Raw genomic sequence first — 71,338 nt, 5'->3', positions numbered from 1 at the left:
ATCCCTTCACACTATATGTAGATGCTAGCATGACTGGTCTAGGTGCTGCTTTACATCAAGTCCAAGTCATTGATGGAGTGAGAAAAGAAGGACCCATTGTTTTCATATCCAGACAACTGAAGGACAGTGAAACAAGATATGGTGCTAGTCAACTTGAATGCTTATGTCTGGTTTGGGCCCTGGAAAAACTCCATTACTACTTAGATGGCAGTGTCTTTCATGTTGTAACAGACTGCACAGCTTTGAGATCACTGCTGAACATGAAGACTCCCAACAGACATATGCTCAGGTGGCAGATTGCTATTCAGGAATACAGAGGCAATATGACCATAATCCACAGAGATGGGAATATTCACAAGAATGCTGATGGACTGAGCAGGTGGGCTTTACCAAATGATCCTAGTAACCCTGCTTATGACCCAGAAGACAAGGATGATGATAGATTCCCCATCATGGGCATACATGTCTCTACTTTCAAGAATGAGTTCTTTGACTCAGTGAGAGAAGGCTACAAGCAGGACAAGAACACTACCATATTGTCTGAACTTTTGTTGAAAGATGCTAAAGATGCCCAGCTAAAAAATTCCTTACAAGATCCTTGGAGAAAGCTATATGATGAAGGAAGATTCTCTATATTTGATGGCCTCATCTATTTCAGAGAGAAATAAAATTATGTCCTAGTCCTAGCTGACAAAGAAAGTATCAACACCATCTTGCATGAATGTCATGACAGTGTCTACTCTGGTCATCTTTCTGAAGATAGGACTTTGGAGAAAGTAGCTGATACTGCTTGGTGGGCTAACTGGAGACAAGACACTGGTGAATACTGCTCTTCCTGTGATAGGTGCCAGAAATCAAATAAAGCCACAGGCAAGAGATTTGGACTGCTCATGAAAATTGAAGAACCCTCAAAGCCATGGGATGTTATTAACATGTATTGGGTAACTTCCTTGTCCCCTGGAGGAGCTGCTAGCTTCAATGCTTGTTTGGTAATAGTGGACAGATACTCTAAGACCCCAATATTTGTACCCTGCTTCAAGGATGACTCTGCCATGGACACTGCCATAATGTTTTGGAACAGAGTAATGCCTAGAACTGGCATCCCCAGAATCATCATCTCTGACAGAGATCCTAAGTTCACATCTGAATTCTGGACTGGTTTACATAGTATGCTAGGAACAAAACTCTCCTTCTCCACTGCTTAACACCCTCAGACTGATGGATTAGCTGAAAGGATGATTCAAACACTTGAAGATATGATCAGGAGGTTTTGTGCATATGGTCTGGAATTCAAAGACAATGATGGTTACACTCATGACTCGGTCTCACTTCTACCAATCCTTGAGCTAGCATATTGCACCAGCATACATTCAACCACTGGAAAACCTTCTGCCATCCTGGAGAAAGGCTGGATCCCAAACCTTCCCAGGAATTTCTTGAAGCAAGACTCTGTAGACATTCATCCTACTGCTCTTGCCTATGGAAAAATCTTTGAGAAAGCTAGAAAATATGCTGAGCAATGCATAACAGAAGCTACATCTTACAACAAAGAGAGATGGGACAAGAGTCACAAAGAACCATCCTTCAAAGTTGGTGATAAAGTCCTAATATCCACAGCAAACTTCAATAACCTGTCTGGCCCTAAGAAGATGAGAGACTCCTTCACTGGACCCTTCCTTGTGAAAGCTTTACATGGGAAGAATGCTGTAGAAGTGATTCTGACTGAAGAGTTCAGCAGGAAACATCCCACATTTCCTGTCAGCTTGTTGAAACCATACAAAGACCCCAATCCAGTTGAGACAGAAAGTCAAAGTTGTCATTCCCCCCATGGATAAGACCCCTCAGAGTAAAGTAATACAGAAGATTCTCAGAGACAAGAGATTGAGAGTGGAGAACAGAGATGTTATGATGTACTTAGCTAGATACAAAGGCATGAGTGCTGATCATGATGAATGGCTCCTTGAGAAGGACATTCCAGACTCTGCTATCCTTCTCAGGAAATTCAGAAGTGGGAAGAGGTCTAACCCTTTGGTTTAATTTCTTACAGAAATCCAACCCTTTTGGTGGTAGGGAATGTCAGCCTTAGAGTCATAACAGCTGACCTAAAAGCTGCCTGTTCTACCTTTGTTACATATGAAATACTTTATATATTTTTCATCTTAAGAGATAACCTTGTTTTGAATTCATATTCTGTTTCCTCATGCAATTTTAACCCTAGTTACAACTTATCAATTCCTTGTAACTATACTCCTTCCCTGAGTTATTGAGTTGTGGCGCGCATGCGCAGTTGTGACGTGTCAGCGCTACCAGGCGCGCCAAACCACATGTACATATGTAGATTACATAAGCAAACTGTGAAAATTTTTGTAGTCAGGATCCCCCTTGCCTGAGGCGGATCTACAGACTTCAGCACACCAGAACCACCACCCAGATAACCCCAGGATCACCACCAAAGAGTTTACAACACTCCCAGTATACCTACCGTCACAGGCGCCTAGGATATTGACAGTAAGTAACCTCTTTCACTGAACCTTGTTTATCTCAGAGGTACAACTCTGTGTCTTGCTTGATCTGCTCTTTTCTGCTGGTTCTTCCTTCTTCTTGATCATAGGGCTGTCCCTCCAAATCTACAGGCCTTTGCCTCAATCTTGATCACAGGGCTGTCCCTTCTTATCAGTTGGCCTTTGCCTCAAATCTAGGTTACAGGGCTGTCCCTCAGGTTTCCCTTTAAAAACCTTGACTATCCAGAAGGAAGCTAAAAAATTGTGGCTGGATTAAACTTATCTAATCCAGAGACCCTCCACATTTCCTTAGTGAGAGGAGGCTGTAGCACTTTCTAGCACAGCTTAGCAGCACTCTTCAGAAGAGTAGCATTGCCAGTGGACGTACATTCCCACTAGAATAACCTAGTACCTCTCCTTATCCTGATCCTGCTCTGTTTCTCTTTCTCTTTCTTTCTCTCTCTCTTAGTTGTATTTTCTTTATCCAAAGAAATCCAACTATTTCCCCCCTTCTTTCTTGTGTCCTGCTGTCACTAAAGAGACTCAGGCTCACAGGCGTGCTAGGCCTGGGGACGCCAAAAATGTTGGCGTGCCCAGATGGTATACGCCAACATTTCTTAGGGGATTGGCGTCTCTGGTCCCGTACGCCTGCAGACTTGGCGTATGGGAATTCTCACGCCATTCACTTTTTGGAGTAGTCAATCCGCACACCATTCAAATATGGCGTGCCCGCTAGGGTTGTTAATTGGGCCGGCCCAAACTGGCCCACACAGATTTTGCTTTGACCCGACAAGGGTTTGGGGCACATGGAGTGGGCTAGGACCGGGGGATTCTTTGGAATGCCCCGATCATGAGCAGATGGGCTGGGTTGGGCCACAGTTCAGTTGGGTCGGACTTGGGTCAGGCCCAAGACCCGCATGGATCATAGGACACCGGGATGGTGACCAATACCATCCCACTTTGACCGACAACAAACAGTCGACTCGCCAGCGGACATCTCAAGCCGAGCTGGATGAAACCAGTGTTTCCCCAGTTCTCAAGACTCGCCAGACCACGCTCCACGCCACCACCCACCGCTTATCAATCCCACCTGACCAACATCAGACTCATCAGGACAATCTCCGCTGTCCACATGGCAAATCAATCTAGTCAATTTGGCAACTGGCCCGCAGACAAAGTAAGAGCAGATTCTTGTTCCATGCCGACTTTGATTAACAAGTGAATTTCCTCTTTTTTTCTAGGTCCGAAAGACGTTCTTCGAGTACTTGGCCAGATCAAACGGCGTGGGGCACAGTGCCGTTGGCTTCAGGCCAACTGGTCGCTTCTCCCATCATTGATCTCACTCGGTAACTTTTATTTCAGATAGATAAGTGAAACAAAATGTAATAGTATGAGTAATTATAAAACTTCAAGGTCATCTATGTGATTGTTGCAAATGTTTGTTGGATATCTCAACCAATCTTGGGCACAGATCAATGCCTCAACAATTGGTATACTAAGTTGACTTTGGAATTCATCGAGAATCCGACCACCCGTTGAGAAAGCAGATTCCGAAGCTACAGAGGTCATCGGTGCCATCAGCACTGTCCTGGCCAGTTCGGAGAGATGAGGTAGTTCGGCCTGGTTGGCTTTCCACCAGTCGAGGATTTTAAAGTGATGTGAACGACTCCATGGTTTTTGAGGCTAGTGTTGAGAGGTTGAGAACCAGAAACGGTGACCGATGCCCACACAGTACACTGTGGGCTACAATGGGCTGCACGAAGTCCGGAATACAACCTCAGGTGCCCATGGGCTGGCCCATTTCAGTGTGAGATACATAAAAAATCATATCCAGACAAGCCCAACATCTGCGGCGCGGGTTGCCCATGGGCCAGCCCAGCCCAATTAGCACCCCTAGTGCCCGCCCTAAGCACGTCTTTTTGGCGTGCTTCAAGTAAAATGTTGGCGTTCCTTTAGGCTGACCCTTGATTTACTCATTGACAATTGACCACCATTGTTGATGGTAAGAGCCACAGCTTTAGGCTTTGGAGCAATTGAATTCTTCAACTTCTTCTTTGAAGATTTAGATGCAGTGTTATTTGCAGATGTGAACAAAACATTCTCTTGAGAATCCGGACAATTATTCCTTTGAAGTCCTTTGAATAAAATTCAATCAGTAACATTCTTTGAAGCAAAAGGTTTGATGTCATAGCAAGTTTATACCAACGACGCCATCTCACTACAAACATCTATCATTTTGCCCAAAAAAAAAATAAAAGTCAGCATGAAAAAAATACGGACTTACTTTGCGCACTGCGGAAAACTCTTCGCGCACTGTGGGGGTCGTCGTCTCGACGTCCAGCCCCCAGTGCGCGCTTCTGCCACGGCTCTTCGCGCACTGCATTTTCCGCCGAAAAAACGGCTTGCATTTCTTGAGATATTTTTTGATGAATCAATAGAATGGCTTTTTATGATCCCCACAAACAATAATCAAGTCATTTAGGGGTCTCCTTGAGCCTAGAGAAAATTGACATGAAAAAATCAAATTTTAACGCGGCAGGGACCTGTAATATCGCTTCCTGTGCCCCAGTAGCCCCAAAAATTTCACAGTAACATGGCACATGTGCAAATTTATTACCTGATGATTTTCAGAATTTTTCCCAGAGATATGAGGGGTGCGCGGCAGGCTTAGTAGGAAAATTACTGCTAACTGTATAGCTTTTTTGTTACACACCCAAACAGTCCCAAAGTTTCAGAAATGTTTTCATTGTGGATATTCTCCGCGCCATAAATTTCTTGGTAATAGTGTGTCATGATAACATGAGATGTAGTGTGGCGGGCTTAGTTGGAAAATGACTGCTAACTTATCTCATGTTTTAATGACACACTATTGCTAAGAGATTTATGGCGCGGAGAATATGCAAAATTGAAACATTCCTGAAAATTTCAGACTGTTTCAGCGTGTAACAAAAAAGCTATACATGTAGCAGCCATTTTCCTACTAAGCCCACCACGCACCCCTTATATCTCATGTTATCATGACACACTATTGCCAAGAAATTTATGGCGCGGAGAATATCCACAATGAAAACATTCCTGAAATTTTGGGACTGTTTGGGTGTGTAACAAAAAAGCTATACAGTTATCATTGGGACTGTTTGGGTGTGTAACAAAAAAGCTATACAGTTATCAGTAATTTTCCTACTAAGCCTGCTGTGCACCCCTTATATCTTATTTTATAATGACACACTATTGCTAGGAATTTCAGGGAATTAATTTGAAGCATATTTCTCTGTGCTCTCAAAATTTTGTGCCTTTGGTGTGTGTAACAAAATAGTTATACATATACGCAAAATAATAAACGCAATACCTATTTGGGCTACAGGAAAGCTGGTGAAAATTCTGAAAATTATCCCACTTTCTTAAATCCACAAAATAATAGACCTCTAGATCTAAGTTTTGGGGTGTTGTCTTCTCACAAAATGGCAGAAAAAGCCTACAAATCTCACGGTACATGTTGAAATCCCCAAAGGCCCGAAGGCCCTATGGATGACCCTCCAGCTGTGCCAAAGCAACGAGCAAAAGTGGGCCGGTTGTTAGAGTGGTCCAGGAAGGCCCTAATCAAGTAATTAGTGGGCTTCCAGGGAGGGGGTAGGACAAAACCGGATCCCCTGGGGGGACAAACCGGTGCAACTTGCTCTCCTTTAAATAACCACGATGGGCTATGCCACCGCACACTGTACCAAACGTCGCTAACGCCCTGTTTGTTACCATTCACCATTGCTACCATCACCGTACCGACCCAGCGCCTTCCAGCCACTTTTCCAACCAACTCAGCTTTTTTTCCATTCGCTGCTGGTTTGTTCCTCCCCTCGCCTGCGTTCCTCCTAATCATCCCATAGCTGTCTACTGACATTTCAATTTGTTACACAAACATGTCCCTTGGCAGCCAATAGTTTTTTACAACCATACAGCACTCGCACCGCCTCACTCATCTTACGCCCGTTCTAGAAGCCACAGTTGCTTTCCTACACACAAGCCCTCTTCTACCATGCCCGTCATGCATTTGCCATTTTGCCCTGCTTGCCTTCCATCAGCTTTATGGACCAAGCACTCCCACCATCTTTCTTTCCGTCAATCCTCGCCACCGCTGCGCTCGCCCGCCTATGTACTTGTATCCAGTCACTCGAGTGTTTTTTTACTGCGCAGCTGGTTGAAGAGAAAAGGGATTGTCAAATCAGGAACCCCGAAGAAGAAAAAAGAGTTGAGTCCTAGCACTGTTAACCAACTGCATATTATTTGCGAGACAAAATTAATCCTCTTGGAACGTTTTTTAGTTATCTCTCCAGAACATGGTTGCGGACAACTACTACAGCGCTCGTGATAAATCTTATGTTAAGATTGTACACGTTGTTTTCATCTTCTGTTCTCTGTTTCCGTGTGCTACATACATTTCTCTTCCATTTCACTCAGATGTCACATGTTGTAGGTAGTTCACCTGAGACAGCGGGCGTGGAAGGACTCTTTCCTCATCCTTCCACACCATCTCACCATCGCCTCGTGCCCGCTGCTCTCAGGTATAGTGTTTCTTGTCTTTTTCCTTGTCTCTTCTTTCTTCATTTCTTTCCCTTGTTCTCCAGTTGTCTGATGTGAAATGAACTAATCCTTCCACACCATCTCACCATCGCCTCGTGCCCGCTTCTCTCAGCCCTCGTCTAGCTCATCAGGTTATGAGCCCGCGCTAGGCTCCAGCTGCGAGAACTAACCAAGCACGTAAAATATCGGTTCACCGAGATATCGTGGTTAATCAAAAAGGATCAAAATATTCTCTTCGTCATGTCGGCTCCCACTGGTTCCAAACCAGCCCCGACACTGAACCTTGGAGTCGGTCTATCCGACAAACCTCCCTCAACCAAACTGCAAGGTGCGAAACTACTCACCTTAAAAGCCCCGGATGCGGATTCAAACTACTCCGACTGGGAGTACCAAGTCTCCATGCTTCTTGAGAACAACAACGTCGACTACGTTCTCCAACCTGTCAAACCGGAAGAACGCACTCCCAACTGGGAGCGGGATAACAAAGCGGTTTGCACCTTACTCTCGCAAATCGTCGATCCCACAAACTTCCGCTACACCAAGCCACATCGTAAGGACGCAGCAAAAGCGTGGGAAGCAATCCGGGTGGCCCATCAAGACTGCTCAGCCGGTGGGCGGATGTATTGGCTCCGAAAGTTGTCCACTGCTAAGATGGAAGGCGATGACATGCTCGCGCACATTGAATCGGTTGCGAAGATCGCAGAACGCCTCGACTCCCTCATCACTGAAGCGAACCCAATCACCAATGACGAGCTACATGCCTCGGCACTCATCAATTCTCTACCCAACGACTGGATAAATTGCGTGTCGTCCCTTATGAATCAACCACACGTTACAGCTGATCAAATTGTCCTGGCGCTCAAAAGCGAGGACCTCCGTCGAAAAACTCACAACATCGACGATCCGATCACAGTCTCCTCGGCTAAATCTAAGCCCTCGGGTCATAGGCCCAATCACAAAGGTCGCTCTGATCACCCTAACCGCGACAAACCTCGACACTGTGATTTCTGCAACGTGGACGGGCATGACCTTAACAACTGTAATAACACTCGCAAGATCCTCACCGAACACAAAGCTAACCAGAAATCGCGCTTGGAGGCCAGGGAACGTGATCAACCCAGCAACTCCAGTAAACCCGCTGCTCGGGCCGGACGAACCTCTGCCGCTACTCTAGGCAGTGGATCTCACACCTACGCTGAAGATGAAGAATCCGATTACTCGGGTTCTGAAATCGAAGTGACCGCTGGTAATGCTTTTGCCTCCCTTTCTGCGTCGCTTGGGAGCCATCCGGCTGGGGATGCGAACATAGACTCAGGATGCTCCATGTCTATGACCCCCGACATCTCAACGGTGGAACAGCTTAAAACCGACCAGACCCCAGTCCGACTAGCGGATCACTCAGTCGTTGAAGCGTCCCACAAAGGGATCTCCAAACTCCCTCTCGCCGGCGGCAAGTCGGTCAAAACTCTTGTGGTTCCCGCTCTCCATGAGCCTCTCATCTCGGTTGCTGGGATGTGCGATGAAGGTCTAACAGTCGTTTTCACAAAATCCTCGTGCGACATCCTGGATTCCTCCTCGACACAAATAAACGGCGATCTCCTGGGACGCGGCTACAGGCGGGGAAACCTATACTACCTACCCGCTGAGCCTGTGAGCTCAAATTCATCCATCCCTCTTCCACTCACCCCTGTTGACAACTCCCTCCTTGCTTTCCATTACCGGTTCTCGCATATCGGACTAAAACCGCTCAAAGCACTCCTGAAAACTCACGGAATCACACCGGCAATCATGAATGAAGTTCAAGTCCAACAATGTCCAGTCTGCATCCAGGCGAAGATGCCTCGAAAAGCTTTCAAGTCCCGATCCTCGTACCGCTCTTCCACCCCTGGCCAATTGATTCACTCGGATGTTGGGTCATATGAGGTTATCTCAAGGGAAGGGTATAGATATTTCATCACCTTCGTCGACGATTGTTCCAAATTTCTCTCTGTCTACCCCATGAAATCAAAAAGCGATTCGTTCGCATGTTTCAAAGTTTTCAGAGCCTTCTTTGAGAAAGATGGTGCCCATAAGATTTTATCTCTTCGAACCGACAACGGTGGAGAATATATCTCCAACGAGTTTTCTTCTTATCTCTCTTCCGCCGGTATCAAACACGAACCGGGTCCCCCTCACTCTCCCGAGCTCAACGGGGTGGCTGAACGCACCAACCGGACGATCAACAATATTGTTCGAGCATCCATTCTCAGCGCAAGGGTTCCCAAATCTTTTTGGGCAGATGCCCTCCGTCATTACATGTACGCCTTCAACTCCTTTCCGTGCCACACCCCGATGGGTTTCAAGTCACCAGTCTCGATCCTCAACAAACCCCCCGTGGACGTCAAGCATCTCCATCCTTTTGGCTGCCTCGTATGGTACAAGGTTCCAGAAGCCAGTCGAAAGAAACTTGACAACAAAGGACGAGCCTCAATCTTACTGTCATATCTCCCGGATGGCAATGGTTACAGGCTATGGGATTTGGACAAACGGTCTGTCTTAAAATCTAGAGATGTCATCTTTGATGAGTCTCAGTTCCTGTATGGGGCAAAGCTCACCAACTCTCCTACCGCAGTCCCTGTTGAGATATCCTGGCCGTCTCTATCAATCCAGTCAGAAAACTCGAATCCGGTAGAAAATCGACCTCGATCTCCGCAGTTGACTTACCCAATACCGCGTTCCCCGTCTCCACCAGCGCAGACTCGCACAATATCGAATATCATGGATCTCCCCCCGCTGGACATTCCGTTGAAGCCTCGTTTTGATCGACGACTGACGGCTTCAATCCATGCTCCCGGAAATTCTAGTCGGGACCCAGTGGCCATCTCCAGCGACTCCGATACGGCAGCAGACACATCAGATTCCTCCTGCTTAAGTCCTTTACTTGATGCTCGGAACTCTCCGGACATTTCCACCATCTCTCTCCCACCTCTTCCCCCCTCCCCTTCCCCCCCACCCGCTTCTCCTCCTGTTCAGCTTCCCCTTCCTTCTCCTTCCCCGTCTCCAATTCCTCCCCCAGCCTCAGTTGATAACAGTCAAAATCCTACAAGTCCTCACTCACCGCCACAAACATCACAATCACCAAAAGCGCCTTCTCCGCCTCCGCGCCGTCGCTCTGGTCGAGAAAGAAAAGCGCCCGACAGGTACGGCCATTGGTCCAAGAACACAAAAGCGGAATCCAGTGTCGATACACCAAAGACTTGGAAGCAATTACTGAAATCACCTAACAAGGACCGCTGGCTGAAGGCCGCAAACGACGAGTTTGCCTCCCTGCTAGGCATGCAGACATGGCGTCTGGTGCCCAGACCCGAAAAGCGACGAATCATCAAATCAAAATGGGTTTTCAAAGTGAAGCGTCGTGCCGATCACTCAATTCAAAAACTCAAGGCAAGACTGGTGGCCATGGGGTACTCTCAGGTTCAAGGTCTTGACTACGATGAAGTGTTTTCGCCGACTCTACGATTGGAAACTCTGCGCCTCATCTTTACTCTGCTAGCCTCAAGAAACTGGAAAGGCCGTCAAGTGGACTTCAAGACAGCTTTCCTAAACGGACATCTCGATAAACCGGTTTTTATGGAACAACCGCCCGGATTTGAGGATCCCCAACACCCTGATTGGGTATGTGAAGTAAGCCGCTCACTCTACGGACTGAAACAGTCTCCCCGCCAGTGGAATATCGAACTCCACAGGGCTCTCCTTGATCTTGGTCTCGCCAACTCAAAATACGATCCAACTTTATATTTCAAACTCGTTGATGGCAAACTGGTCGGCGCGCTCACTGCGCACGTAGACGATCTGGCAATTGTTGGTGAACCATCTTTTGTCGACTCCTTAATCTCCTCTGTAGGCCAACGCTTCAAAATAGGAGAGGACAAAGATCTCAATCACTTCTTGTCAATTAAGATTACCCGCGACATTCCCAATGGTTTTGTTTTCCTCAACCAGTCTCACTACATATCTGAAGTCTGCGATCGCTTTCTCAATGGCAAACATACTTCGGTTCCCACCCCAACGGACTGCAACTTCAAAAATTTACGTCAACGTTCCTCCTCTGATTCAATCTCCCCAGGGCCATATCCCCAACTTATAGGCTCGCTTTTGTGGGTGTCGCAGTGCACCAGACCCGATATATCCTTTGCGGTCAATCGCCTATCCCAACATCTCCGTGATCCCTCCGAAGCACATTGGCACGCCGCAATCCGAGTTCTCAACTACCTTGTCTCGACATCCAATCTAAAACTTTGCCTTGGGGGCGATCTCAACTTGTCCGGGTACTCTGATTCCGACTGGGCAGAAGATCGTGATGACCGTCACTCAACCTCTGCGTACACCTACCGCGTAGGAGATGGAGCTATCTCCTGGAAATCCAGGAAACAAGCGACTGTTTCTCTTTCTAGCACCGAGGCCGAATATAAAGCGTTATCCGACTCCTGCAAAGAGGGATTGTGGCTGCGTCACCTGCTCACGGAAATTTGACTCCGTCCGAACTCACCCATTCCGCTTCATGTCGACAATGAGGGGGCTGAGGCACTAGCAAAGAACCCTCAGCACCACGCACGCACCAAACACATCCATGCCAGATACCACTTCATCCGCGAGTGCGTTCAGGACGGCGAGATGACACTTCTGCATGTATCAACATCAAATATGCTAGCAGACATGTTAACAAAACCTCTCCCGCGAGTCGCACTTGAAAAACATCGCCTCATGTTCGGTATTGTTCCTTAACTCCACATCTCCTCTTCTTCAATCTCTTCTTTCTTCCTTTCCCTTCCCGTGAAACTTTCCTTATCTCCTCCTTCCCTCTTCTTCTTCTCCCTTCCCCTCAATCTTCTCTTCTTTTCCCTTTTCCCTTAACTTCCTCTTTCTTAATCTTTTCTTCTTTTCCTTTTTCCCTTCTTTTCCTCTTTCTTCTCTCTGTCATTTCATGTATGCAGCAAGGGGGGGTGTTAAGATTGTACACGTTGTTTTCATCTTCTGTTCTCTGTTTCCGTGTGCTACATACATTTCTCTTCCATTTCACTCAGATGTCACATGTTGTAGGTAGTTCACCTGAGACAGCGGGCGTGGAAGGACTCTTTCCTCATCCTTCCACACCATCTCACCATCGCCTCGTGCCCGCTGCTCTCAGGTATAGTGTTTCTTGTCTTTTTCCTTGTCTCTTCTTTCTTCATTTCTTTCCCTTGTTCTCCAGTTGTCTGATGTGAAATGAACTAATCCTTCCACACCATCTCACCATCGCCTCGTGCCCGCTGCTCTCAGCCCTCGTCTAGCTCATCATCTTACAACAGCTGGAACAAATCCGCTCTTTGATCTTGTGCTGAACCTCTGCGACAAGCGTGATGGAGGTTGGAGCAAAAGCCAAATGAGACAGGTTTGCCTTTAATAATCCTGGTGTTCATTGATGGTGATTGACAATTAGAATCATTTTTTCTCTAGATTCAAAGTGGTCAATTGATCATGGATTACTACCAGGCCGAGAAAGCGAAAATATTTGACTTCTTTTCATAGAATTATTCCAATTTTGCTTCAAAGTCCAGTGAAAACATCAGATTGTCAGACAATTGAGTGCGTTGTTGGCTGCGTATTCATGGGGTAGAGGTCCCAATGAGCACCAATCGCGAAGAAACACTTCAGTTAATGCACGAAAATTGTAAGTAATTGCTTCAAGTCACATTGACCTTATTCATTCGTGCTTGGAGCTCATTAACCAACTGCGTGACAATTTTGGTCAAGACGGCGAGCCGAAAGGTAAGATCTGTAATATCATTTTCCCAGTTACCAATGCATTTTCTTTGAGCAAGTAGGCTCTTGAGGACACTATCAAAAGGATCAATGAGGCTTTTGGGGCTGGAGGTATCAAGCAAGATGCTGCGAGCTATAAGGAAGCAATCTACGAGATACCGCACCGGCTGCCGATTGAGCTTAATGCGAGCTCTAAAAAATCAATCCTATCTGAGAATGAGACTAGCCCTGTTTTGTTAGCTTGTTTGAGGGCTGCAGTTGTGCACCAGTATTCAGCAAAGCATTGATTTATTTGTAATCCTAGCCAAAACATATTTCACTTTTCATACATTGTAATTGATTGGTCTAATTCCATTTTGTGTTTTGCAAACATGAGGGGCTATTATAAATTTTGCATCACGTTCTTCTCCGAACTTAACATTCATGACTCCATCCTAATCTAGACGCCCTGCCAATGGGCGGTCTTCTCGCGAGGGCTTTATTTTTTACCTAATTGCTCAAGTACATGTCTTACTGCTATGTATCACGGTTGAGCGCCCCGCAAACCAATGATCCAAGCTACTGTCATTCATTCGCAATCATGGCGGGCCATGAATAAGGGATGCGGATTTCTAATTGAAGTATGGTCTGTCCTGCATCAGTCTCCGGAACTACGACGGCTTACATCTATTGAGACCGTCGAGCAGTCAACTAGACAGCCAAACATGATTGCCCTGCCTGTATCTCAAGCTGAGTAGCAACGACCAATACTTGGGTGGAAGCTGATCAGCCGAGGTCTTCCTCTTGGACACACACTCCTCTTTGACTGTGCCAAAGAAGAGCTTGATCATCGGCCCAAAACAATGAAATACCCTCCATGATGGCCATGCCTCTGATTCGCCAATTGTCCTGTCAAGCCTGTCAATCACATTCATCTGCAGGATCTTTATTACCATGTTTGTCTCTCTCTGATCTATAATAAATTGTCTTGGTGAGGACTAAAGTAATACTATTAATTAAAGATCTTGAAAGTCAGATCTTCAAAAATGAAATCCTCAATTAATTTGATCATCACAGATCCACAACCAAGTGCTATTCCACAGGAATGTTGTCCCGCTCACACAGGTTATTGTTCATGTCACTGCCCACAAAACTGTTGTTGAAAACAGATAAAAACCAAACTACAATAATAATATCACTGTGATTATCAACTTGTTGGACTTAAGTTGACTGCAAGTGCATATTGAGGGGAAGGTGCCTGCTATGCTGAATTTTTGACTCTGGCTTAAATTTGGTTCACCAAGCAATATGATGACATCACTTGGTCCTCCACAACCAGTTGACTTCCTGGAAAAGACTATAGAATTTAGGTATTGCCATTGGAGTTTTGAGATGCAGACTATGCTGATGAGGTCTTGGAGCTGGGTGCCTGGGCAAAGGAGGCCGTGCTGCATGAGTAGCAATGGGAGACCTCAGAGTTGCCTGATGATGAATCAGGAGTGTTACAGAAGAAGGGGTTGTTGGTCAGGGGTTCAGGTTAGCACCATGGTATGTACATTTCATGGTGGAGGCTGGAGAATTGCAGGATAGCAAAATGTGATTCAATAAGGGGATCACATGTGGTTCAAAAGCAAGGAATGGTTTTGAACTATACAACGGGTAGGGGGCTTCCACCCTGCAGCGGCGTAGCCGCTTTGGCCTCTAGTCAGGTCATGAATTTACACATGTACCATGATACTGTGAAATCTTTGGGGCTACTGGGGCACAGGAAGCGATATTACAGGTCCCTGCCGCGTTAAAATATGATTTTTTCATGTCAATTTTCTCTAGGCTCACGGAGACCCCTAAATGACTTGATTATTTTTTAGGGGGATCATAAAAAGTCATTCTATTGATTCATCAAAAAATATCTCAAGAAATGCAAGCCGTTTTTTTGGGGGAATGCACCGCGAAGAGCCGTGGCGAAAGCGTGCACTGGAGGCGGGACGTCAAGACGACGACCCCCACAGTGCGCAAAGAGTTTTTCGCGGTGCGCAAATGAAGTCCGAAAAAATAAAACCAAAATTTCACTCAGGGGAACAAACTGAGCATGCTGAGCCAAAAAAGTAAAATGTCCCAAACTGAGCAAAAATCATTGGACAATGTTTTGGGATGGTTTTTTTCACGGGCCTGGCGGGCCTGGAGCGGGCCTGAGACAGGCCTGCCCCAAAAGCACATTGGGTCAGTATTAAAGGAGTTTTGCCTTGCCCTGGGAGCTTCTTGGGCTTTTGATGGGCCCAAAATCTCAAGATGGGCTTTTGGTGGTCTTGAAGTATCAACCCGGGCCACTGAATAGCCCATGGGCCTTTGAATTCCCATAAAGCCCACCATGAGCCCCCACATAGCTAATGGGCTCTTGGTAGCCCATGAAGATCTCCATGGGCCAACAAATACCCTCATGGGCTTTTGGTGGCCCATGAAGATCTCCATGGGCCAACAGACATCCTCATGGGCTTTTGGTGGTCCAAAAAGCCCATGGGATCCCATGATGGAAGTATCTGTTGGCCCATAGGGATCTTCATGGGCCGCCAAGAGCCCATTAGCTATGTGGGGGCTCATGGTGGGCTTTATGGGAATTCAGAGGCCCATGGGCTATTCAGTGGCCCGGGTTGATACTTCAAGACCACCAAAAGCCCATCTTGAGATTTTGGGCCCATCAAAAGCCCAAGAAGCTCCCAGGGCAAGGCAAAACTCCTTTAATACTGACCCAATGTGCTTTTGGGGCAGGCCTGTCTCAGGCCCGCTCCAGGCCCGCCAGGCCCGTGAAAAAAACCATCCCAAAACATTGTCCAATGATTTTTGCTCAGTTTGGGACATTTTACTTTTTTGGCTCAGCATGCTCAGTTTGTTCCCCTGAGTGAAATTCTGGTTTTATTTTTTTCATGTTGACTTTTTTTTTTTTTTTTGGGCAAAATAATAAATGTTTGTAGTGTCTCAACATTGGCTTCTAGACTGTCTAAGAATAAAGCAGCTGCCATAAACAACGTAACCGTCCCAAATTCCTGCAGGTGATTTTCAGTCAGATCGGATAATTGAGTATACACAGTTTTAAATGCAGTAATATGATCTTTTAGCAACAATCCAGGTCTGAAAAATGAGGATAATTTAGATGTAATGTGCTAATGTGTGGTGAAGTTTCTTATTTTTCACACCTGTATGCTTGCACAAAGTGGCTGAAAAGTATTGAAGTAGCTGTTCTTACATGTTTCATTACTCAACAAATTTTGGGCTATGGGAACCTTGTTTTTTAGGCGCCCAAATCCTACATTTCTTCTGGTTCTTAATGATTCTTTTAAACATAGAAGAATGCTTTGAAAAACTTTCAAAAAATTCAGAGAGGCCAATGAGAAGCCTGTCTATTGATTTGTCAAGAAAAATCTTCAAAAAGTTGTGTAGTTTACCCGCAGTGCGTGAAGTGTTTGGGAATCCGCGCACTGTGCAGTGCGCAAAGTGTTTTTTGCAGTGCGCAAAGTGATTCCGTACATAAAATCATAAAATCATAGAGCTTTCAAATGATGATTTTATATGTACCATTTTAGAAATGTTGCTCTAATTTGAGTGCTTGGGTGGACATATTTTTTTCACCTCAGAATTTTATGATTTTATGGTGTTATGATTTTATGCAAGTCAACTTTGAACACCCTAATTGTGATGCTTCCTGGCCTCCTGGCATAGGCAGATGAGAATTTGGAGACAAGAACTCACAATGGTTCCTGCTAGCAAAGCTTACAAAGCACCATCATCCTGTTGAAAGCACACACACCATTGTGGTGTGGTGACAAGTTACCTCATCATGTGGTTAACAGTAGTTTAGATACATAATTCAACACTAAAACATACTTTATAACCACATAGGATATGCATATAACCCCAGAAAATAGGGGGTTAAAGGCAACCAGTTCAAATTTGACAACTCAAAAATGATAACTTTTGATTGAGGCATCCCAGAGGGATGTGCTATATAAAATTCTTCTCCACAAGCTACATACAAATGTATAGTATTTGGTTATAGGGTGAATTTTGAACAAGTTATGGGGGCACAATTTTTTTTGCAGGCAAGGGATAGTTGAGAAGAGGTGCGGGGCGCTGTAGGTTGCCATAAATCACTAAGTTTATGAAACATATTGCTGTGCAATAATCCAGGTATTGTCAATAGACCATTACAAGTATTCAAAGTACGGAAAGGGATATGAGGTTGGAGAGTGTCCTGCTGAGTTTGAAGGGTCTTGTGGTGTTGGAGCGCGTCCTGCTGAGGTTGAAGCGTCTACTGCATTGGTTGGATTTGTTATAGGCCTGCCTTTTTTTCTGAATGGGAATTTGGCCGCAGTCCTAACCCCAGTTGCAGGATCGACCGTGTAATGATGTTTATCATGACCACAATCAGGTTTGTAATTCCGGATGGTCCAATGAACGCATCGGTTACAATGCGTGAATTGTTTCCCGGATTCCGCACCGCAGACGCTGCCGTTGCCAAGGGGGAAGCCGCAATAGTCTCTTTTCCTGAGGATGCCGCATTTCTGCCTTACGATACCTGTTGACTCCCCGCAGTTGGCGCAGCAAGTGAAACCTGCCCAGATGGTCGATGACAGGAGAAGAACCGCTAGGAAGATTGCTTGGGGCAGTGTTGCAAGTTTCATGGCGGTGGGCGTTTCACTCTTGAGGATTGACTGGCTTGGGTGCGGCTTGAACAGGCGTTGGCTGGTGTTGATCGAGGGGTGTCGAGACCTTACGATGTGTTGGTTCCGTTGTACTACCGAACGGATGTTGTCTCTCCCTTTTTCAGACCCAATAGTCCGATCGACACCAATATTCCAGAGTTGGGATCAAAAGCAAAATGCGACTGGTTCATACTCATGGAAATGGCTGCAAACAAGAGAAAGAAGAAACTGGTTGTTACTGAAGATGCAGGACCCAACACTCGAATAGTGGCAGGCAACATGAGATGATGGAGAAAGACGAACTTGGATAACGAGGCCTGCGGACAGCGCTTGGTGGTGGTCTGACAATCAATCCAGGCGACCGTGCAATTCTTGCGTGTTCGTAAATATGTTTGCTCCTGACGTTCGGCATTAATGTGGTTTGCTTCTGACCACACAGTCTGCTCATCGGATTGCCTGCGCTTGATCCAGTTATTTATCGCCTAGTGACTGCCAACTGGGATGGAGGACGCGTACCTTAGGGGCCCCGATGTGACTTATAAGAGAGTCCCACGGGGCGCGAAGCTGGCTGAAAAACGAGGCGTGGGCGTGGCGGTCAACTGGAAATATGTATTGGCCAGCGATTGCCAGCCTTCGGGTGCGGGCAACTGCAACTGCCGAGTCGACTATGCCGCGGGGTCAACATAGCGCACAAGTTCCTCGTTTGGAGGGTTCCTGTGGGACGGTGTCCCCGCTCCAATAGAGGGACTGATTTTTCAAGGAACGTCGGTGGTCCAGAGCTCCTGCGATCTGCAGGATGTACCACCCGACACCACCTCTAAATTTGTGATATATCCGGCCATAACGGAGGAGGAAACTGTTGGAATACAGGCCCAGGCCCGCAGCAACCAGCCAGGAAGCTAGCGCGGCTCAACCCAGAAATGGACCCAGCCGGAGATAAAGGTAAGCCCTTTTCCCGAGCCCAGACCCACAGCCCTAACAGGCCAGACAGCTGATGCGTATCGCCACGTCGAACACAAACAGTCCCAGCCGAAGTTAGAAACTTACCGGCCCAGAACAAACAAGCCCAAGCAAACCACAGAACCTTGTACGTTCCGGAGGATAGAGATCAACGGATTCAAACAGATAGCTGACTGAATCTCGTTCATACCTAGAACCCTCGCGGAACGACTCGGCACAAAGACCAGGCAAGAGCTACTCAGCAGAATCACGGAAGACACCGATCACCGTAAGTTCCAGAGTAGCTCCCCAGACCAGACATAAACCAGAAACCAAGCTAAGTTGTTACGACGCTTGTGAAAACAGACAGATCCACAGCGGAACCTTTTCGCCAGGACAAAGCGAGATTATTCCAATAATCCGCCGTCTCAACAAACTCATAATCAACCACCGAAAGCAGCGCACGCTCAGACCATTCCTCTCCTCCCTGTCATCTCCTACCCCAGACCAGCCATCAGGATCTCGAGTCCTGCCTTTAGGTACATAGAAACACAATCTACTTGTAATTACAAATAAAGTAAACTGTACCTAACTGGAAATAAAACCTTTAGTTACTCCAATTCTTTCAGATTTACAGTCTCGAATCGCTCGACAGGACTACCTCAATAGGCAACTAAAGGCAGGCCGAGATGGCGAACACGAGAACTCAGAGTTCTAGCAGCACGGATAAATCCACGCAACCAGTCGCCAGGAGTGACGCCTACAGCCCAGACAAAGATCACGTCAACGTCCCCAAGTTCGACGGATCCAACTTCCCGCTGTGGGAGAGAAAAATAAAGATGCACCTCAGACCCCGACATATTGAGGAATATCTTGAGGAACCAATGTCAGAAGACCCAGATGATAACGAGCTTCAAGGCGCGCTGAGGACCTGTAGCATCTTAAGCGAAGCCATATCCAACGCAATCTTCACCAGCGTTATCAACGATGATAACGAGCAGGACCCGCACGCCATCTGGACAGACATAAAAACAATTTATGCTTCCGACTCCCTACTCTCGGTATTCCAGGTATGGAATAAGTGGTTGGACATTCAGTACAACCGAGACATGAATACATACATTACCGAGATGGAGGAGAGCTTGGCCGAATTTAGTTCGCTCGGCCTGAAAGTTCTGGATGTTCTAGTCGGCTGCGGCATCGTCGGCAAGATAACTAAAAGGCGACCTATGCTAATGCAAGCCTTGTTCGCTGACCTCAAAGCACTGGCTAAGCCGAAAGAAATCATAGCCAAGCTCAGAGACATCGGTCGCCACGAGATAGCCACAAAAAGGAAATTCGTCGAAGACTCAGACAACTCCACCACAGCTCTAGCCACCGGAACGAGTCGCAAACAAACTCAACGGCCGAAAAGAGGCGGTGGCTCTTCTGGTGGCAACATCATCAGATGTAGCGGCGGCAAACATAACCCCAAAGCAACCACCCACACGGAAGACAACTGCTGGACAATCCACCCGTCCACCAGGCCTCCTGAACGACCTTTGCAAGACCAAGGACGCCCCGAAAAGAAACAACGAACGTCCTATAACACCACCGTCGAGGAAGAAGAAGAGGAAGCCTACCATAGCGGTATCGTCAAGCCGTTGTTCACCTACAACATGACGACGCCGGAATCCCCTCTCTCTACCATATTGGACTCAGGGGCCAGCAACCATATGCTGAATTCCCTTCAATACTTCCTCGATTCAACCCCGGTCCACATCAATATTGTGACCGGCAGCGGCAGGTCGGAGCTAGCCGCGGTCGCTCGCGGAACGGCCCAGCTTCATCTACCCACCGGACAGAAGATCACGCTCCCAGACGCCCTTTATGTGCCTCGATTGACCAGGAATTTGGTCTCCTTGGTTCAACTCATGAATCACCGCGTAGCCATCACAGAAAGGAGCGGATTCTCTGAGGTGGCGATCGACGACCAAAAGCCATTTAAAGTCAATCTCTTGAACGACTTGCTCGAGATCATCGGAGTCACCCCCTCGCCGATCAACTCAATCAACCTAAACACCACCGTATCGCCAATGCTCTCGGAGTACCAGAAGTGGCACAACCGTCTCGGCCACGCAAGCTCCGGAAGGATCGCACAAGTAGTACCAGACAAAATCGACTTGACCAAGACTCACGCATGCGAAGCCTGCATGCAAGGAAAGTTGACCCAAAATATGGTCAGTTGGCCCATCCCTGCAACAGGAACCCATCTCCAGTTCGCGTTCACTGACTTGGATGGCTCTGAAACAGTGCACTCTTTCAGCTGTCAATTGATATCGTTATCCTGGCACAGGCGCTGATCTATTGGCGACAGACCAAGCTGAACTCCATCAAACTCAACGGTTTCCACAACCACAAATCCTCGTCCGCTTGCACCCCCAACCCGGCCGACCGCCATCAGGATGGGTCCTGCCAGGATCCATGCTCTCGGTTGATGTTTGTCAAAGACTCCAGCCATGTTGTCTAGGATGCATTGTTGTGACCCAGATATGTAATACAATACTATTGTGTCCCAGTCTACAGTGTCAACGCAAGCTATACTGTCATGACTTATCATAGACCTGCGATTGTCCCATGCTACTCAACTCAACAGCACATAGTAATTATATATGGACTAACTAGAGCATGTATATAAATACTCCAATGTCTGTCTCTGTTGTACACCACGGGTGCACCAAAGGTTTTTGGGATGGTTGTCAAAACCAAATTGATTGGATAGTGGTTGTCAGAACCAAATTGGTCTGAATCTGGTTTGTGGACAAATTCCGTTGCCAAAAAGGTCCAAAAAACCGTGCCGTGAGAGAAGGAGTATCCAAATGGTTTCAAAAACCATTTCTAATGGTTCTGGAGATATTTTTCAAACCAAATTGGTTTCCAAAATATTTTTAAAACCACCTCAGGTGGTTCCAGAAATATTTTAAAAATATCTGAAAATGGTTAGTCCAACTCGTTCTTCAGGACGTCCGGACTCAATTAAAAAAAAACGGACTTACTTCGCGCACTGTGGGGGTCGTCGTCTCGACGTCTCGCCCCCAGTGCGCGCTTCCGCCACGGCTCTTCGCGCACTGTGCATTCCCCCAAAAAAACGGCTTACTTTTCTGGAGATATTTTTTGATGAGTCAATAGAACGACCTTTTATGACCCCCCCAAAAAATAATCAAGTCATTTGGTGGTCTCCTTGAGCCTAGAGAAAATTGAGATGATATAATCATATTTTAATGCGGCGGGGACCTGTAATATCGCTTCCTGTGCCCCAGTAGCCCCATAAATTTCACAGTGTCATGGTACATGTGCAAATTCATGATCTGATAATTTTCAGAATTTTTCCCAGAGATATAAGGGGTGCACGGCAGGCTTAGTAGGAAAATTACTGCTAACTGTATAGCTTTTTTGTTACACACCCAAACAGTCCCAAAATTTCAGAAATTTTTTCATTGTGGATACTCCCCGCGCCATAAATTCCTTGGAAATATTGTGTCATGATAAAATGAGACATAAGGGGTGCGCGGCAGGCTTAGTAGGAAAATTACTGCTAACTGTATAGCTTTTTTATTACAAACCCAAACAGTGCCAAAATTTCAGAAATGTTTTCATTGTAAATATTCTCCGCGCCATAAATTTCTTGGCAATATTGTGTCATGATAACATGAGATATAAGGGGTGCGCGGCAGGCTTAGTAGGAAAATTACTGCTAACTGTATAGCTTTTTTTTTACACACCCAAACAGTCCCAAAATTTCAGAAATGTTTTCATTGTGGATATTCTCCGCACCATAAATTTCTTGGCAACAGTGTGTCATGATAACATGAGATATAAGGGGTGCGCGGCGGGCTTAGTAGGAAAATGACTGCTAACTTATCTCATGTTTCAATGACACACTATTGCTAAGAGCTTTATGGCGCAGAGAATATGCAAAATTGAAACATTCCTGAAAATTTCAGACTGTTTCAGCTTGTAAAAAAAATCTATACATGTAGCAGCCATTTTCCTACTAAGCCCTTTGCGCACCCCTTATATCTCATTTTATCATGACACACTATTGCCAAGAAATTTATGGCGCGGAGAATATCCACAATGAAAACATTTCTGAAATTTTGGGACTGTTTGGGTGTGTAACAAAAAAGCTATACAGTTAGCAGTAATTTTCCTACTAAGCCTGCTGCGCACCCCTTATATCTCATTTTATAATGACACACTATTGCTAGGAATTTCAGGGAATTAATTTGAAGCATATTTCTCTGTGCTCTCAAAATTTTGTGCCTTTGGTGTGTGTAACAAAAAAGTTATACATATACACAAAATAATAAACACAATACCTACTTGGGCTACAGGAAAGCTGGTGAAAATTCTGAAAATTATCAGGTCATGAATTTGCACATGTACCATGATACTGTGAAATGTTTGGGGCTACTGGGGCACAGGAAGCGGTATTACAGGTCCCTGCCGCGTTAAAATATGATTTTTTCATGTCAATTTTCTCTAGGCTCAAGGAGACCCCTAAATGACTTGATTATTTTTTTGGGGGATCATCAAAAGCCATTCTATTGATTCATCAAAAAATATCTCAAGAAATGCAAGCCAATTTTTTGGGGGAAAATGCAGTGCGCGAAGAGCCATGGCAGAAGCGCGCACTGGGGGCTGGACGTCAGGACAACGACCCCCACAGTGCGCAAAGAGTTTTCTGCAGTGCGCAAAGTAAGTCCGTATTTATATCTCCTCACTGGAGCACCCAAATGCTCCCAAAATTTTACAGCAATCTAGATACACTGTCTAAAAAATATTTTGAGATTTGCAGCAGTAGAAGCCATCAGGAAGGCCTTGTGGAACAGGGGGGTTAATTTGGCGGTATCCAAGATGGCCCATCATTTTTTAGCTATTCCAGCTACCTGTGCGGCATCCAAACAAGTTTTCTCGCCACATACTCTCTTGGCACCGCTCTGCCCTCAAGCCTGATACCGTTGAGCATATCTTGTCCCTCAAGGAATGGTATTAATTCCTAGAAGAATGCAATGAAGCTGCACTCTCATCTTTCATTGACTCAGACTGTCTAATTTCTCCTCCTCTTCACTTTTGTTTTCCTTATTTTCCCCCAAGTTTTTCTTGCTTTTGATGTTGTTATCTATTCTTCTGTCCAACTCTGATGCAGCCACATGTAGATCATGCAAAATAACGTAAAAAATGATGATTTGTCTCTAAAATGGCCAATGGCATTGGAATCAAGTAAATATGTCCTTTCTCCCTCCCTCCTGAGCCTCTCAATCCCAGGGCACTGAAATCAAATCCCAATATCTGAACCCCGGGGTCACACCCCGTGACATGTCCCGGGGAGGCCAGTTTGGGTTACAGCCTTTTCCCAGACTATCATCTTCCTGCTTGACGTCCTCAGACGCAGGATGCAGGTCACCGGCATGGCTAACATGGGCTTCTAGTATAGTGGTGCTTGCAATACCACTCTCAAGTCCTTCAGGAAGGAGGGCCTTGGCGGCCTCTATAAAGGCCTACCTTCTCCTCCCCCTTTTATGGCTCCATTGTCTTGGACTTCAATTGCACTCACATACTTCCTTTTTCCTCTCCTTCTTTTGTGTACTATACCATTTTCATTGTTTTGGGAGCATCATTGCTGATTGTATGTGACATGTGGGGGTCACTTGTGACTCCTTGTGAACCCCAAGGGAGGAGGGGGGTTTACAGCGGGATTTTACGCCGCTAACACCAAGCTTTAGCGTAGCTTTTTTTCCTGCGCTAACACTTTTTTTAGCGTTAGCACAAAAACAAATCCGCTACGCTAACGGTTAGCGTAACGGGATAGGCGCTAACGGATTTTTGCTCCCCCGGTAGCGTAGTGCAATGAATTCCCACTACGCTAGGGCGGCAGAAACTGGGTAGAAATGATATGCTAGTTTTTTTCCTGCATTTGCGTGACTGCAGGAAAAAAAATGGAGTGTTATTTCTGCCCAGTTTCTGAAAAATTTGGAGCAACTGAAAGTATTTATTACTATCAGAAACTAGTACAATTCATATAGCAAGACAGCTTGGAATAAGAAACAATAAAGTCTGCACGTGTAGTACCTGAAAGCAACTCAAAGCAAACTCGAGTTGTGATTGAGGTTGGCTGGGGTAACAAGAGTGGGCTGGTTTGGCGAGTACTGTACGGGTTCACTGGGAGGTTTTATTGCAAAAGCTAGCTATCGTCCATGCAGCCATAATGGTCAGCGATGAGATCAAGCTGCCCTTCTTTTTCTCTTGTCTGTTATTTGACTCACGAGTGCAGGACAAAGTCAGTTTACAATCTTCGTTTTATCCCTGCGGCAGAGCTCTGTCGTGCTGTTTAGGTCTGCTTGACAAACGATGTTTGTTCAAGTCAGCTATTGCTATTTCCGCTTTGTTCTTTTGTGGTCTAAGGACATTGGATCACTTGCCAGTTGTCAGACCGTTTGTGTTCCTGTCTAGGAGGGTGTCCTTTGGTTTATTGCCAAGTCGTTCCGCAAGCGTTCTGTTTAAAGAACAAGATTGAGTCAGCCTTGCCGGAAGTCTGCTTCAATCTTGTCTTGGGAACACACAAGGTTATAAACTCTGGAGCTGACTTTGTCTTGGCTTTGGCAGGGGCAGCTAGCAATGAAGGTTTGGGTTCTATGATCAGCAAAGCGATACACTTTAGCTTCTGGTCTGGGTTAGGTTTGAGACTGAGAAAGGAGGCTTAACGCTCACCTTTCTTAGCAGCTGGGGTCTGGGGTTTGCTTTGCCGCACAAGCTTTCTTTGCGGTTGCTGCGGGTCAGGGTCTGGTCCGGTATTCTCACAGTTTCATCTCTGTAGTTGCGCGGGGACAAAATTGGGCTGTTTCTGCCCAGTTTTTTCCTCAGGCGGCGCTAGCGTACACAAAATCTATATTAAAAGTTAGTGTAGCTTTCTTCTAAGCTCACACCGCTACGCTAACGCTATCCAGACAAAATTGTAGCGTTAGCGGCTGTAAAAAAACAACCGCTAACACTACGCTAGCACTACACAAGCGCTTTCTTCTATCTCATTAGTGTTAGCAGGAAAATCCGGCCGCTAACACTAGCGCCACTGTAGCGTAGCTTAAGAAAGCTAACACTATGCTACGCTAGCGCTAATCTTAGCGTAGCTGGCCCATGGTTGTCACCTGCAGAGATCCCAGGTTCAAATCCTGGTGGCCCCACCCCTCCCTCCCCCCCCCACGTCAACAGATCTCATATGTTGTAAAGTTATGAACCTTGCCTGTAACTGCAATGGTTCTCACACACAACGTAGTAACAGCCTCATCTTGGGCTTACACCATACTTGTATCACCTTAGTGCAAAATGTCAAATCAATAAGCACTTAAAAAAAAAAAAAAAAAAAAAAACTGATAATGTTTGATTCAGGCATCCCAGAGGGATGTGCTATATAAAATTCTTCTCCACAAGCTACATAGAAATGTATAGTATGCGGTTATAGGGTGGAATGTGAACAAGTTATGGGGGCACAATGTTTTTTGCAGGCGCAGGGTAGTTGAGAAGAGGTGCGGGGCACTGTAGGTTGCCATCAATCACTAAGTTTATGAAACAGATTGCTGTGCAACAAGCCAGGCATGTGCCAATGGACCATTACAAGAATTCAAAGTATACCCCAGGAGCATATGAGGTTGATTCGTCCGCTGCTGAGGTTGACGCGTCTTCTTCATTGGTCGGTTGTTGTACAGGCCCGCCTCTTCTTCTGCGGTTTCCTGCGTCGGTTTCGCCTTTACGCGGCCTGCCTTCATATGAGGTAGATTCGTCCGCTGCTGGGGTTGGAGCGTCTCCTTCATTGGCCGGTTGTTGTACAGGCCCGCCTCTTCTTCTGCGCTTTCCTGCGTCGGTTTCGCCTTTACGCGGCCTGCCTACATATGAGGTAGATCCGTCCGCTGCTGGGGTTGGAGCGTCTCCTTCATTGGCCGGTTGTTGTACAGGCCCGCCTCTTCTTCTGCGCTTCCCTGCGTCGGTTTCGCCTTTAGGCGGCCTGCCTTGCGCTCTTTTTGGGAAGAGGGGCGCTTGCCTGGTTTTAGTTTCAATATCGATCCTGTAATAATGTGGATAATGTTTACATTCGAGGGCTGCATCTTTGACGTTCCGGCCGGTCCAATTTTGGCATGGTTTACAGTACGTGTGCATCTTGCGGCATGGGCGTGGGCAGAAGTTCTTGTTGCCAATGTCGAAGCCGCATGTGTCCCATTCGTCGAAGGGGTGGCGCACCGATAAATCACTCTCTGAACCCCCACAGTGGGCGCATGAGTAGCCTGCCCAGGCGGGCGATGACAGGAGAAGAACCGCTAGGAAGATCGCTTGGGCCGTTGTTGCAAGTTTCATGGCGGGCGGTGTTTCACTCTGGAGGATTGATTGGCTTGGATGCGGCTTGAACAGGCGTTGGCTGGTGTTGATCAAGGGGTGTTGAGACCTTACGATGTGTTGGTTCCGTTGTACTACCGAACGGATGTTGTGGCTCCCCTCCTCAGACGCAATAGTCCCATCGAAACCAATATTCCAGAGTTGGGATCAAAAAACCCCGATGCCTTCAACATTAACATGCTGCTGGTTCATAATCGTGGAAATCGGTGTACAGAAGAAACTGGTAAGATGCAGGACCCAACACTCGAATAGTGGCAACATGAGATGATGGAGAAAGACGAACCCGGGATAACGAGGCCCGCGGACAGCGCTTGGTGGTGGTCTGACAATCGATTCAGGCGACCGTGCAATTCTTGCGTTTTCGTATGTTTACTCGTGACGTTCGGCATTACTGTGGTTTGCTTCTAAGTTCTGACCATGCAGTCTAGGGCTCATCGACTGCCTGCGCTTGATCAACTACAAATGGAGGAAGCATACTTTAGGGGCCCCGATGTGTCATGACTGAGGGTGCCACGGGGTGCGAAACGGCAGAGCCGAATGCCAGCCTTCGGATGCCGGAACCAACGGCAACCACGTCTTTTGGATCAGGGCTCACCGCCGAAACTCCAGGCCGTTACTCTCGAGCTTGTACGGCCGCCGAAATCGCCCTGTCATGGCAGATGACCGACCACTCCGGCCCTCGTCGTGTCTTCCCTACTTGCTGAAAACCTCATCATCCCGGACACGAATCCATGCAAGGGCACGTCGTCATCCACCGGACCCACCCTCAATCGTTCCGCTCCTGCATTCAAGCTTTGTTGGAGGAATCGACATCCCTATGTAGACACCGCCGCGGCGCGGAGACAGGACCGGCTTGAGAGCTCCATCATAATCCTCAACTCATCCTCAGCTCCTCCAATCACATCGTTCCCGGCTCTGCGCAAGCTAACAGGCGCAGCCGCGGCTCGCTTATTGTCGAAGACCTCCAGCTGGGCGCATCTCACATACCTCCCCCTCACCCTCGAGCGACGAATATACCCTACCGGTCTTCCTCGTTCTGGCCTGTCCCCTCGTCGCCGACGTCTCTTGTCGTCAGACCACGACTAAACCCGGCGTATCCCCGAAAGAGCAGCCATCAGAATCCATAACTTCCGCGTCATTGGCTCGCTTTCTTGAACCCAGCTGGACCTCTTAGATATGATGGAAGCACCCGGTAAGATTCTCAAGAGCCTCCATCAACACTTGACCAACACCCTTGGCCCGTCCCATTCACCTTCTGTTATCAAATCTTACTCTCCCTCGGGGTTGGGACGCAAAGATCGGAAAACTACAGCACTAATGTCGAAGACCACTTCCAATTCGGAACCGAAGCTATTCGTGGGCTCGGAGCCAGCCTGGCTTGTTTTTGGGCCACCTGAACATCGACCTCTTGTCTGCATCAACATCATTTTCAAGACTACTTGCGCGGAGTATCTTGACGTAAGGGTCAAAACACATGAAGACAAAAATTTGCAGATGCGATGGCAATGATGGCAGTGAGATTCCAAATGACTCTGTTGTGGGAAAATATCACCACAGGCTGCTTGGAATGTAATCAAGGATCGTCGTCAACACCTCACAAACCAACAGCATCATCATCGCCTCGTCCTCGGCCTCCTTTTGTTTTTTTACATCCTCTCAACAATTGGAACGCTTGGTCACCATTGTTGAAAATAGAGAAGGTCCGAAGATCGGCGAGCATGAGCCGGCCAGTGAGCTCGGTGTGCAGCACGTGGCCTGCTACAACCTTGTTGATTTTTACAGCTCTTTGTCATGTAGGGTTTCCAATCTCTCTCTTCTTTCGTGCTATCCTTGGATTGTTCTCTTATGTCAAGAATTGATCATTGAACATTACATATGGTGTTCAAAATTGCATATGTCACGGTTTACATAAAATCACAAAGCCAATTTTGGCTGGGAGATGTCAGTGTGCATAAAACTTAAAGTGTCATCTCCCAGCCAAAATTGCAGTTTATGATTTTATGTAAAAAAATCTTATGCAATTTTGAACACCATAACTGGTCAACCATATATAACTTGAGCAGGCACTCATTCCAATTACTGCTGGGCTAGTTGGTAAGGGATCTTTAATAGTCAGCGTGGTGCATCGGCTGGATCAACTTTCCAACCCCAAGATCTCAACATGTGGGACTTCAAGACTGGAGCATTTCAGGATCCCCTCTGCCGCGCACAGCACTGCGGCCTTAGGATGGGAGTTTCTTTATTTCCTTATTTATGTTTTGTTTTTGTTTCTTTATTACTGCAATTCTGAAATAGCTTGTCCCTGCCCGCAACAAACAACAAAATATTGTGGCAAAAATATTCAAGATTCTGCCCAGATGGGCGGACGATATGGAAGATACAGACATGCATAGCCAATGTTGTGCCCTACAGTCCAGATCTGTATGGCGGTATCTCTTGCTCTCCCCATCTCTCTCTCACCCATCCACCACCCTGGCGGCTGCCATTCAGCATGCCCGGTCCCAAGCTTAGGTAAGTCCCTCAATCAGAGGCGCGGGAGCGCTGTCGCGAAGCAACCCTCCAAAGGAGGGACTTACACCCTACCTTGCAAAACAGTAGGCAGCAGAAATCCCATTAATTGGCTGGGGAAAACTTTCAAAGTTTTCAACTCTCTATATCTTGGCTCAGCTATAGGGTATCAAAATTCTGAGTAGACAGTTTTGTCCACCTGCATCAGCACTTGCACCTGCCACCTTTCTGAGGTCGGATCCCTCCAAAAACTCTCTTGAATCCCAAATGAAACAAAAATGAGTTCATGGGTTTTGGGAGGGCATTGTTCAAACAGGCCTTGGTCAAAGCCATACTTTTGACACCTGTCAAGACTGAGCAGCTCTTATTTATTTATTTATTTTATAATCAAGTTCAGGTGTTATGTACAGATAAAAGAAAGATGCCAGCAGAGAGCCATGCTTCTTGGCTATCTCTTGAAGCAGCTGACTTAGCCCCAGCTGTCCTTGCGTAGCCTCAATGGAGGGACAAGCAGAAAAGGCTGAAAACAGATGTCTGCTGCCTACTCTTTTGCAAGGTAGGGCATAAGTCCCTCCTTTGGAGGGTTGCTTTGCAACAGCGCTCCCGCGCCTCACTTAGCTAAGTTTGGCCCGGTCCGGTCTTCCCTCGCCCCCCCTCACCTGGCCATTCCCTTTCAACAATCAACACCCTTGTTTCACCATACCCATTGACTGGTATATCATTACTTTTCACTCACCAGGAGCCCGTCCCAGCCTCCAGAATGACTGTCCCCAACCAAATCCTATTTTCTGAGACCCAGTTTGTATTTGATTCCCAATTCAATCAGCTCAAACAGGACCAAGCAGAGCCCTGGGAAATCCTGACCCAGTTCTGGGTCAGTCAGATCAATGATGCAATGGACAATCTGCCGGCCCCAGCCCCGGCCCCTGCTGCAAAACCGGCCAATGACCACCTCAACCAACATGCCTGTGGCTTCCCCAACTGGCATCACTGCTGCCGGACAAGTCCGGCCCGCCCGCCCAACAGCGGTTGTAGAGAATAACAATTTGGACCCGGGTACAGTTGGCACCTGGATACCGGTGAGGAACTCCTACTGTGTCAGACGGTAGGCAGTTGGTGGAGGGGAAAATGTGTTGGAATTTCAGCTTCTTCTCTTTACTTACCCCAAAAATCCCTTATTCTATGTTAATGTTTACTTAATATTGTAGCCTGTTTTTTGATCTGATCTTATCCTTTATGGCAGCCTCTTTTAGTCTAGAACCCTGAGGAATAGCCTCTGGTACTATTTCTCATTCAAAACATGTCTCCTTATTATTTTATTCATTATACATAACTTCTTTATTCATTATCAAAAATCATGTATATATTACTTTATTTTTACAAGTAATAACATGATCAGTTCTCCTCTTTTCCTGAGTTGACCACCTTGTGCCCCCTCCAAGGATCTCAAGACTGTTCACCAAAAACACCCTCTCTCCCTTTTCTCTTACTTTCTAACAAAATGAGAGATGAGTTGATTAGCTGCATATGCCCTCCGGGGTGATTGGCCGTTAATGAGCGCAGAGAATTTGTGTAGCGTTGAAGGGGTGTGATTTTCTGACGGCTAGAGTTGCGCGTCGGCAATTTTTGTTTGAGAGGGAGCCGGGGATACTGCCGGCGGGAGTGTGATCAAAACCAGAAGGTGGTGGAGATCAGCGTTTGCGGGGTAATGAACTTAAAAGACGTGGGATTCTGAGAAATACGGGCGTAATGACACCAAGACAATAGCTTTGAATTTGATGGAAGACTGGATTATGGTTCAGAGTAGGTCCATGCCGCTCCAAAGCCTGAGTTCAAACTGAAATCAAACCTTGGAGTTTGTGACATCTCACAGACATCTCATCACAACGCGCTACAACAAGACAACACCAGAGACAGAAACAAAACAAGACAAAACAACAAAACAAACAAAAAAACCAACCCTCCTCATCCAAGAACCTAACCAACGCGCGCTGAGTGAAAGAGGAAAAACCTGATGAAAAGAAACTGACCAGAGACACAACACCACCAACACAGAAACAAGGAAAAGGAAAGGAAAAAAAAGGGCAAGAAAACCTGAAACACCTGGAGGATGCGCGCCACGCCGCGCTGTTGTGAACCTAAGAAAATCTTGAGGACTTAGGACTTGAGGTATGGATGTCGTGAAACTTGACGTCCACCGGCGAGCGCCAAGCGCAACAAAAAACTTGGTTCCACGCGTGTACCAATCTGTCCACCACACTGGGTACGTTTTTTTCCCAAAGCAGGGACCAAGTACCGCACCTGGAACCGCCTGGCCGGTACCAGCAGTACTTGGGGCGGGTACTGGCGGTAATTTGTGCCTTTTTTTACATACTTGGCGTACGGGACTGGGGACACCAAATCCCCAAAGTCCCGCTTGCCAAGAGGTATGTCTCTTGGCGAGCTGGTCAAGTCCAGCTTGACTAGATGAATACACACCTCTTGGCAGACTGGGCTTTGACCAGCTCACCGGGAAGAACACCCTTGGCGAGCTGGTGTAAAAATTCAGCTGGCCAGGAGGTGTGTATTCCTCTCGGCGAGCTGGAATTTGACCAGCTCGCCAAGAGACACACCCCTTGGCGAGATGGATTTCTCGCCGAGAGGTGTAGATTTCTCTCAGCGAGCTGGTCAAATTCCAGCTCGCCGGGAGGGATGCATTCCTCTCGGCGAGCTGGTACAAATCCATCTAGCCGAGAGGTGTGAATTTCTCTCAGCGAGATGGTCAAAGTCTGGCTCGCCGGGTGCGATGTATTAGGCACGGGCTCCAGCCCCTGCCGCATTGGGAGGCATTTGAGTGGGTACCTCAAGCGGTACCCGGGCACCACCCACTTTTCAAGAAAAAACAGGCACCCGCCAGGCGGTGCCGGGTACCTAGAAACGGGTCCAAATCCTTATTCTCTAAGCGGTTGCAATTCCAACACCGCAAGAGCTACTCTGTGCATAGCAAAACCACAGCAATTTTAACCCTGCTTTGCTATGCTTTTAGTAGCGGGCTAGGCGCTACACTTTTCACTAATTTTCTGAAGGGAAAAAAATTCAAAAAAATAGCAAGCTATTTTCAGCGGCAAGTAGCGGCATTCTGCTACGCTTCTTGCTAAATTAGGGGTAAAATTGCTACTTAAAGTAGGAGTTTTTCTGCGCTGCTGTAGCGTCATTCAAATTTCAATCCTCAGCATCATAAAGTGATGGAGGATTGATGATTTATTAGTATTTGTGGCATTTTCCACGGAAAAGGAGACTTTCCCGCTATGCTTTTGGCACAAAAGTGGCCTCACTTGCTACGCTCCTTGCGCTACATAGCACTTATAGCGCCAAAAAGCGCCAGAAAGCGCCAATTCAGCTGCTACGCTAAACCTCAGCAAATTCAGAAAATATCCTGCTTCGCTACATGCGGTTCAAATTTGCAGTACCGGTGCTGGCGCTTTGCTACTGCTCTAAGTAGCAGTTTTCCGCTAGCACTAACACTACTCTTGATCCAGAGTAGCGGGGTTTTGCTTTGCTAAGCAAAAGCGCCAAGATGATAGACAAATGAAGTTGTAAAAGCTATGTTTGCACCCTGCACAGAGCAAGACAACTGAGTTTGACTGGTAACATGAAAAGCAATTTAAAAACATATAAGACTTGATCCCATGAGGATACATGTCAAAGACACAAACTTTGGTAACCATGCAGTGAATTGAGCACCCTAAAAAGAAACAGTGCACTTAGCTCAGTTGGTAAAAAGCATCACTCATGAAGTTTGAGGACATGAGTTTGAATCCCATAGTGCACAACTTAAATTTTGGTTTCTGAAAATTTATAAGACTTCAAACTAGCAAAAAAAAGATACTCAGGTGGCATGTAAGCAATCCTGATCATCCATCTGGATTGCTGCACCAAGTCTTGAGATGGGCTAACATGTTGCACAACCTTGAGTGTCAGGCCAAGGCAATGTTGGAAGTTGTTGTGGATGGCCAATATGGCTTACAGCTATGTACCCAAAAAATTCAAGCACCACATTCTTTATCTTGTAAAGATACAAGGTTGGGCCCATACCAATAATTTCCAAGATGAAGTCCCGCTCTTTGACGGAGATTGCAAGCGGGAGGCCACAAGGTTTATATAGCAACCCTACTGCTGCTGCTGTAGGAGGATGACCTGATCAAGGAGATAAAGGTCCAGTATCTAAAACTGGTTGAGTTCCTTGGTACCTGCAAGTTCTATAGCCGGCTCCTTCACTACATCTCTGGAGTGATCTTTGACAACAAGGAGAAAGGCCGGCTGGCTGAGTGAAAGGGTTGTGCTGAGGGAGAGAAGGCTGCCTTCTGGGTTTTCTAGTCAAAAGGTAAATTGCTAGATGGAGAAAGGTTGATGATCCCTCTCTGGCTACTCCTTGTGGTAGAGAGCTGTGACATGTATGTACAAGTAAGTGACATGCCTCCCCGGGGTAGTCCCGGCGCGCAGACGCGCAGCTCATAACACTACCCCGCCCTTAACGCCCAAGCCCCCCGCTCTGCGTTCTCTTCCCCGGGCGGCATCAAAAAACCCCGTAGGGAAAAAGCCAACCCTCACTTGAATCTCCTTGACCCTGTGTGTCGCCGTGCTGCGTCGGGAAATTTTTTGTCAAAGTCGTGGATTAGCTCTTGACAATTGCTTAGATTTGCTGTTGGTTCCCATGAGTTGTCTTCCGGCCCGTATCCATTCCACTCAACCAGGTACTCCATCCTTTTCCCTTGTGCAATCAAGAATCTGTTGAACCTCCCACTCTGTCTTGCCCTCCCCCTCCACTGGTCCTGGCGGCGCCTTTGCGCGTCCTTTGATGGTGTCTTGGTTAGCCTTCTTGAGTACAGATACGTGGAAATGCGGATGGATTCCTTTCAATATAGAGGCGGGGAGTGTCAGCGCATACACAGAAGGGGATATTTTACTTGAGATAAGAAAAGGGCCTAGCCATCTGTGCGACAATTTGGGGTTTGGCCTTGTCGTAGAGATTTTTTTGCTGTTGAGCCACACGGAATCGCCGATCTTCCAGTCTGGTGTCTGTCGCACATGTTTGTCAAATTGCACCCTCATTGCCGATTGTGCCTCTTCCAGGCTTGCCGCCAGTTCTTCTTGAGGCGTTCCTTGACCGCTGGTACGCATTGGTCCGCCAAGTGTGTCCCGTTGACTGTCAAATCAAAACCGTAGTTCGCCTTGAAAGGCGACATGCCAGTCGCTGTGTGGTCCCTGTTATTATAGGCAAATTCAGGCAATGCTAGCAACAGCTCCCAATCATCTTGATGATAACCGATAAAATGTCTCAAGTACTGTTCGATTGTTTTGTTCACGATTTCGGATTGCCCATTGGTCCGGGGGTGATACGCTGTCGACGGTCAGAGTTGTACCCCTAGAGCCTTGCTGAGTTCCCTGCCTATTTGTGAAATGAAAACACTTCCCCTGTCCGAGACAATTGTTTTAGGAGTCCCGTGTAGTTGCCATACTTGTTGGAGCATTAAATCCGCCAGTGTCTCTGCTGTCATGGATTTCCGGCATGGTAGGAAGTGTGCCATTTTGGTCAACCGGTCTACTACTTTCAATATGCTGTCGGCACCCTTGGATTCCGGCAGGTCCGTGATCATGTCGTATGGAATATCAGTCCAAGGGCCCGCCGGTATTGGTAGTGGTTCTAATGTCCCCATCGGTGATTGTGTTGATGATTTGACTTGCTGGCAGGAGTCACACTGATCTACGTATCTGTTGACAAACCGTTTCATGGATGGCCAGTTGAAACACCGGCGTATCAGTAGTAGCGTCTTGGCCCGTCCCGGGTGTCCTGCTGTCCGGCAGTCATGCCGGCTTCTTGCTATGGCGGCCTTTATTGTCTCATCCGCGGGAACCTCTACCTGTCCATCCCGATAGAGTACCCCATTTGCAACTGTGTAATCCTTTGCCTTGTCCCCTACACCCTGCGCAATGGCCATCAGTCTACTGTTAGCGGAAGTAGCGTTGCAAATCAGACTTATCAGCTCAGTATCTGTCGGTATTAGGTCATCCTTGGTGAGATTGGGCTCTTCAACCCCCATAATGTTGATCTCGAACCATTTGTCCGCATCCTCCAGTTCTACGGTTTCATCAACAAACAATTCGTTGATTTCGGCCCAGGCCAGCTCCAAGACCGCCGCAAATGTTTCCAGAGTGATGTTTTGCGGTTTCAGTAGTTGTCCAAACGTTAGTTTGTCCTCCTTGCTCGGAGCCAAGTCGGGTCTACGTGACAGCGCATCCGGTTTGGTGGCCTGGCGCCCCGGTTGAAACACAATTTCAAAGTCAAAATTTCCCAGCGTTTCAGCCCAGCGTGCCTGACGTCAAGTCAAACTTTTGCTGGTCATAAAACTCTCCAGGTTCCGGTGATTGGTATACACAATGGCCTTCAGACAATTTGGGTTTGCTTCCAGGTAGTGACACCATTCTTTGAATGCCGCCACAATCGCTAATAGCTCCTTGTCAAATATTTCGTAGTTCCGTTCCGCTTGTATTAGAGATCTTGAGAGGTACGCCACCGGGTGTAATTCATTATCTTTTTCACACACTTGCGGCAAGACCGCGCCCAGCGCGAAGTCTGAGAAATCACATTCAAGCAGGAACGGCCTATACGGGTCTGCTATCTTGAGGATTGGTGCCGTTGTGAAAGCTGTCTTGAGGGTTTCAAAGGCGTGGTCGCATTGCTCATCCCACACAAATCGTGTATTAGTTCTGGTTAGGTCATTAAGAGGCCTTGTTGTCCGTGAGAATTTCCCAATGAAGCGTCTGTAGAAATTTGCAAACCCCACAAACCGTTGTAGTTCAGTTACGTTTGTGGGGGCTGGCCAATCTGAGACTGCTTTGACTTTTGCAGGGTCAATCCTCACGTGGTTACACAATATTAACAGGCCTAGGTATTCAACCTCCTCTCTGGAGAACTCACATTTTTGCGGCTTCAACCACAGCTGGTGCTTGCTGAGGATGTCCAGTATTCCCAGTACTGCTTCTTTGTGGTCAGTTCCCCGTTGCGTATAGATCATAATATCATTGAGGTACGCTGCTGTGTCTTTCCCAATTCTGCCTAGTAGAATATCCTGGATGAAGAACTGGAAGAAGCAGGGCGCTCCTGTGGGCCCAAACGGCATCGTCAACGGAGCGAACTGTCCGGCGCGGCACACAAACACTAATTTCTCTTCATCTCCTTCGGCTACCCTCAAGTTCCCGTAGGCATTTTGTAAATCGAGCTTAGTAAATTTATCCGCGTTCAGTAAACTGTCCACGAGGTCCATGGTGAGAGGCAGTGGATATTTATTTTTAACCGTAAGTGTGTTTAATTTTCTGTAGTCAAAGCACGGCCTGAGGTTCCCGTCTTTCTTTCCAGTAAATAATACCGGGGCCGCCCAAGGGGATGTTGTCCTCCTGATTGTCCCGTTATCCAGGCCCTCCCTGATGAGTTTGTCAAGCGCGTTGTTCTCTGCGGGAGAAAGTGGTATCACTCGGCTCGTCTGGGGCATAGCTCCCGGGATCAGCTCCACCCGGAAATCGTACTTCCTTCTGGGGGGAAGTCGTTGCGCCTCCAACTTGCGGAACATGTGCAGATACGAGTGGTATTGCCTTGGCACCATCTCCTCCGTGGGTCTGGCTGATTCTGTACCCTTCGCATCCGCTGCGAGTCTTGCTGACGTCGACCAGGACGCTTTCGCGGCTCCAATGTCCGGTGTCCCCATTGGTTGTGGTCCGTGTCCCGCCTCTGCGCTATTCAAAAAATGTGTCCGATTGCCAGATGGTCTTAAACAAACAGATAAAGGGGATGTTATGGACTCACATTTTGGGGGTGTTTTTTCACACAAAGTGCGCACCCCCTCGTCTAATAACCTCGCTTGCCTCCCTACGGGCTCCTCCCCGTCGCTGGAGGTTTTTTTCAGTACAGACGAAGCCGCCGCAGCGGCCGCGAGTGAGTTTTTACAGGCTCTGGTGGTTGTCGCCAGTTTGGGTCCATGATTAGGCTCCTCACGCGCGTCGTTTGGTGGCTCCACGTATTCTGTCCCTGGATCCTGTGGGAAGTGTTCTACAAAACGAGTTTGCTTGCCAGATGTTCCCAAGTCACATGGTATAGTTATAGGGCTAGTGGACTCACATCGCGGGGTCGTTATCCCGCATAAAGCGCGCACCCCCTCGTCAAATTTCCTCGCTTGCCTCGCCATGGGCTCCTCCCCATCCTGCGAGGTTTTTTTTGGAAACGACAAAACTGCATTGGCAGTTGCGATATCCGTGTGGTTTGGTTTCAGTCGGCGCTTCCGCCAATCAATGCGATGCCCATGGTTCCTCATCCACGGCATGCCCAAAATCCCATCATACGTGTCCTTAAGTTTGGTAATGATGAGAGTTGATGGTGTTGAGTCGGAGTCCAGGAATAAGTCCACCTCTTGTGATGACTGACTCCTTGAGCCGTTGAATCCAGAGATCGTCCTCTGACTTGGTGAATTTTTTAGCCTCAGGCCTGTCTTAATGGCGAACTCCTCACTCAATACGTCGTGAGTAGCCCCTGAGTCTATGAGAAAGGTGGCTGATAGGGGGGTTGTGGCACGTGGATCATAAGTAGTAGAAAAAGAAAGACTTGCGAATAGTCTAGGATCAAATGCATTGCTGGTGACCAGATTAAAAGCGCCTAACTTAGCTACTACAGGATCCCTGATGCTCGGGGGAGGCACAACCTTCACACCCAAGCATCACCATTTTTTGACTCATCTGCCCTCCCCGCCCCGGTAATTGTTCCCTCGCCCGCCGTCAAACGTTGTACCTGATCCTCCAACTCGGCAATCCTCGCGTCCGTCTTGCCTTTGCCTTTCCCCTTCTTTGGACAGCCGCGTGCTATGTGGCCTTTTTCGCCACAGTAGAAGCACAGGCCGGCCTTCATCATGTTGGCCTTGTTGGAACTCAAGAGGGTGCCTCGCATTGCTGACAGGTCCATTGCGTTTGGGTCCGGTGGCGTGTTGGGGTCTGATGGATTTAAGTCAACGCCGTTAATCTCATTGTCAATCTTCAGCGCTAAGTTGCTGAGGTCAGTCAAGGCATTGAATTGGGTTCTGGCGAGTACTAGCGCCAGTCGGATGGCTTTCTTGAGTCCTTGCTGGTATTGACTCATGAGGGTTGACATCTCCCAACCGGTGTTAGCCGCGTGCTGGTTGAACTGAAAGGTATAGTGTGCTAACGACTTTGTTTGCCTCAGTTGTCGGAGGGCTTTCTTGGCCCAAGCCTTCCTCTCGGTGTCGTAGTACATCATTTGGAAGGCGGTGGCGAATTTGAGGTATGAGACCGGCTGTCCGGCGAACAGTTTTGTAGTGAAAGGTTGAGCCCATTCGCTAGCCTGACCGGTCAGGTAAGAGATCGAAAAGATTATCTTGCTGCGATTGTCTGGGAACATTCTGGGATTAGAAAGGACGTAGAGGCCTATCTGAGTAACATATACTTTGGCCTTCGCGCCCCTTGTCCCGTCGTACTTGTCCGGCAGGCCTATCTTCGGTCCTTTTGCTGCAGCGTCTCCTTGTGGCTGGGGTCCGTTTGGTTGGTGGTCCAGGAATATGACAGGTAACACTGCAGGGGCGACCATGCCCGCTCGTGCAGCCGCCAATTCAGCTTCAGCGCGTTGACGGAGGGTTTGTTCCTCTTGTATGGTGGTCGCTAGTTCTTCCACACGGTCTTGTAGCGCCGCCATCTCATCCACCATTGCTTATCCTGAGGTTTGGTCCTGTTTCTGTTTCTGTGGTTCTGGTTCTGAATTGGGTTCTGGTTCTGGTTCTGGATCAGTTATATTTTTCTGTTCTGCCTCATCCCCCGTGAAAGAAATGATCTAGCAATATGTAAGGGTTGTGCTGAGGGGGAGAAGGCTGCCTTCTGGGTTTTCTAGTCAAAAGGTAAATTGCTAGATGGAGAAAGGTTGATGATCCCTCTCCGGCTACTCCTTGTGGTAAAGAGCTGTGACATGTATGTACAAGTAAGTGACATGCCTCCCCAGGGTAGTCCCGGCGCGCAGACGCGCAGCTCATAACACTGAGAACTCAAAATCAAACGTCAACCAGCTCTTGTCAGCCCATCTGGCACCATCACAGCCGTCGAAGTCATCCGCTGCCACCAACCCTCATCCTGCATAGGCCTCCTCAGCCATCATGGGCTACAGTGGTGGTCCTCTGGAGTGTGGCCTTTGGAGTCATGAGTATCCATCAGCAGGTCTCCAATGGTGTTGCTGAGCATCCTGTTCTGAAATGATTTGAATGGGGATTGATCTGAAATGCAAAAGAGTCACTAAGTAGCACTGTTAAACCACTCGCACCCACCAACAGGTGTCAGATGTGGTGCCGGGTGCCTGTTTTTTTTTTTTTTTTTTTTTTTTTTGAAAACAGTGGTGGTACCTTTTGGACCAGGGTCAACTGGCACATTCTCTAGTCCCAGGTGTGTTAGTCAAATTTAATTTTCATTCTACAGACCTTTCAAACTACATGGGTTTTTAATTATTTCTTTCTGTCTCAACATAGATTCCTGCACAATTTTCCACTAGAGAGTCTATGTTGTTCTCTTATTTGGAGGTTGTTAGGGGTATCAGAATGTGCACAGAGTTCAGGTATTCAAAACTTCCCAAAGCAGGAAAGCAGAGTCAGGGTTGTATGTTTTCATGCTACAGTCAAACCCTTGAAACCATGTACCCCTTGGTGGACAGAACTTGCTATGTGGTTTGGCAGGTTATGTGGCTACAAGGTTTAGCCACAGGCCATAATGAGATTTTGGTGAACCCAAATGAGTATGGGGTTTGTGAGATTATGCCCTCATAGTACAAGTATGCGGTCTGGAACTCTCATGTTAGGCATAAGCAGAGCTTGGAGGGAATATGTAAAATATCACAGGAAATTACAAATTACACGGGTGCTTGAAGGGCTGCCCTCCTGTAAATAAGCTCTAGGAGATTCACTATTAATTTAGTGTGGCGCAATCTTTCTGAATTAAGCTATTTAAATCTTGTTGTTATTAATTATAAACCTTGTAATCACAATTGAAATTTGTAAAACTTTAGGACCCATTTTAACCTGTTTATGAACATATTTTTAAAAATTTGATGAACTTCACTGATTGAACAGTCTCATCTTTTTCTGGACATCTTGCCAAAATTTTGAAATTATGTTCATAAATGCCTTAAATTGACCTCCAAAGTTTTTTAAAATTCAATTGTGAACCCCCCTAATATATTTAACTTTTGATTCAAGATGTAATTTAGAAGTGTGTGGCGTGACGGGTACTCTGGGAGATTCCTGAACTTGAATTAATAAGTCAGATTTTTGAGTCAAGGTGAGATATGAGGCAATTTTTGATAAGGGGCAAATTAAGACAATGTTTGATGGGGGAAATTTTTGAAGGGACGCCTGCTGGATAATAATATCAATTATCATTCACTAGTGCAAGCATGAGGGATAAAGGAAACACAAAGAGGCAAGAGAGGCCTCCTTTTATAGGAAAAATCACATCTGAGAGTGATTTACAATGTAGTGAAATGAATGTACTAATGGAGAAAGCTGTACAATATAATGTGAAATAAATGTACCTTTGGGGAATGATGTACACTTGCAATGAAATAATTTACCCCTTTGGGTTATGATCACTTGACTGATTCTAAATTGGGAAAGAAAATCACGTCTAAGAAGGAATTCAATATGTGTGATTGTAAATCAAAGTGGGGAAATTTCCTATTGGGGAAAACATGGCCCAATACAGGTGATTGCCAATTCATGAGTGATTTCTAAGGCTTTGTTTGGAGCCGATATAAATATAGGTGATATAATCATTGGTTAATTCAATGAAAACTACAAAATTCAACATAAAGCCTCCAAATATTTTTTCTAGGCAGCCTACAATAATGGTCTCTTCAATTATAAAGTCAGATTCAACTGATTCAGCCATATTCAGTACTGTAGTACCATTATATCGCTTTTGACCAAAAAAAAGCAATATAATAGTATTATGGTGCTGAAGATGGCTGAATCAGTTAAATCTGAATTCATAGTTGATGAGACCATTACTGTAGGTTTCCTACAAAAAAAATTGGATTCTTTATGTTGAGTTTTGTATTTTTTATTGAGTTTACAAGTGATTATATCACCTATATTTATATTGGCTCCAAACGGGGCCTAAATGTATTTGTGATAAAAGAAACTTTGTGTGAAAACAAAAATGTATACATGTGATTTCAAGGGTGTTCAGTGCTTTTGAGCGCATTAAGATAAACAGTTCTTATGTATTTTGTATGTAATAGCCTTATAATGTTTAAACTAGATTCATCCATGATTTCTGATGGTGTGTACATGAATTCAATGTATGTAAAATGTATTTTAACCTATTTTCAAGGGTTTTTTGTTTTGATTGGTCTGACCACAGCGGTTTCAAGGGTTTGACTGTTTTAATTGCTACAAAAAAATCTGGCCCTGTTTGGAGCCAATATAATCTGATCAATATATGAGTTTTTTTGCCTGAAATCTCATGTGACAACTGATCAGGCCTGCCAAAGCTCAATCAGATGTCACAACAATCCCCATGTCAGCTGGGCTACTTTAATAAGTTAAAGCCCGGCTAACTATCTTATTATAGGTAGAAGTGCTAAAAAGCGTAGACCATCTTTTTGTCTATACTACATATCAGTTGCAGCGTAGAGCGCCGCGCATAGGGATGAAAAGACATTTTATTATTATTGAGCATTGAGTGCGGCGCAGAGCGCCGTGCATAAAAAGATAAATGAATATTCAAATACAACTCCCCACAAACGCAGGACAGAGTCTCATGTCCGACCCCGGCCCTGTTCCCTAACTTTCATCCGCAACCCTCTGCCCCCTCCCCGGTCTAACGGAGACCCAACCCCGAAAATACCACTGCGTTGCGATCTTGCCCGTTGCCGGCAAAATTTGACACCTGATCAACCCATCCCCACTCAAAAGTCCCAACCCAACACCAGATATCACCCAGCTCCTTTGCAAACGTTGACTCAAGCATTCCAGACGACAAACAAACATTGCTCACCACAGCTAATCTTGAGAAAACTTCAACAGCCAAAATCCGCAATCCATCAGTTTTAACTCCAGTTTAATATCCGAATCATTTCATCAACCAAATTAAAACATGATCAAGATTGCAGAGTAATATTTTTACCTTCCACCTGAATTGATCCATAGCAGCTAATTGGCCAGCCATTTTTATTTTTAGCATCAATACAAACACCCGGTCCCATCCTGCCGCGGCAAACCGACTGCAAAAGGACTGGCCCAGGTAGACCTCAACTCACACAACCAGACAGGACTATTGAGCCCAGGCAAATTGTAGGCTCATAAATTCAATTTATTATATCAAACAACCACATTCACCCGTCAACCACACTCATAATTCAAATGTGGTGTCAGCCCGGCAGAAAACCAGTCCGGTCTGGGCCGTTATTTATCTCATTAACCTTCTCAGTAAACTGTCATCAGGAGCCCAACTCAAGTGTTTATAACGGCGAGGTCAGGCATAAGTGTTTTTCTTTTCACCACATATTTATATTGGGTATTAGCTCAATTAATCTAATTCCCTCACATTTAACAACTGAACCGACTCCACCATTGATCAGCCGGACACCATGCCTTATCTAACTCCCCCAACGCCCAATTCAATAGGTCTTAACCCAGAAGAAGGGGCCCACTCAAACACATTTTTGGGTTCTGTTAAATTAACCAATAGTGTAAGGCTCCACCACATACAACTTGGCCTAGCTGACGTTTTTTTTCCTAGGTCACCTTTTATTATTCTGACGGATTGCGTTTCCACAAATACACAATCAATATTCAAGCTCACCAATCAATTCACTTGGCTTACCTTGGGCTTCCTGGCCGTCAAGCAACTGATCCATTTACAATTACTGCCCCATGCATGTGTGAGGTTGGCCACGATTTGGTCAAAGGTGAAGTTTCCTCACTTAAGGGTGACGTCACAGTAGATTGCGATGGCGACATTGTGTGGGAATTCAACCCATTACTTGCCTCAGTAACATACCCAGTGCTATGCCCCTATTCTCATAACAGGTTGATCATAACCGTTCACGGCGCTTTGATCAATATTCATGAATATTGGGATGAAGACCTTGGATTTGTGTCTTATGTTAAACTTCACGTCAAGGTTTTCCTCCCAGTAAGCTTGCTGTTATACCTTCTTCATTAGATTCATGCTTACTATTGAACGTAGGATCTTTCGTTTGGAGTTTCTGTTAGGGCCATGCTGAAACATATAGACTTACCCCAAAACCTTACCCGCGGCTTTTATGCGGGCCAACCTGTTCAGTTCAAATGATATCTGGATTCAAACAAGACACACGACGGGATGATATTTGTTGAGGTTTGATCATACCCAATTTCTCAACCAAACTTCAATTTTTCTCATTCCCAATTTCATCTTCAATTTGTGCAGATAATTAGCCACTGGGATATTTGCCAATGAATCTAGTGCTCATGTCACCAAAGTCTTCACCTATCACTTTCCACTTATCCCACACTTTATCATCCACTTGCAAGCCAGGAACTCTTAAAGTTGATAATTGTATGAATAATTTTTTCTCCTTAGGTTATAGCCCTTTTTTGCCATTGAAGAAAATCTTTATAATTCAATTTTCCCATATGAACTAGAGGCCAAGGCGGCTGCGCCGCTGCAGAGCCCACATGCCCAGCTCCACTTTGTCTAGTCAGCAACAGTAGCTTTTTCACTCAGCAGCAATGGTTTTTTTGACTCAGCGGTGGTATTTTATGCGTCCATGTTTTTGAATGCTGAATGTACACATTTCTTGAGGTGATACATATGTAATCACCCAGGTTAATGTTTCTGTTGGGCAGAAAAGAATGGCTTTGAAAATATTTACAGTGATAAATTGTACAACACACTCAACCACTTGAATAAGTTTATGTGTAAAACAAGGCCAAGAACCCCACAGATCTCATGATTGGATCAGCTTGGGCCTACATAGATTGTGTGACCCACAGAGGATGATATGATATTCTGATTTTGCAGATTACAGGAAGCAGACCCATCTGAATGATACTGCATCCATTGCCCAACCTTTTAAGGGGGGGAACCATTGGCTAGAATGTACATTTCTTGCATTGTTGTTTATATCAATACACAAGGTTCACCATAGACGGGACAGCACTGATCAGCATTGGGAATTTGTTTCCAACAACAGCCAAGGCAAATAGAATCAATGGGTACTCTTGGGCAGGTTGGGAAAATGCTGGGGAGGGCACAGGGATGCTTAGTAAGTTTGGTGTGGCGGCCAGGAACCTATGCAGCGGCCCCAACAATGAGTACCCTTCCTCCTTCCAACCCTGAAACAAATACAAGACATGGAGTGTATCTGGTGAATGTTTATGATTGAAGATGGAGACCTACATGTCCTATTTTTTGTTTTCAGCGATCATATGCATAATAATAGCTAAAAAAAACAAAAAAATGGGACTTGTAGGTCTGCATCTTCAATGAAAAATGTTTACCAAATACACTCCATCACCAGGAAAAAAAAATAGTCACTTGATGACAAGTGACATCATGCCAGCTCCAGCAGGCTACCCACCATCTACCCACCATCTACCCATCATCTACCCACCATCTACCCACCATCTAACCACTTTCAGAATTTCCACAGGAGATCCTCAGTTTTCACTGGGCACCACTGATCCCCATTTCTGGTCAGCTGATACTCAGCTTTAGCTCCAAGCTTATGCTCAGCTTTGTTGCCCAGCTCATGCTCAGCTTTGTTTCCCAGATCAGAACCAGTCCTGGCCCAGCTGCGTTTCAGATTTATTCCACTCATGGCTCATCTTAGACTCATACTAGGACTATCATTGGCCCAGCCAATGCTCAGCTTTGGACCAGTATTGGCTCAGCTGATTTTCAGCTTTGGATAAATCTTGGCCCAGCCAATGCTCAGATTCTGAGTCTGACCACTCCTGTAACAGCTTATGCTCATCTGTGGACCAGCCTTGGCTCAGCTGATGCTGAGCTGTGGACCAACCTTGGCTAAGACAATGCTCAGCTGTGGACCAGCCTTGTCTCAGCTGATGCTCAGCTGTGGACCAGCCTTGGCTCAGCTGATGCTCAGCTGTGGACCAGCCTTGGCTCAGCTGATGCTCAGCTGTGGAACAGCCTTGGCTCAGGTGATATTAATCTTTTTAATAGTCTCAAAACATCTGATGCTCAGCTTTAGAACAGCCTTGGCTCAGCCAATTCTCAGCTTTGTACCAGCATTGGCTCAGCTGATGCTCAGCTTTTGAAAGGTTTTGGGCCAGCTGGTGTTAATATTTGGAAAAGTATTGTCCCAGCTGATCCTAAGCTCTGTAAAATCCTTTTCCAAGATGATGCTCAGCTTTGTACCATTGTTGGCTAAGCTGATGCTCAGATTTGGAATATTCTTGGTCCAGCTGACACTTGGATTTGTATCAGGCTTGGAATATCCAATGCTCAGCTGTGGCCCAGGCTCAGCCAATGCTCAGCTGTGGCCCAGGCTCAGTCAATGCCTACTGCTCAGCTTATGATGAGCATCAGCTGTTCCTGGGAAAAAATTAGGATCAGCTGACTGTGCCACATTGAGTGCTCTGGTGCAGTCCTGCAAGCTCTACAAGTGCTGGTGGAGCAGACTTGGAGCAGCGCTGGAGTAGCTCTGGAGCAGAAACCAAAGCTGCATCATGTCACTTGCCATCAAGTGACTATTTTTTTTTCCTGGTGCATGTGTTGTATTTATTGAGTCCTCCCCCCCCCCCCCCCCCCTCTTGGTTGATGTTTGGAGGTGCCAGGGAGGGGAGAAGGAAGCCCATGAAAGCCAGTCTCAGGGTCTCTGTGGTAGGTTCTGATATTTTTACTTGTGGGGGCTTTGAAACAGGGAACTGACACCCAGTCGTAAAACCCCCACCTTGACAACAAGCCTTGATTGAGCTGGGGGAATTTGCAATTGCAGGTTGGATACTTGGGGTTTGGCAGAAGCTAGATCTTGTCCTGGTTATCAGTAGTATCAGTGAGAGTATAACGGACCATTTGCCAATGGAAGTGGGCATGCTTTGAGTCTGCCTATAAGAGCCACATTTGGGGCTAGCCTACGCAGGCATTGATGTTGTTATACCAGTTGCGGTGTTAGTATGACTTACTGAGATTTTGGTGCAGGTTTGTGATCCAAGAAGTCAAGCTCAACTTGAAAGGTTCAGGTTGAGGAAATTGGGCTATCAAGATACTGGAATATTTCAAGCAACTAAGAACATATTAACGGTTTAACATTAAGCAGACCGACGCGCCCACCAAAAAAAAAAATTGGCAGCATCCCGCCCCCCCCCCCCCCCGACTTTGCAATTAACTACAGGTCCCGATTGTCCTGGATTGCTTGGCTCCTTAAGCAATTGGCGCCAAGCAGGAGCCAAGCGATGACCTTGAATTGTGTACAAGCCGTGTACTTTTATACTGTGGCCCAAATCCTCATCTCATCAACGCTTTTTTTATCTTTCTCTCCTATTTCCGGTTGTGAAGCCTTCCGGATCAGGAAGTCGCTCCTTGAATTCCGCTTAAGGTAAGACTCTCGGCCTTATCTATACCTATATCCGCCGCTATTGGTCCTTGCTTCATTCATTGTTATGCCGACTTTGGCACCTTGTGTACTCATATGCCGCTCTCGGCCGTATTGTTGCCTGCTGCAAATGACTAATTTCCTCCTATATCGTCAATTCTGGGATACTGAAAGCGTGTCCCGGGATACCAAGTTCATCCGTGTATCGCCATTTTGAGGACGGTTGCAAAACCCGGGAAGATGAGTTTCCTCCTACTAGCGGTTTAACATTAAGCGGACCAACACCTGCCCCAAAATCTTTTATGGTGTTTCCGGAATAGGAATAGGATCTTTCTCCGAGTGCTACTCATGAATCCTATCTCACTTCATCATGCCTACAATAGTACTTCCTCGCCTTATCCTTTTCCCTGCGCCCCACATCAACATTCTCCTTTTGAGGCCTGCCAAGCACATTAGTGCCTCCATGACGGCGCTCTCCCCCCAAAAATATCTTGCACTGCACAACTGACACACTGCTTGCATTCTTCTCCGATGATAGGCATCAAACTTCCTTATCAAAATCCTCTGAGACAAGGTTTAGAGACAAGCACTGCCGACTGAGTTGGTTATTATTGTTGACATTCTACTTCAGAACAACCAAACTTTGATCAATCCTTTGCAACATCTAAAAATCACAATCAAAAAGAACTGCTTGTCGACAAATTGCGTGAACAGAAATCGTCCATCAAATTGATTCTCCCGGTTCAGCCGGAATACTCAAAGGTCAGATTTACTTCTTGATCTCTTTTTCTGACATTCAATTACGAACAAAGAAACATGCTCTCTTTTCCTCATCTGACAACACCAACTAATCTTGCCACCATTTTATTTGATTTCCATTATTTCAAAAAAAAAAAAAAAGATAACAATTACTTAGCGGTGAAACACGCAGGGACCCTCTGAAGGAGGCAAAGCGAGCCTCCGAAGAGGCTCGCTTTGCAAGGGGTGCTCCGCGTCAGCCAGGCTGCACCAGGCCCTCTGAAGAAGTTGTTGTGTTAAGTTAGCCCGTACATCTTTTAGCAGAATATAATTGCAATTGTATTCAGCTCCTCGCCATCAATCATTATACATAAAAAACTCCATATACAGTTGTTGTATTAGTGGTCAAACAAATTATAAGATCATTCACGGGGCGGCGGAGACGCCCATAAACCCTATTTTCTAGTTACATCTCTGTTGTAGATAACCATGAGAAATAGACAAGCAACATAAATAAACTTGAGTTTACCTGAGAGCAGGAGAATGGTCTGCACTCTCTGCTTTTTAGATAAACAATGGAGGGCTTCCCGTTGAGTCTGGGAGCCTCCCAGATCCCAATTTACACAGCCAAATTCTTAATTTTTTTTTTTTTTTTTTTGAGAAAAAGGGAAATGTACTTTTCCTAACCCTGCAGGTCCTCAATTTCATGTGCACTGTGGTTGATAGGTGTCTGAATATATAAGGATTGAGAGAGACATTGATCCAATGATAAGACTATGTACTTCCTTGGTCTCAAGTGAAGAGAGCATTCTTGTTTTGGTTTGGTTTGACTGGGTGTAGGTTTGTTTGTCTGTGGCTGCCCCGGGGGGGATGTGTTCGGGGGAATGACCAGGATGGGCTCGGCGATGAGGTGGGTGTTGTTGGCCAGCCACAGCAGCGATGGACCACCAGAAACAGCTGCTCCTCTTCCCGACCACCAGCGGCGTCCGCCAGCGAGTGTCCGTCCACACCCACAGCCACCAGAACGACACCCCGCGCCAGCCGATCAAGCCCATCCAGATCAGCGCCCCACCAGCAGCAGCAGCACTGGCCAGCCAGCGAGCAGCAGCATTCCCATCGAAGCTACCGAGAAGAACAGCAGCCGAACATCCCACCCCCAAACCATCCGAACAGCCCACACCCAAACCATCCCTCTACAGTCTGCTCGACCTCCACATCGACGGCCGAGGACCCTCCCAGCCAGCACCCAGCCAGGAAGAGGAAGACGACGACGAAAACCCACGCACCACAGACAACATCAGCAACTCAAACAACATCGACGACGACGACGACGACGACGACGACGACGACAACGACGACGACGCGCTCAGCATCCAGTACACCGGCAGCTCCTGCGACGACCACTCCCGCAACGACCACCCCCTCAGCGACCAAGACCAAGGCAGACCAGAGCCACGACCAGAACCAGCACCAGCACCATACATGCACAGCCAGCCCGCCGGATCGGCCGCCTCCCTCGCCACATCCACCGCCCCCACGCCCCTGGCCACCAAGAAGAGCTTCCACTTCTTCCGCCTCCCCCATCCCCGCGCGCCCTCCCACCAGCAGCAGCAGGTCTACCCCAACGGCTCCGTCGACCCCAGCCCGGTCTCCTCGCTCGCCTCCCTCGGCACCAGCGGCTCGCGCGCCTCCTCCAAGACCTCCGCCGGCGCCGGCCGCATGGCCCGCCTCTTCTCCCGCGTCCTGCCCTCCTCCGCATCCACCCCCGCCCTCGTCGGCCCCTCGAAGGCCCGGCCCCAGATCGCCAAGTCCATCTCCACCCAGCACGTCCCCCTCCCCTCCTCCACGGCCACCGCCAGACCCATGCGCAGGAAGGGCTCCATCTCCAACTTCCTCGACACCATCTCCATCTCCCGCGACAGGGCCGCCAAGCCCCTCCCCCCCTCCGACCCCCCCCCGCCCATCGCACCCAGGAAGAGCTTCGACATGCTCATGCGGCCCTTCCTGCCCGCCGCCAAGCCCCGCACCGACCCCTCCTCCGACCCGCCCCCCCTCCTCGTCTCCCAGCCGGCCCCGCCCGTCTCCCGCCCGCTGCTCAAAGCCAAACGCTCCTACGACATGCTGCGCGGCAGGCTGGGCTCCGGCCGCAAAAGCATGGACGACCTCTCCGTAAGTCTTCCCCCCCCTTCCCAACCAGAGCCTGGCGCTGACAGAGACGGTGACGCAGAACATCGCCCCCACCGAGCCCGCCCCGCCCGCGATCCCCGGCCCCCAGACGACCAAGAAGCTGGTCGCCAGCCCCTCCCTGCTGTCCGACACGCCCCCGCCCCAGCCCGACCCGGCCCCCAGTCGCAAGCTCGCGCCCGCCCCGGCCGGCCCGCCCCCCCGGACCTCGTCCTCCGCCCTCGCCCTCGACCGCGCCGTCCCCCCCGCCCCAGCGAAGCCCGCGCCCAGCGTGCCGCGAGCCATCGACGGCGCCGCCGCGGCCGCCGAGTGGGCCGCCCTCGAGGCCATCCTCGCCAAGTCCGTCCCCTCCCCTCTCACACACCGCCGTACGAGAACTGACATCTAAGACCCGCAGCTTGCAGAGCCTGCCCCGCCCCAAGTCCGGCCAGCAGGCCGAGAGCGCCCGCGCCGACCTCACCGCCGCGCTCACCGGCCACCTCCTGCCCTTCCTCAAGCGCCAGGAACGCTTCGTCGGCGCCGTCTATCTCGACCCCGGGCTGGCCACCGCCCACCGCACCATCCTGCTCGGCTGGTCCGTCCCCCCCTCCGCCTCATCCCCCCAGACTGAGTCGCTGATCGGGCTGTTTGTGTGTCCAGGCTGGAGCTCATCTTCGACGAGCTCAGGGAGCCCCTGCCCACCTCCAGGGCCGCCTGTCTCGACGGCGTCTCCGGCATCCTCGAGAGGTAAGCCCCCCCCCCCCCCCCCCCTCTTCGGCCTCAGCGACCCCGCACTGACCCGCCACGTCCCCAGCCACTTCTTCGCCAGCCAGAACCTCAACGCCAGTCCCGAGGCCGCCAAGCAGTACCGCTCCGTGCTCGTCTCCGTGCTCAACTTCGCCATCGACAAGCTGAACGACAAAGGTGTGTTGTCTCCCCACATCCCCCGTTCCGGGAAGCTGAGAGAGTGTTTTGTAGCGGTGTATGCGAACACGCTGGTGTTCGCGGGCCGGATGCTGTCGCTTGCGTTTTTCCGGATCGAGGGCGTGGGCCGGAAGCTCCTGCGGGCGTTGCCGCCGGTCAAGCGGATGTCGATGCGCCGGCTGCTCGACGAGATGGACCATCCGCCCCGGCCGCCCGGCGAGCCCGGCCTCGTCGAGCCCCCCAACCTCCAGCCGTTCCCCGCCTATCTCCGCGAACTCTGCTTCGTCGACCTCGCCTCCTACTGTCAGGTCTTCGCTAACCCTAGCCTCGACTCGGATAATCTGCTCGTCCAGGAGGGCGACATCCAGGTCGAGATGAGCGGCAATTGGTCCGTCTCCCGTTCTCCCTCCCCCCCCCCCCGCGCGTGACTGACTGATTTTTTGGGATAGGTTGATTCGATGGACGGCCTCGGACTCCGACCTCCCGTTCGCGTTCTACCGGGCCTACCATCGCCAACTGGCGACCTACCTGCGTCCGCAGGCCCGGCCGGTCGTCCACCCGTCGACGCTGATCTCGATGCCCGGCTTCCTGCTGGTCTCGGCGTCCTTCCTGGACAAGTGCGACTCGCTGGTGCACCGCAGCCTGCGCTCGGTCACCACGCTGGGCCCGACGACGAGCAGCTTCAATGCGGGCGAGTCGGCCAACCTGGCGATGGGCGCCAAGCCCAAGGTGCTCGAGCTCGCCCACCGTCGGCTGGTCTCCACCGCCCTCGACATCGTCGGCGGCTCGCCCAGGCCTCCCCCCTCCCCCCAGGAGCAGCAGCAGGAGGAGGAGCAGGAGGGAGGCCTGGACGACAGCGCGCGCCGACGCCAGTTCTTCGGCGGCCTGCTCAGCCTCTGGATCCGTGCCATCACCAAACGCACCTCCATGTGGGACACCCGCTCCGTCTTCCTCCTCCTCGACTTCCTCGACGGCCTCTTCTACACCGTCCTCTACACCGCCCCCGCCCCCCCGCTCCTCCTCAACGAGCTCCCCAGCCCCCCCGTCCTCGTCCACCCCTCCCTCGCCCTCTTCGACCTCCCCTTCATCCTCGACGTCCTCCGCAGGATCCTCCTCACCGCCGACAACACCGTCTGCGTCATGCGCACCATTGCCTTCATTTACTCCCAGTTCGAGGCGTGCGTCTCCCTCCCCCTTCTCTCTCTCTTTCTCTTAACTGACGAGGGGGTTTCTTCAGGTTGACGACGCAGCCGGAGACGCTGAAAGCGCTATGTCTCGACCTGCTGCTCGACCCGCTCGTCTTCCAGCACCTCTTCCTGCACTGGAACTCGGGCGTCCGCGGCTACTACATGCGGCTGCTCGTCTGGCGCCTCAGCCGGCTCAACGCCGCCGCCGCCGGGCCCCGCACCCCCAAGGCTAGGGACGTCGTCAAGATCATCCTCGCCTTCAATGCCCGGCTCGACGCTATCCGCAAACGCCACGATCAGCTCTCGCCCGTCTCCGAGTTCTTGGGCTCTCAGGAAGAAGAAGACCGGCGTCGTCGGCGTGCGTCTTTTCCTTACATTGTTCTTTCCATCAACGTGAGGGGAAGGTTGTTGATGAAGCTTTGGTGATATAGGCACGACGATCTGCTCGACCCGCGGCGTGTCCGACAAGCCGTGGGCGATCTCGGAGCTGCCGCCGGAAGAAGTGTGCGCGGAGACCGTCGACTTCCGCGACCCGACGACGGGGCTGCTCAGCGCCGGCGGGCCGGGCGCCGAGAAGCCGTCGGTGGCCAAGGTGGTCTCCTGGCTCAAGGTGGTCAAGCGGCTCGGGGGGAGCTCGAAGGCGAAGACGCGGCCGGACTATCCGTCCCCGGCGGGGCCGGAGCCGGCGGGGCGTCAACCGATGGGGGAGCCGCGGCAGGGCTCGCCGGTGCGCTCGCTCAGCAAGCCCTGCGACGCGGCGCCCGGGCCGGCCCAGGTGGAGCTCAGCGAGCTCGAGAACGAGTCGGTCGGGCGCGGCTCGGAGAGCTCGGTGCGCTCGGCGCCGGCCTCCCACCACGGGCCCGAGAGCCCGACGTTCTTCCAGTTCGAGTTCGAGCTCGGCGCCGACATCCCCCGCTCGGACTCCTTCGACACAATCCTTGCATTCGCTGAGCTGTTTGATACAGCGGCACGTCATCATCATCATTATCATCACCATTAACATCGCCGACAGGCAACAGTCTGGCAACGGCGCTGAAAGCGAGCCTCTTGCCGCCGGGATCCGCCCGATGAAGCAATGCGTTTTCCTGGCCACTAGGCTCAGCCAGGAGGAAACCACCCTAAACCACCTGGTTGGCATTGCATAACAAAGGAATCTAGGGGATTCATAGGCATATATACATACAAACATATGAAGAGCAGAAAGGTCCAACACATTCCATAACTTTCTATGCAAGGTTTGTAAAACTGCATACGCTCTCTTCAACAGTTGAGGAGTTGTCCCGAGTGAAGGTGTGCCCTTTGTGTTCCCACTTCCAGCACTGGAACAGCACGCAAGCCACGATCGAAGCGATGGAGCAGACGCGAGCTAATACGGAAGCCGTCGACCAAAGTCGAAGGACAGAAGACATGGGTTAGTCCGTCAAAAAATTGATAGAGCATCCTCCAAACCGGCGCAGAGACACATGGCCGATTGATGGACTGACCTCGATGTATACAGCCTCTGTTCTCCGTGTCGTGCGGGGGTTGACCCACAAGCACAGCTTCGAGCGCAACCATCTGCCCCCAGCCAAGAGAGATCGAAGTCTGACCATCAAGGACATGGACGGAAAGATCGGAATCTGGAAGGAACTGCACTCGATCCTTCTCCCTTCAATCCACGACCAGCTCGAATTGCTTCGCAACTCGCTCGACCTGCTCCATCCCATGAAAAAACCAAAACCAGACATCAAGCCAATTCTGGAGATCCTGTCGAATCTCGATAAGACTTTGGAGAGCACTGTGTCGGCTATCGTCTGTCTCACCCTCGAATCACCTCTGCCAGACGAAAAACACGACCATGGCCTGCAGGCCGCTAAGTTCTTTCGATGCGCGTATCTGCACAAGAAAATCCAGTCTCTTGTGGAGCGCTTGATTTATGAATTGTTATTCCGGCATCAACTTGCGAGCTTTGTCGGATGGTGCATTAGGCCAACTGTTACTATCCACAATGATTCGCTTCGGACGCCGGGACCCGGTTTGAGGCACCAAATCGGGACCATCATACTTTATTGTAACAACGAAATCACTAAAACGATCCACTGGTGCCGCACATCCGACTGGGCTGTCATCCAGGATGCGTGGTCAGAAGTATGCACACCACTTGATCTTGTCGTGGAGAAGTTCACTGGCCAAGCCAACCGCCGAATCCCACCAGCTTATCGGACTAACACGAATATCGAGACAAACGCCACGACAGAATTCATAGTCAAAGTAGCCAGGTCAGCCCTCCCACTCGTCAAGTTAGCGAGGATCTTGGGCAAGAAAACTTCCGGAATGATCTCGACGAAACGGATATCGACGTCGGACGCAACACTGGAGCTCAACTCAGAGACGATCAAGCAGTTATACGAAGCCCCTCAAGCGCTCGCCAGGCTTTACCACCTGTACAACCTCCTCAGCCTTCTGGATCTCTCGGTTCGAGTCATCCCTGTCAATCAGCAAATCGGTATTCGTTCTTTGATCCAAAACCTTCCCCGGGGCATGGCATCCACCTTATCTGTTCTCGATTCGGTTCTGATCCCTGTGCTGGCCCAAGTCAAAGACAATTCGCCCACAACCCAATTCAACTCTTTCCTTCCGGACTTGAAACAATCCTGGGATAAGGCAAGTGAGCATTTGATCGATGTGATGATCACGTCCTTTGAATTCGAACACATGAACGTTTGAGTTAGAATAAAAGATTATCCTCGGGGGACAATCCATACTCAACTCGTGTATTGTATGATATGATTACCAAAAGCTTCAATTTTTATCAATGTACATATTTAATTACCAGGCCAAACACCTTCATGAATCAGCTTGCCACTGCTATGCTTTGTTTGCGTCCGCTTCTTCTTTTCCTAGGTTGCACCAAATGAGAAGAGAAACTAGCTATGACTGAGTCTTCAAAATACGAATTATTGCTGCCGATGTGTTGTGCCATGTGTAAGTTTTGTGTCAGCAATCAACAAAATCATCACATTCGGCTCTTGTCTTGAGACCAAGAGATTGGTCCTTCTCTCTGAACTTACGCGGAGGCAGATGAAATTATACAGCGTCTTTGATTACGAAGCAATGCCTTCAATTGTTTTCGGGTTTTCTTTTTGAACCCATTAAGCTTCTGTTATCCATAGCCAGACCTTCTGATCTGACATATGCACCGTGTATTCATCTCACTACGACTGCCTGGGGCAACCTTGGCAAAAGGCCTACCAGCACCTCATTGGGCTTTGAATTGAAACGCGCAGCACCAAGCTCACCGAAAATGACAATGGAGTGTCGGGAGGAAAATCGGCTATGCTATTGAGGTACCTGGGCGGACTGCAAAAAAACTCTTGAAAGAACAAGCTGAAATTAGGCCCGGGTGGAGGGATGAGGGACCTGGGGATATCGACTGTCCCTCCCTAATTGGCTCGTATTTATCTGAAGAATATTTTCTTCCATTATAATCCTTGGGCGAGCAGATCATCACCATGGCCATGAGTTGACTTGAATTTCGCCTCGCTCGAATTCTCTTCAGAATGGAGAGATGTAACAAAACCTTCCCAGTGCCATCGGGTGACACCACTAACAGCCCCGGACTCGGGGGTCATTTCTTGAATAGAAGCTAATGGGTTGTTGTGGGGTCGGAAGCTTAACAAAGGAAAGCTTCTGCGGCGCTTGAGAGCGGTTGGGAGCCGAGGGTCTTGTGCTTACTTGAGGTTGGGGGTAGCAACAACCATTCTGAAACACCTTGAAAGTGGACGTCGATCGCACGGTTGATTAATTTCCCCCTGATGTGTCGGCCTTCGATGGATGACCATGGCGACGATTTTTACCCCTTTGACACAGTTGGAGAGGAAGTCTATAAATTCAGCCTGGCTAGCCGGCCAGAATGATTTGCTTTCCCTCACTCTATCCCAACACATCTCACAATTTCTTGAAATTCTGAATAAATCTTAGAAACAGCAAAAATGATTGCTTGGAAATTCACATTCATTCTCATCAGCTTACTCGCCCACTGCTCTCTTTACCACGCTTCTATGCAATGCGGAAGAGCTTCAGTGACTCGGAAAACCTGCGAAACGTATGCTGAGTCTTTTTAGATTTTCTCCTTCGTGCAACTTCATTTCAACAAATTGTTACTATATTTTGGCTCAACCATGAGTATTTTGGCTTACATCCTCTTCATGGATTTCGAATAATCATCTGAAACAGAGCTTACAAGAGCATTCAGTACACTGACGGAGGGGTCACTGGGGGTGAAAACATAATTATTATCACTCACTTAGATTGCCTTGTGAGTCAATCAGTTTTGGTGTCATTTTTTAATTTTCCTGAGCTAAAATAATACTGAAGTATGAATTATCAAATAAACAACTATACTAAACTGAATTTTGCTTTTCCATCAGATTATGGTGACAGCCAATGAACCAGGGTGATTAAAGCTCACTCTTTCAGCTCATTCATGTCCCCGGGAAGCAGCAGGCTTGTATTGATGGAGCTAACTTCCTCATTTACCAGCGCTGCCATGCAGCAAGACATAGAAGCAGCCTTCCGTGAAATCTTTGACACATGTCATCCATCTCAATATGCTGTATGTGCTTTATTTAATTGATCTAGATGATTTTCTTGCCCAAGTATCTGACCAAATTGAATAACTAATGCTTTTAGGGTGCAAAAAATGCAAAGCACACCTTCATGGTTGAAGTTTCATCTTTTCCACCTGATGATGTTCCATTTGGTAGTGAATTAAAAATTGGAATTCCAGCCTGTAAGAAGAGTAGGTATCTTCAAACAAAAGGTTTGATTAAACCAGAAGATTGCATAAGGTTTGTTGGTTTTTACTTGGAACGTAATTTGAATAAATCTCTTGTTGTTTTGGATCTGATTACTCCTTGTTGGATCATTAGTGCAATCAATAGTTGGAAGCTAGGTACAGGTACAGGAGGATTTGGTATGGTTGTATATCAAACATGTTCTGTAAGTCAATGTATACCAGAAACAAACCTCAAGATTTACCACATCACACAATCTCTTACTCATTCTCATTGATTCAAACTGGTACTTAAAACAAATTTAAAACTTTTCAAATAAATAGGTTGCAGTTTCCCCATTAAATGGCTTAGATGTTACCCTGTCAGTATTTCATGGCAATTCTCTGCATAATTAGTAAAGTTTTGACCTACTGTGATTTTCACTAATTTTTATCTATTCTTGTACGTCTGTGGAGCAGAGATTTGCAAACATTAACCAATATGGTGAAATCAATCACAGATAGCTGCAAGCAAGATGTAAGTAAATTTAAATTTTGATCTGGATACATAAATAGGAATTGATGTTCAATGACTGTGACAGAACGGTGTGGTGTTAAATAATGGTGGTAGCTATGGTTTGAATGCAAAGATACTCATAGAAATAGGCTCCTCTCGAAAAGCCTAAAGAAACTCTGCTTTCAATTTCAAATTTGAGTTTTGTTACTGCCTATGTACCTACACTAAATCAATTGGACTATAATCAATCACAAAAAACTTCCTTTTACCATACAAAGAAAAAATTAGCCTTGAAAATATTTCTCAATACAAACACCTTGTTTTATAAAGCTTGAAATCTTCCTATGTAGCTGTACCATCAGCAGCCATTTGACTGTTTTTAACCAGCTCTGTTACTCAATAAAACCTGTAAATTCACCTCTCAATTAGCCTAAAGTCTTCTGGATATGAGTGAAATCTGGGGTAGAGATAGTCATGCTGGACCCACGTACAAAGCAGTACCCAGGTACCGCACTGCTTTCTGGCCATTTTCAGGTACCTAGGACCACACCCGGCACCGCCTGGGAGATGCCAAAGGTACCACCTGTGTTATTTGGTTGGTGCCTGGCAAAGCCACTCCCAAGCTTGGTGGGCCATTCCAGCAGGCACCAGTTGAAGTTGATCAAGGAGGCGGTGGTGGTGGGGGCAGACAGATGGCGTTTGGGTCGTTGAGCGGGGCCTGGAGCGTCGGGTTGGGGCCGGGAAGGGTGTGGAGAGCGCGGGGGGGCTGGAGCCTGAGGGGGTCCAGCGGGCCGCCGTCAGGCGGTACCTTTCTGGCCAAAACCCAGTACATTACTGCACCCAGCACCGCTACGCGCGCGCAAGGGATACCCGCCAAGCGTTACTAGGTACCTGCCAAGCGGTACTAGGTACCCGCCGCGGGTACCAAATGAATATCTCAAATCTGGGGGAGGAAGTCAATCATGTGGTTTGGATTGATCTGGATTTTTGTACACATGTAATGAGCCATTTGTACCCTACCATGCCTGCACTTCCAGCTTATGTTTTCTCAAGCCCCTTTGCTTTTGAAATTTTGAATTTTGAAGGCTAAATAGTTAGGGTCAGCCTAAATGCACTCCAAACTTTTACTTCGTGCACTCCACATTTTTGGCTTTGGGGGGCCAGCACTCCAAAAAAGTTGGAGTGCCTTGATTTTGTACTCCCAAAACATGGAGTCCCCAGATGGGCACTCCATGTTTATTGGAGTACACAACTGGGTACTCCAAAATTGACCAAAATAGGGGAGTGCAGCTAGATGCACTCCAAAAAAAATGGAGTGCAAGCCCAAGCACTCCACCTTTTCAGTGAAGGATTTGGCTTTGCACTCCAGCTGGCAAATACCAAATGGAGTGCATTGGGGTGCACTCCAAGTCTCCTTTTTTTTGGAGTGCCCACAGCAATTGCACCCCTCGATGACCGGTCTGGACCGGTCATCGAGGGGACTTACACGACCGGTCATCCAGAGGACTCATACCTCTCGATGACCCGCGCGGACCGGTCAACAGTCAGTCACACCTCTTGATGACCGGTGTGTACCGGCCATCGAGGGGAGGTGCTACTCTCAATGACCGGTCTTTACCGGTCATCGAGGGGACTCCCACCTCTTGATGACCGGCGCGGACCGGTCATCAGTCACACCTCCCGATGACCGGTATTTACCGGTCATCGAGAGGACTCACACCTCTCGATGATTGGTCAGACCGGTCATCGAGGGGACTCACACCTCTCGATGATTGGTCAGTCCGGTCATCAAGGGTAATAACACCTCTCGATGACCGGTCATCACCGGTCATCGAGGTGAGTCACATCTCTCAATGACCGGTCAGACCGGTCATCGAGGGTAATAACACCTCTCGATGACCGGTGATGACCGGTCATCGAGGGGAATAACACCTCCTCTGGATGACCGGTGTGTACCGGCCATCGAGGGGAGGTGCTACTCTCGATGACCGGTCATCACCGGTCATCGAGAGGTGTGAGTCCCCTCGATGACCGGTCTGTGCTGGTCACCGAGGGGAGTAGCACCTCCTCTCGATGACCGGTCAGACCGACCGGTCATCGAGAGTAGCACCTCCCCTCAATGGCCGGTACACACCGGTCATCCAGAGGAGGTGTTATTCCCCTCAATGACCGGTCATCACCGGTCATCGAGAGGTGTTATTACCCTTGATGACCGGTCTGACCGGTCATTGAGAGATGTGACTCACCTCGATGACCAGTGATGACCGGTCATCGAGAGGTGTTATTACCCTCGATGACCGGACTGCCCAATCATCAAGAGGTGGGAGCCCTCTCGATGACCGGTGATGACCGGTCATTGAGAGGAGGTGTTATTAGGCTCAATGACCGGTGTAACCGATCATCGAGGTGCGAGTCCCCTCGATGACCGGTCTGTGCCGGTCATTGGGAGGTGTGACCGGTCCGCGCTGGTCATTGAGAGGTCGGTGACCGGCACAGACCGGTCATCGAGAGGAGATGTTACTCCCCTCAATGACCGGTCTGCGGTGATTTCCCTCAATGACCGGCGGTCCGGTACAGACCGGTCATTGAGAGGAGATGTTAATCCGCTCAATGCCGGTCTGTACCGGTCATGGATATCAGGAGGATCAAGTGGGGTGTGTTTGTACATAGCCCGGTTGAAGTTGTAGGCACTCCCCTTTTGAGGAGGAGAAATATCAGGAATGGAGTGCTGGGGGAATGCACTCCAATCTGATGGAGTGAGACTCATGGGCACTCATTACATTTCCTGGCCACTGGAGTTCTTTGTGGTGCACTCCAAAGAGTCGTGAGTCCCCGGTTCCGCACTCCAATTGACTTGGAGTACTCTAGTCTGTACTCCAACAATCATTGGAGTGCACACTCCATACACTCACTTTTGGAGTGCTTTTGGGATTTTTTTGGAGTGCATTTAGGCTGACCCAATAGTTATCCCCCCCCCCCCATTGGAAAACTTTGAACCTGGGAGCTTTCAAACCTGCAATTTACGGTGGATGAAGGGTGGATCAAAGTGCATCATCTTGCTGGTGTTGGAGGGGCTAAGTTTTTTGATTAATTCTAGCTGTTTTTGGGGGCTTTTGTGCTGCGTTGGTGTGTGCCATGGGGGCAGGGGAATCTTTTTTGTTGTAATTTTGGTTTGTAAAAATGTTGATCAAATTTTTTCATCAAAACTTGCGGTGAAAGACCACAACTGGAGAAATACAAAAGAGAACTTGGGGATGGTTGAAATGACTCCCTGTTGAACCTGAAATGACAAAATGCTGCTAAAAACCAAAAGTAATCACCAAAGGGGTTCATAGAGATGGCCCTGTGGGACCAGGGTACCGGTTGACACCCGGGTACCAGGTTGAAATTTGGCCAAAAACAGGCAGCAGGTACCACACCAGGCACCTCCGCGCGGGTACTGGAAGTAATTTTTCCGGGTACTGGCGGTACTTTTGACGGGTACTGGCGGTACTTTTGGCAGGTATTGGCAGTACTTCTGACCCAATTAGGCAGAGGTCAGGCAAGTCAGCCAAGGGGGTGGAACCATCTGTCCCAAAATGATCACTCCCTTGATGAGGATTACGCTCCCCGTTCAATGGTTGGCACAAATCAGCCATCCAAGGGTGATTCCTTCCTACAGCTGGATGACACTGGCCAATGTGTACCCTTGATGGCCAGTGTCAGGCGCGGTGATGCCAAGAGTAGGTGAACTCTTCTAGCTACACCGGTGACTGCGCCGCAGTGCGGTGGTAAGCGCAATAGGAGCGCGGTGGAAAGGCAAAAATAACTTAAAGTTATTTTTAAGAGGAAACCCAAAAGGGTTGTAACAGAGGGGCCAGGAGCGCCTGGGGTATTTAAGTGCCCTCCGATGGTCTTACAGGGCCTGCGCAATAGATGCGCAGGGGTGGTTATGAGACCTGTGACTTCTGGGGCCCGACTAAGGGTGTTTTTCAAACGAATAATCGTTCCCAGGCTAGGGGATAGAGATCCCGATAAAGAAATGAAAACGGCGGACTTACTTGTGAAGAGGGTCCGCGGAAAAGGACGGCAAACGACTCAACAAACCGAGATCGTGACAATACAGGCGAGCGACCGGTCGGATAGACAGGGCGGGGCTGGTACGGCGACGAGGTGGTTGGTCTGAATCTGGGGAGGCCCCTTCTCGCTCAGAAGCCTCCCTTTATATATCCTTGCGGCGACCGGTAGGGTCGCTGGTCTATTTCCAAATTCATCGCGGCTTCTCAGCCGCGGGAAGAACTAGTTAGGACAGGAGTAGTAGAGCGTTCTATTGCTCGCATAGCTCCTGTCCTCTTTACTCAACAGCAGGTATTACTCTTCCTCGGTCCGAGGAAGAGTTCCACTCTTGATGACGCTTTCGTGGTAGTTCATCTTTGGCCAGGGGAGACGCAGCAGTTTACTTCTTCGCTACTCTCCTCCGGCCGTTTCCTGTAGAATGTTCTACGGGTTTTTTGTTAGTTCAACAATAGCAAACCCGTTCTCTTGGCCTGAGAACGGGTTGTTGGATCATGGCTACTATTCTTTCTCTGGCCGATACCTGCGGCCGGAGTTTGTACGCTCTCTCCTTGATTCTATCAATCGATCAAGGGGAGGCTTTTTTGCATATTCATATTCTTATTTGCGGCGCTCTGCGCCACACTCAATGCTCCAAAAGTCGTAGTCGCTGAAGCTGTGTAGGTTTCGCGACTACTTGGCGCTCTGCGCCGCTAATAGTATGCATAGCATGTAGAGTAGTTAGCTGGGCTCTAACGTAGTCTAGTAGCCCGGCTGACATTCCCTCCCACCAAGATAAGTTACTCGTAACTTAGCTGAACTACTTACGCTTAGAAACTCTGTAATTGCGTAGGTGAATTGCTCCATCCGGGAGCCATTCATCTTTATCTGCTGATTGGTTTCTATATCTTACAACGTACAACCTAGTGTCTTTACCTAAAACCTTTTCTTTTTTGTCTTTAAGGATCTTATGTACTTTAAGTTGCTCCTTAGGTGGCAGCTCTTCTATAGGTACGGGTATAGGTTTGGGAGTTGGTTCATTCTCTCTCTGAACATATCTTTTTATTAAGCTCACTGGAAATACTGGGTGCTTCCTACTGAATTCTTCAGTGAGGATTACTTCTACCGCATTTTTACCATGCAGGTTTTTGATTACAAATGGTCCTACAAAGGCGGGTTTAAGTTTTCTACATCCACCCAGATTGTTAAAATTTACCGTTGAAAGAAGGACTTTCTCTCCTATACGGAATTCTGGTTCTTTATGACTCTTGTCCCACCGCATCTTACTGTACTCAGCTGCTTCTTGAACGCATTTAGCCGCATGTTTATTTGCAGCTTCCAGCATCTGTTTAAAGTCTAAAGCTGTAGGATGTGCTAGTGGTAATTTGTCATTAATAGTATCTTTTGGTAGTCTGGGAATCCAACCCCTCTCTAAGATATACGGCGCTTCTTTAGTAGTAGAGTGCTTACTACTATTGTAGGCCATTTCTAGGGCAGGGAGTAAATTAACCCAGTCATGTGTATACCCGTCACTATTTTTGAATTCTAGTCCAAAGGCGCAAAACCTTCGGAGAAGATCCTCTAATGTCTGGATCATCCTTTCTGCTAATCCATCAGTCTGCGGGTGATACGCGGTTGAAAAAGCTAATTATTTGGTGCCCAACATATCGTGAAGATTTCTCCAAAATTCTGACGTGAATTTTGGGTCTCTGTCACTGATAATTATTTTTGGGATACCCACATCAGCCATAATTCTGTTCCAAAATAGCATAGCTACTTCCATAGCTGTGTCATCTTTGTGATGCGGAATGAACCTGGCTCTTTTGGAAAATCTATCTACCACTACTAGGACTGAATTATAAGAGAAGGCTCCTCCCGGTGGTAATCCTGTCACAAAGTCCATGTTAATGATTTCCCACCGAGTTTTGGGTTCTGCAATGGTCTGCAATAATCCAAACCTCTTTCCAGTCTGTTTATTGGCTTTTTGACATGTTTCGCAAGATTTAACATATGCTTTAGTTTGGTTTTTCCAATCAACCCACCAGGCTGTCTGTTTAACCCTTTCCAAAGTTCTATCTTCAGAAAAGTGTCCTGCGCCAGCATTATCATGGCATTCATACAACATATTTTTGATGTGAATTTCTTTATTCAGAACTATCACACTGGAATGTCTATGTCTAAAATATATTATGCCATCTAGCAGAATAAACTTTCCTGCTTTGTATGGGATCAATAGACAATCCGGTAAGCTAGCAATCAATTCTGGAGCACTGTTTTCATTATCCAGGATATTGATTAACTTGAGAAGTTCTAAATCTTCACTATAGCTGATTCTGACTTCTTCAAAAAATGCGTCGTCAATGTCACATACGTGAATTCCTAAAATGGGGAATACATCCTCATCTTCCGGATCATAGGCAGGATTATCTGGAGTATTAGGCAAGGCCCATCTACTTAGTCCATCTGCATTAGTATGCTTAGCTCCCGCCCTATGGATAATGGTCATGTGTCCCCTATACTGTTGTATTGCAATCTGCCATCTGAGCATGTGACGGTTGGGCGTCTTCATGTTCATTAGGGTTCTTACTGCTATGCAATCTGTAACTACAATGATCTTACAACCTTCTAGATAGTAATGTAGTTTCTCTAAAGCCCATACAAGACATAAACATTCCATCTGACTGGCTCCATACCTCATTTCTGTCTTACGGACTTGTCGAGAAATGAACAGCACAGGTTTTTCTACAGGAATACCATCAATTATGAATTCTTGATGTAAAGCTGCTCCTATACCTTCGAAGCAAGCGTCTATGTACAGTATAAATGGCAAAGAGTAATCTGGTTGCGCCAGTACGGGAGCTGTAGTAATAAGCCTTTTTAGTTGCTCGTATTGCTCTACTCTCCCGTACGTCATCTCAAAGAAGACATCTTTGCTACGCAACTCGTATAAACTTTTCGAGATGTTTGCAAATTTTAGGGATATGTTGTCTGTAATAACTACAAAATCCCAAGAATGACTGCATTTCTGTCATTGTCTGCGGCATAGGTTTAAGCAGAACTGCTGCTACTCTGTTTTGATCTATGGCTAGAGATAATCCGGAGACTATATGACCTAAAGCCTTGAGCTCTTGAAAACCAAAGTTGCATTTCTTGATTGACATTTTCAAACCCGCTGTAATAGCTGTACGGAGGACCAATCTTATTTTTTCTAAATGATCCTCCCAGTTTATAGAATATATGATAATGTCATCTATGTAAATCATCATCCAACTTTGTCTAATAAAAGATCCAAATATTGTGTCCATCATACGCTGAAAGTGTGACGGAGCATTTTTTATACCAAATGGCATCCTTAAATATTCATATACTCCTAGATGGCAGATTATTCTCATAAATTTTCTGCTCTCTTCTTTAATAGGTATTTGATGGAACCCTTTAAGAACATCCATTGTCGTGATGTATTTAGCTTTCGCCAAATTATGCAGTGAATGATCTATCCTTGGAATAGGATAATTGTCTGCCTTGGTGTAATTATTGAGGGCTCTAAAATCTCCTACCATACGGGATTTATCATTATGCCATGCTATAATTACGGGCGTAGTTATTTCCACTTGTTCATTATGGCCTACTTTCCTCAAAACCTTAAGCTCTAAAAGTTCCTTGATGTGGATCTCTAAGGCTTCCCTAGACTTAGGGCTGGAAGGATAGGCGGCTCTCCGTAACGCTGGAGGGTAGGGGGGCTGACACGTAAGTTCTATCTCAATATCATGGCCTGAGATATTCCCTATGGGTTCCTCCTTTGTGCAAAAAGCTTCTTCATGCTCAAAGCAGACTTGCAATACATCTGATTGTTGTTCTGCGGTTAAATTACTACTAATAGCAGCTTGAGACATATAATTTTGACTGAACTTGATCAGTTCTTTATTCTCATGACTTTTACCCGGAGGGTTCTGAAAGCTAATGTTACATATCTCAAACTTTCTTTTCCAATCACCACCTATAGTGTAGTATCTGTTTTTGCTTTGAATTACATCTATTCCATATAAGCAGAATGCATCATTACCTATAATGAGATAATCACACACAGCATCTTCTAGGACTACAAATTCTATGTGTAATCTCAAAGAACCTTTTGTGTGCGGAAAAATAAGAGGTAACTTAATTATCCCTATTGGTTTGAGGGCTGAGTTACAACTGCTAAATTTAGCCTTGGGCGTAGGGAGAAGGTTATTTTTCCAGTCAGGGTAACAAGAGTCTAGTAAATTGGTGCTAGTGCAAGAACAAAATGCTCCAATGTCTAAAAGAGCTCTGACTTCTCTCTCATCGAAGATAACTGTTGTATAGCTAGTTTTTCCCAAAGTATAACTCATGCCTTCTTCTGGTTTATTTGTCATCAGTTTGGCGTCTGATACGTGCCCAACTCCCAGTGAAGAGTTCCATTTCTGTGGCAAATTGGAATCTCCTTGGATTACCGTAATACACAATGGATCGCCTAGATCAGCTTGTATTACGTTACATTTGGCATTAATTTCTGGTTCATCAAGGCAATCTCCAACTTCAGGCTCTATACTGATGATGTCGAATTGGGATCCCGTATCAGATAGGTCATCTTCATCTGACTTTACTTCTATATTGTTGATGCGTTTACGGGGTTTAGGGCAATCAGGTCTCTTATGGCCTTTCTCTCCACAATTATAACACTCAATACTATTTGGTTTTCTAGTAGGTACCTCTGCATTTTTTCTTTCTGCAGCCGTGTTTTCTCTAGGAGCTAGATTACGCCTTTCGTCGTATGTCTTGGGTTTCCTGTCCAATTTCTTAGCCACAATAATTATTTCTATGGTGGCTACTAATTCAGACAAGTCTACGTCTGCATCTTTCAACCTGCACATTACATCATGTTCTAAGTAATTAGGGCACTTTTTCAAGATTTTCTTAGTGACAAATTTCTGAGCAGGTTGGTTATAGATACAATCAATCCTTTTCTTCTGACTCAGACACCATTTATATGGGTCATCTTTGGTAGGATCAAAGAAATCATTCTCATATGCGGCTAGCATTTTGTCCTCCCAGACGTCTGTACCAAACTGTTTGTGGATCAGTTTTTTCCACTCTTCCCAGCTTATTTTTCCGACAGATTTATTTTTTCTGACGAACCAGTCTAAAGCTACGCCTTCAAATAACCTTGGTAATCTGGCCGTTACTACTTCGTCAGTAGCTTCGTAACATTCAAGGAGATGATCTACGTAATCTATGAAGTGGATATGATCATATTCTCCTTCTCCAGAGAATTTAGGCCATTCTTTCATTGGCGGCATCAGTTTGCATTTGGTCACTGGATCTAAACTATTCATGAAAGAAGTAGTCTGTCTTGGTTGGTCCTGGTAAGGTTGGGAATCACTGGCCGCGTTTGGGCGTGATGACCTGGTTGGTTCCTCTTCCTTAGGAGGTGGAGACCTTTCTTGGTATTGGAACACTCTGTTCCTATTATTTAGTAAAGGATTGTTAAACCTAACTTCCTCCGTCTGAGCAAATTCGGGGTTATGACTCAGATGCGGGGGGGTCTGTATTCCTGCTACATTTTGTTTAAGAGTTTTTATCTCTTGTTTCAGAGAGCTGATTTTCTCTGCCGTGGAGATGTTAATTTTATTCACCATCTCTTTCATGTTATCTTCTTGATGACTCACTAGGTCTATCAAAATTTGTAACTGGGCGGATTGATGTTCCTCACGCTCTCTGTTTACTTTGATAACCTCAGTTTTCAAGGTAGACAACATTTGGCTTTTAAAATCTGCCATATCAATGTCAATGTCCGTAAGTTTGTCTTGTAGACTTTGATTTGTACCAGTCATATTCTCAAGGCTTTTTGTTATCTCACTCATTTTACTCTTAATCTCTCCAATATCTTGGCGAAACTCAGGGATTTTAACAAAATGTTCTTGAGACATGTTTATTGCACGACTGACAGCAGATTCAAGAGTGTTAATAATAGAAGTATGACATTCCACAATTTTCTTGTTTGTAAACTTATACTGGTTGCTAGAGTTACTATGCAATGTAGACAAATTTCCATACAAGTTATCAAACATATGGAAAATAAAATCTCTATCAACTACATCTGGTCGTAAGCTTGTTCTAAGGTGTTCGCTGCCTTCATGACTTGAGCCCATCTGGCGCGGTCTCTGCGGAGCTGGTTGGTTTGATCCGTTGGAGGAGCTTTTCGTTTTTTCGAAGTCCTCGCTGGAGGGGCGATCTGTTTCTTCACCGTCCAGGGGTTCCAACCCTCCACGAAGGCCTCTAACTCCTTTCGGGAGAGGAACTTTTGAGCCGCTTTTTGGCTCTCTTGAGCTGCGCGTAGAGCGGCTTTGAGCTTCTCCGGAGATCCTTGAGCTTGGAGAGCGATGCATTGTCTCCAGTTGGCTCGGTGGACGTACACCAAGTTCTGGATCATCTTGACTTGCTCTTCCTCCAGCTCCTTGGCCGTTCTCACCGGATCTTTGGCTTTCGAGGTGCTCGGAGCTGGGTCCATGTTCTTCTTGAACCAAAGCGGGACCTCGAAGTCCGCTGGATCCTCCTCCAACAGATCCTCCGACAACGGAGCCTCCGATGGCGGACCCTTTGCGGCTGCCTCTCTTCGGAGTGGCAAGGGGTCCTTCGAGGTCAGGTCTGGAAGAGCAGGTAGACATTTTGGTAGTTAGTGTTTATTTTCAAATAGTCAGTCTTTTTAGTAAAAAGAAATGGACTAACTTTCGACTTCCGGTTCTGAGTCGCTGACTTCAATGTCCTCTAAATTCTCAGCGGGAGCAGGTTTGATTTCCGCTGCGACAATACAGAAGAGGAGTCAGTAAAAGGGGGTGATGGGCGAGTGATTTCGCAGGAGGTAGTTACTTACGAGTATCTCTCGGGTGGCGTATAGTACCGGCGATATAGGTCGGTTTCAGAGCAGGCACTAATGTTACCAGAGCAAGAACGATTGTTAGCTCTACCGGCGGTGCGGAATAGAAGCGAGATAAAACGTACTAGTAGGTTTCTTCAACGGAACGTCTACTTCGAGCTTCGGGGCAGCAGCGGCTGCGAGATTCTTTTTGGATTGGGTTTTCCAAACCACTGTAGAGAAAAGAGATTGAGGGTTAGCGCTTATTTTAACAAGGGTAGTTAAAAAAAGGTAGGAATTTCGAGCTCACTTTTGCGTTCTAGACGAGCTTTGGCTTTGCGAGCGCGGTGTTCACGTAAAAAAAGCTGAAATCGAAGTTTTCCTTCGATACTTTCTTTTTGTTCGCGTTCAATTCGGTCGGTGGCGATCTTGAGCTGCTCGGCGTACGAAAGCTTCTCCCAGGCGGTAGGGACGTAATTCCGGGCACGTTCTTCTCTCTGTTCTTTGAGATAACGGAGATAATACTGAATCAGTTCAGCGTTTCTCTGTAATTCCACTGAAAAAGAATGAAAAAAAAAGAAATCTTTTGTCAGAAAAAGGAGTTATTTTTCTGCGGTAAAGAGGATGGTACAGAAGGGTTAAAGGCTTCTGAAGATACGCGCGAAGAGATCGCGGTTTAGGTTGCTCTATGGAGAGCGGTTGGATAGCGCGAAAGAGCGCGAGGATAGTTCTGCGCTAGGTAGCGCAGGTGGCGAGCTGCGGAGAGCAGGTAGAGAGCACGAGTGCTATGAGTAGGTTGCGCTAGGTAGCGCGGGTAGTACGCGATTGAGAGCGGGTAGGGAGCGGCACTAAACTTAATAAATTAAGTTTAAAGGGGCAATATTGCCTACTGCGCTCAGAGCGCGGAGTTTTAGACTTGACGTAAGAGTTAAGTAAGCTTAAGTAAGCTTAGGAGTGGGTTTGGTTCGGTTTATTTCGTTGGATAAACGAAAAAAACTATGTAGATTATGGGGTTATGGGTAAAAAAGGTTTTGTTCCCGGCCAGACCCCCAATTGTCAGGCGCGGTGATGCCAAGAGTAGGTGAACTCTTCTAGCTACACCGGTGACTGCGCCGCAGTGCGGTGGTAAGCGCAATAGGAGCGCGGTGGAAAGGCAAAAATAACTTAAAGTTATTTTTAAGAGGAAACCCAAAAGGGTTGTAACGGAGGGGCCAGGAGCGCCTGGGGTATTTAAGTGCCCTCCGATGGTCTTACAGGGCCTGCGCAATAGATGCGCAGGGGTGGTTATGAGACCTGTGACTTCTGGGGCCCGACTAAGGGTGTTTTTCAAACGAATAATCGTTCCCAGGCTAGGGGATAGAGATCCCGATAAAGAAATGAAAACGGCGGACTTACTTGTGAAGAGGGTCCGCGGAAAAGGACGGCAAACGACTCAACAAACCGAGATCGTGACAATACAGGCGAGCGACCGGTCGGATAGACAGGGCGGGGCTGGTACGGCGACGAGGTGGTTGGTCTGAATCTGGGGAGGCCCCTTCTCGCTCAGAAGCCTCCCTTTATATATCCTTGCGGCGACCGGTAGGGTCGCTGGTCTATTTCCAAATTCATCGCGGCTTCTCAGCCGCGGGAAGAACTAGTTAGGACAGGAGTAGTAGAGCGTTCTATTGCTCGCATAGCTCCTGTCCTCTTTACTCAACAGCAGGTATTACTCTTCCTCGGTCCGAGGAAGAGTTCCACTCTTGATGACGCTTTCGTGGTAGTTCATCTTTGGCCGGGGGAGACGCAGCAGTTTACTTCTTCGCTACTCTCCTCCGGCCGTTTCCTGTAGAATGTTCTACGGGTTTTTTGTTAGTTCAACAATAGCAAACCCGTTCTCTTGGCCTGAGAACGGGTTGTTGGATCATGGCTACTATTCTTTCTCTGGCCGATACCTGCGGCCGGAGTTTGTACGCTCTCTCCTTGATTCTATCAATCAATCAAGGGGAGGCTTTTTTGCATATTCATATTCTTATTTGCGGCGCTCTGCGCCGCACTCAATGCTCCGAAAGTCGTAGTCGCTGAAGCTGTGTAGGTTTCGCGACTACTTGGCGCTCTGCGCCGCTAATAGTATGCATAGCATGTAGAGTAGTTAGCTGGGCTCTAACGTAGTCTAGTAGCCCGGCTGACAGCCAGGTTGTACCAGCCATTGAAAGGAATGTTTTCTCCCTTCAATGGCTGCCATCAAAAGGAGTTTACTCCATTCAATGGCTGCCATCAAAAGGAGTGTAATATCTTCAATGGCTGCCATCAAAAGGAGTGTACTCCCTTCAATAGCTGCCTTCAAAAGAAGTGTACTCCCTTCAATGGCTGCCATCAAAAGAAGTGTACTCCCTTCAATTGCTGCCATCAAAAGGAGTGTACTCCCTTCAATGACTGCTATTGAAAGGGCTCCTTTTAGATTGAAGTCAAGCTAGTTGTGGGGGCACTGAAGTTCAAAGTGTTTGATGAAGCTTAATTTTTGTTGACTTGATACTGTTGAAGGAGTGGGCACAGGCCAACTGGGAAAAAAAAACTTATCTGTATGCCACTTGTTATCTTAAAGCAAATGTGTATTTTGGCCCTCTCCAAGATTTCAAAGTTTTTTTCTGACTTGGTGGTTGGTAGAGGCCTGCCTTCCTCTGGATGGATAAAAAACAAATAGATGGTGATCAGGACTGGTTGACTGACTTTCTCCGAGCTTCAACTCAGCCTCTCACATCATTGGTGTGCAGGGCAAGTTTGGGATCCTGTCATGGTCGCTAGAGATGGCCCTGGAAAACCCGTTGTGGGTACCCGCCACAGCCAGCAGGTACCCAACACTGCCAGCATATAAGCCTCGGATGTGTGCATCCCTGTTAGTCTGGGATGCACACAACCGATTTAACATTGGTTGCGCGCATCCGATGCAATCCGCATCCGAATTGACATCGGGGGACAGTAACCCAAGGGTTTTGCCACCCGATTCAAACTCGGCTGCTCCGCGGCCGAGCCAAAATCGGCAGGCTGTCTGGCCGAGGAATTGAATTCCTCGATCAGTGGCCAGCCGAGTTAACCTCGCCCGCCACCAATCGAGCAATGGAAGCTCAGTTGACAGTTCAACCGAGCTTTCAT

At 47.5% G+C, this 71,338-nt stretch overlaps 6 protein-coding genes across 6 annotated transcripts; 5 read left to right on the top strand and 1 right to left on the bottom strand.

Annotated features, from left to right (window-relative positions):
• Positions 1-3,513: 3,513 nt before the first annotated feature.
• PtA15_12A173 (uncharacterized protein) lies at positions 3,514-3,838 on the top strand (the record flags this gene model as incomplete). Its single annotated transcript, XM_053161756.1, has 2 exons — positions 3,514-3,678; positions 3,743-3,838. 2 exons carry the CDS (start codon positions 3,514-3,516, stop codon positions 3,836-3,838), a joined length of 261 nt encoding a protein of 86 aa, XP_053025742.1.
• A 14,196-nt stretch (positions 3,839-18,034) lies between these two features.
• PtA15_12A172 (uncharacterized protein) lies at positions 18,035-20,981 on the top strand (the record flags this gene model as incomplete). The annotated part of the gene is made up of 2 exons (XM_053161755.1): positions 18,035-18,127; positions 20,808-20,981. The coding sequence occupies 2 exons, from the start codon at positions 18,035-18,037 to the stop codon at positions 20,979-20,981; spliced, it is 267 nt and encodes an 88-aa protein (XP_053025741.1).
• Positions 20,982-26,119: 5,138 nt separating this feature from the next.
• Positions 26,120-26,857, bottom strand: PtA15_12A171 (uncharacterized protein; the record flags this gene model as incomplete). Its single annotated transcript, XM_053161754.1, has 1 exon — positions 26,120-26,857. One exon carries the CDS (start codon positions 26,855-26,857, stop codon positions 26,120-26,122), a length of 738 nt encoding a protein of 245 aa, XP_053025740.1.
• Positions 26,858-27,393: 536 nt separating this feature from the next.
• Positions 27,394-27,982, top strand: PtA15_12A170 (uncharacterized protein; the record flags this gene model as incomplete). The annotated part of the gene is made up of 2 exons (XM_053161753.1): positions 27,394-27,582; positions 27,635-27,982. The coding sequence occupies 2 exons, from the start codon at positions 27,394-27,396 to the stop codon at positions 27,980-27,982; spliced, it is 537 nt and encodes a 178-aa protein (XP_053025739.1).
• A 20,716-nt stretch (positions 27,983-48,698) lies between these two features.
• Positions 48,699-53,178, top strand: PtA15_12A169 (uncharacterized protein; the record flags this gene model as incomplete). The annotated part of the gene is made up of 8 exons (XM_053161751.1): positions 48,699-48,757; positions 49,250-49,586; positions 49,957-50,282; positions 50,341-50,517; positions 50,583-50,669; positions 50,737-51,149; positions 52,465-52,987; positions 53,046-53,178. The coding sequence occupies 8 exons, from the start codon at positions 48,699-48,701 to the stop codon at positions 53,176-53,178; spliced, it is 2,055 nt and encodes a 684-aa protein (XP_053025738.1).
• A 205-nt stretch (positions 53,179-53,383) lies between these two features.
• Positions 53,384-54,739, top strand: PtA15_12A168 (uncharacterized protein; the record flags this gene model as incomplete). Its single annotated transcript, XM_053161750.1, has 2 exons — positions 53,384-53,444; positions 53,532-54,739. The coding sequence occupies 2 exons, from the start codon at positions 53,384-53,386 to the stop codon at positions 54,737-54,739; spliced, it is 1,269 nt and encodes a 422-aa protein (XP_053025737.1).
• Positions 54,740-71,338: the final 16,599 nt, after the last annotated feature.

Source organism: Puccinia triticina, chromosome 12A (assembly GCF_026914185.1).
Source record: "Puccinia triticina chromosome 12A, complete sequence".
NCBI classification, from domain to species: Eukaryota; Fungi; Basidiomycota; class Pucciniomycetes; order Pucciniales; family Pucciniaceae; genus Puccinia; species Puccinia triticina.
The sequence above is the reverse complement of the archived record's forward strand: the minus strand, read 5'-3'. Positions and strand labels throughout refer to the sequence as shown.